Genomic DNA, 70,946 nt, shown 5'->3' with positions numbered 1-70,946 from the left:
ATGAGACAAGCTGCGGTAACGTTTGTACCATTATTACTAGCTCTCCGTTTACACTATTATTTTATCGCTCAATTAAAACTGTAAAATACTAATTTTAAAGTAAAATGAAAATAAATGAGGCTTCTTTTTAATACTCTGTATAAGTAGGTATGGACCTTTTCTACTTTCGAAACCGCCGCGATCACAAGTATAAAAAATAAGGTAAGCAATTATCTTCTCAACATACTTTTTATGACAAGAAGCTGACGCAATATTTATAAACAGTATCATTTATCAGTATTATATCTTAAATATAATTGCTTTAAATTGCTCCCTGATCAAAATCAGGTTATATACAAAACTCTAGCAACAATATTAAATACACCTGGAACCAAGTTCGTTCTCTACTTGCGGGCGTACCTACTCTATGAAAACGATATTGTTTCCAGGTTGACACAAAAGCTGTCACGTTAAAAACATTGTAAAAAATCTAGCACAGCTTTTTTGTAACTTTTTACATCCTAACTCACAAGGATAAAATCAGGATACGGAATACGATAAAAAATATTTTTAAAAGGGTTATTGAAACGCCAAAAACGCCTTCGATTTCTATTGTCATTTTGGAATCTGATTTTATGTAAAAAACATATTGTGGATGATTCAAATGTTTGTTCCATACTTAGATTGAACCCTTATCCAATCTCTCATTGTTAATTGGCCCATACGAGCCGGCTATCGTAAATGCGTAGAGTTGAATTATATTTCCGAGGTCAGGCACAGCATTAGAAAACGCTGGCTATGATTAGCATACTACATGCGACGCACGTTACCTGGTCTTTGAACTTGTCTCACAACGGTACGCATCCCCGATAAGCTGATAGTCAGAGCTTCTGTGCACCGTCTAAATACTAACCCTCTGCTTTATGCGTCGCATATGAAGTGGTAGAGGGAACTGCCGTCTGCCTGCTGCATCTACATTGCCGTAGTAGGTACAAGGACCTCTTTCTTCGGATGCGACATCATCAAATGCCTGCTTCCGCTTTGGGTTGAGCGGGATGAAGTGTCAGACTTTACCTGACTATAACCCAGCCATGTTTCTTTCTGTGTCCTTCGTAGACCGGGGCCGCATTAACCCTTTCGGACAATCCCAAACTGACGAATTCGAAAGGAGCAATTATTATGTTAGATATTACCCCAAGATACGTATATTTTTCCACAAACAGAATGAAAAAAGTTGCAAGGATTAGTTTGTGAATAAGACGGAGTTGATCATAGCCTCTTAATACCAACACGTGCGAGTAACCTGAACTGTAAACCACTTCCTTGTCATATCTATGTTCCATGGCCGTGCATTATCTGCTACTTACATCAGGACAGCAGGTCGTTTGTCACCTCGTTTTGTATAATTATGCACGTAACTGTTATAACGCACGACACGGTTTATTATGACTTTTAGTTTGTTATCAGGGTAAGCCGAGTTTTCTGACTAGGGCGTTTAATATAAGCTGTGAGAGTAGGATCCTACCACCTACTACTACTACACTAGGAAAGTGAGGCAGTACATAGTAGTTGTAGAAAAAAAGTAATTTCTCTACACTTCATGGTACGGTGTCTTGCTAGTTTATGCAAGTAGTTGGCCCCAATACAATTTCCAGCTTAAAAGCGAGACTATATACTTCACAACACGTGGCCTCTTTTGTAACCAGCTAGCTGCAATCGCTGTACCTTCTACTTCTTCCCATATAGTTTCCTCTCCGTCACGGCCTTCGTGCGCTTATTTCTGTTCTCGCCATTACCCGGCATTAAAATGCAACTGTCTTATTTCGTCTTTTTTGTGGTCTACTTACACATTGCTAATAGTTCCTATCAGGCGCTAGATTATTCGTTTATACCTGCATTATTGTATCGTATTTGCGTGTATTTAACACATCATTAAGAAACCGGTCATTTGTGGGTCTGACTCGTGACATTAGGGATTCTGTAAATATAAGGTAAAGATATTGGTCTCCCATCAATTTTTGACCGTATTAACCGTTACTAAACCGCATTTGTCGTTGAAACGGCAACACATCTCTGTTAAATCATCACAATCATCTGCTGTCATTTGTTCATGTCTGTCAGTTGTCACAGAAAATCCGAAGCCAGGTATGACAACCAGACTCGCTAAGGAGCTCCGTGTTGTCCGAGTAACTGGGTTCAAGATGCCAAAAGAATAAACGAACTTTCTCCATGTAAAACGCTGGTACCTGCGGAGTAGCATTGAGGACTGGGACTGCGGCCTGGAAGCTGATCTCGATATAGTTGGGAAGTCGTGTGGGGTTTCATCTGTTTGTATATCGGCTCAGGTGTAAATGAAACACTTGCTTGACATTAGGTGTGGACTTTAATAATTAAAAACTACACTGACGGTTCTGGCCCAACCATTATTTTAAGTGAAACAACGTCGTTAAGTACACCTTGTACGAGACATTGCTTACTTATTCTATTATTTACACTTATCCTATTGCCTTAAATCTAAACGTTAACCCTTTGATACTACACATGAAAGAAATGACTTTTAATGTATGTACTTATTACTTATGCTCTAGGTTTTCCCAGCTTTATAAGCTGCGATTATTATCTAGGTACAAAAATATTCTATGAGCAACGCCTCAGGAGGTGGCTCCTGAGGCGTTGCTAGCAACATGGGTTGAGATGGAGGTGACGCCCTATGAGGCGGCGGGTTGCTAACTCGCCGCCCCGTGCGCCACTTTAACCCGTTTCCCTCAGTCGACTCTTACGACTTGCGCGGGATGATAAGCAGCTGATCCTTCTATGTTTTTCTCTCGTTCCCAGACCAGCATGGGAAGACAAGCCGACACAGCCGCGCACACACAGAGACACGACGCCCATAGGACTCGCGAACACTCGGTGCTCTCGTATAATACTCTCTCTCTCATTTTTTTGATACTATACGAGTTCACGTCTGTATTCCCAGAATCGGTCTGGACCTCGCTTTGCTGCTGTGCGTGCGCGGCTGCCCTACGAGGAGGAGACCTTACCTGTAGGGAGCGAGACTTATCTACTGATGGTTTTCATACTGATTTGACATGAAATTAAACTGAAATAATTTATATGTAAAGTTGAAGAGAATTCATATCGGGATCTGCGCTTTGACAAAACTTCAACGTTCAATAGAACATCGCCTCTCCTCTAACTTCGTTCCTTACATGACCGTCTTACACTAACTGTCTTTACGATACACAAGATTTCAGTTTGCTTCTCATGAATTAATAACTCGAAGTATTAACAAAAAACCCAAATGACTCTACATAAAGTAAGTCGAGTCTTCGATAAAAATGCCCCTAAGATATTAGGTATTTCTATCAAGTGTGTAGACACTTATCTGATGTGTATTTTCATACGAGGTTTATATAAATGAAACACTTGCTTCACAATTGGTGTGGACTTTAATGAGCCACACTGACAGCTTTGACGCACCTTAACCATTTTTAGTAAAACAATGTCGTAAAATACATATAGTACGAGACATTGCTTATACTATTATTTACAACCTTAAATCTAAACGTTAACCCTTAATGCTACACACAGAAAGAAGAGGACAGGAACAGAGACAGGAATCTACCATTACTTCTTATGCTAAGCGTTTTCCCGGCTTTATATGCTGCGATTAATATATTAGTACAAAAATATTCTATGAGCAACGCCTCAGGAGTTGGCTCCTGAGGCGTTGCTAGCAACATGGGTTGAGATGGAGGTGACGCCCTATGAGGCGGCGGGTTGCTAACTCGCCGCCCCGTGCGCCACTTTAACCCGTTTCCCTCAGTCGACTCTTACGACTTGCGCGGGATGATAAGCAGCTGATCCTTCTATGTTTTTCTCTCGTTCCCAGACCAGCATGGGAAGACAAGCCGACACAGCCGCGCGCACACACAGACACGACGCCCATAGGACTCGCGAACACTCGGTGCTCTCGTATAATACTCTCTCTCTCATTTTTTTGATACTATACGAGTTCACGTCTGTACTCCCAGAATCGGTCTGGACCTCGCTTCTTGTTACATCTGTGTGCGCGCGGCTGCCCTACGAGGAGTAGCCTCCCCTGGTTGGAAGCACGTCTTAATTAGTGATCTTGTTGAGGTTTTTGTTTTTAACATTCCCTTCTATAACAAGATATAGAAGGGAATGCTATGGAATACTGGTCTAGTCATAACGCGACAAACATTTTAACAAAAATATTTTACTTCGGTTCTGACTGGAACAGCGGCGGCGATCGTAGCTTGGAGTGTGGTGACCGCCGGCGTGTCATCGATGGAGAAGGTGTTACTCGCTGACGGTGATGGTCAGCTGCTTGCTCCGGTTGTTCTCGAAGCGGTCCATGGTCTTGATGTCCAGGATCATGGACAGCGAGATGCCGAGCCCTAACAGCATGATGAATGACACCATCAAGCCAGACCTGAGGAAAACAGAAAGCTTGTTAGATTATCGACAAATTAATCTGTGTATTAGTCGGTACTTCAGATATCTTAAAATTTTTAATGTTCCTCTAAACAATTACTTACCAAATTGGGACAGTTGTAAATCCAATACAGTCAAAGGCGTCGGCAAACTTTTCGGTGCTGTCCATGAATATCTGCATCTGTAGACAAAATTGCATTATTAGTATATATTTTTTTAAAGTAACAAAAAAAAACTTTACATGGAACATTTAATACAGACCTGAACGTCTGGCAGTGTCAGCGTTGCGTCTTCTGACGAGTAGACTAGCGGCAGCGAGCAGTGGTAGGAGCGGCCCAGCACGGCGGACGGGGCATCAGGCGGCGCGGGCGCCTTCAAACTGATACCCGTCGTTTCGAGACCGAACTTCACTTCCACTCCCACAGCCGTCCACCAGCCAGCCGATTGCTTGAAACTGAACTCCAGAGTGATCTGAAACAGTAGAAGACAACATTTAAAATCTCATTCAGATCCAGCGTTACAATTTTCTCTGGAATGGTCAGTTTTCTGGTAAGAGCTACAGACCTTGTCTCTGCTGTCTCCATCGACGAACCTCACAACGAGCATGGTGTACAGCCTGGTGGGTTTGATGGTAGGCTCTCCCACTGGTGTGCTGAGTCTGAGGGTGGTGCCGTTGTTGCGGCGGAGTTCTGGCCACCCAGAGGAGAATAGAAGCGCGCCCTTGCCAGGGGGACCTGAAATCAATGTTAGACAAAAAATTAACAACTGTTTTACTCATTGCGTAATAACGCGATGTTAAGCGAAATTGAAACTTACCCGTAGCATTATAGAGCGCAAACTTCTGCATGATCTTCGAAGGCCTTTCGTCTTCTATTGCGGTAGCGTTCTCGTTGGAGACCTGGCGTCGCACCCTCGACCAGGGCTCACTGTCCATGTAGTCCGCCGACTGGCTCTGAGATACCGAGTTCCCTGGAAAACAAAAATAATTATAATTATTAAAACGTGCCTTTTACCAAATGGCATAAACGTGTCTCAGTATATTTTACAGGTGATCTTTGATGTGTATTTGCTTGTGTAGTCTGACAATACCATAAGTCTATAATAAAATCGATTGTAGTCGCCGAACGAGATAGAGACGCCATTATTTGAATTGATTTTATTAACAGATCATAGCAAATGACAAAGAAAAACTCCAGAAACTTAAACTTTTAAGGGAACGTTTGATGTAGGTATGAGTGGTTCACGTTATGTTTTTGCGTTGTTTATGAGCCAGTGTCAATTTTTAAATTTTACTTCATTCATTAATCTATGGCAACACTAACAAGCATTGAAGAGAAATAATCGTATTCAGAATCTAGGTTCTAAATATTGTCATGTGAAATAGCCAGACTTCATTGAGCTAGCTAAATGATCAAATATTCCTTATATGGATGAAGGCCTATTTAAAGCGAAGGGCTTATAGCTTAGGGCTGTTATTATTTTTGATTCAAGAACCACTAACGGTATTCGACTGGCCTGTTGGTCTAGTGGTTAGTGAACCTGACTGCTATACCGGAGGTCGTGGGTACGATTCCCACCCAGTACAAATGTTTGTGTGGTGAGCACGAACATTGTTCTGTGTCTGGGTGTAGTTTATCTACAGTATCAGTTGTCTAGTACTGATAGAACAAGCTCTGCTTAATTTGAGACTAGATGAGCGTTGTTTGTATTCAACAAAAGACTCGCGGTCTTTTTATTTTGTATCCATTCATCGAATTTTGCTATTCTTAGCCTTTTTAGTTGCGGAACCCTTATTATCAAGTTAAGTCTATGAAACAAATGAGATCTTCGTATCCGGACGTCAAGATAATTGATAACAAAATTTTAAATAAACCAAGTTTCTTTGGAATGCGTCTGGCTAATGGAGCGACTACCCGTCTGACCTCCATAGCCTTTTTCTGAGGCAGTGTCTATAGAAAAAACTTGCGAATAATAGACATTTATTTCTTAAAGGTATCTGTTGAAATTTTAAATAAAGTTAGAAACTCATTTCGTAATTTATTCCTATGTAGTTACGAGTTCCTATATGAGGGGCATGTTGGCTGCATGTATGCATGGTATATGAGTGTGCTTGTATGTAAGAAGCATGCATGGATGTGGGATGAGTATGTGTATGTTGGATGAGTGTGTATGTATGTTCAATGGATGCATGGATGTTGGATGAGTATGTGTTTGATGGATGAGTGTGTATGTATGTTCAATGGATATATGGATGTTGGACGAGTATGTGTATATTCACTGCGTATATGAATGATGGATGAGTGTATGTATGTTGGATGCATGCATGGATGTTGGATGAGTATGTGTGCGCCGGATGAGAATATGTATGTCCGATGTGTGTATGTACATATGTTGGCTAAGTGTAGGTATGTATGTAAGATGGATGCGTGTCTCTATGTAGTTTTGGATGTGTCTATTTATATTAAATAAGTGCATGTCTGTCGTGTCAAAGTATTGATTTATGATGTATTGTATTATTATGTTGGATATGTGTTTGTATATAAGATGAGTGTATGTATGTATTGTGTGTATGTTCTCCTTACCCAAGATGCCCAGCACTCGTCCGGCGCCATAGATGTCCTGCAGCCGGGCGAAGGTCTCCGTCATCTGGGCGTCGCGCTCCGACCACGGACCCTGCAGAGTCAGGACCTGAAAACATAGAAATAAAAAATTAAAACCTGGATAATAGATCATTAATACCTAAAGACATAATGTTCTTTCCCCCAAGACTGTTGATTGTATTGCCCCCAACGATCTACCCCGTATAGATGTATTGCGTCATTGAAGTATTAACACTTGGCACTTATGCTTCCCATATTAAATTATTTACCACTATTACAAAATTAGATTACAAAAGAAAATTCTATTCTGAGTAATTCACATATAGGGTTGTTTTTTTAATTCTCTTGTGAATCACAATAATTGAATCTATTTTTAGTTAGCGCTATGAGTATCGATCGTCCCTGTCCGCCCACTTGAGCACTACGAGCCACACCCACCTGAGTCTCGTTGCTGACGTAGTCGGGATGCACGTCGAGGAAGTCCTGCGGCAGCACCAGCGTGGCCTGCCCCTCCAGCATCTTCCTCAGGCGCGGGAAGTAGCCGCTCGACAGCGGCACCGAGTCCTGGTTGTTGAACACCACGATCGCCGCCTGCTCGCCGTAGATCCGCATGAGCTCATCTTGGTCCAGGTACTTGAGAGCCGGTCGCTTAAATTTCTCCAAAGACTTGGGTCCGAAGAACAAGAAAGGCCCCTCTAGGTTGGCCTGTACTGAGTAGAAGAATAGGAGCAGCACGCGCACTGAGAGACGCATGTTGCTCCGGCTAGGGCTGGCCCATGTCTGCGAGTCTGGCCGGTCGAGCCGCGCCTGAAGTATTTATTGATTGTGGGCGCGCATGCGCGCTGCGCGCCGCATTGAGCTTACGTAACCACCCCCGGGGGGCGGCCGCCGGTACATAGGGGTGGCTGCTGACGTCTATACCGGGATATGTATTAATTAGTTTGGAATCGAAGCTTCGAGAACGTGCAGCGGGGGGACTTGAATAAATTAATAGGGTGGGATGCAGGCGCGGACTGGACGCTGCGCTTTAATATTCATATTGTTTTGCATTTATGGCAATATATTTTCAAATTCTAAACTTTCAACTATTACATCATGCAGTGTTGCATGATATCAACAACTACATTATCTTTGCAATACTTTGTTGATTATAATTACAGCCGCGCTTAGGATTCATAAACATTGTTCCGACCCTAACTACGGTTTGACAAGAGGGTAGGTCAGGGATACATAACCGAAACTAAAATTATAGACAAAGGTAACATAGTAGACAAAGGATTAGTGGGATTCGGATTTTTAGATGTTGGTGCGAAAACGCCGCGTACGTACACGACAGTAATACAATCTTAACTTGCTTTTTAACAATTTAAGTATGTATAATATGTATATGGTTATTTTTTAAAGCCCTTGCTATTGCTTAATGTATACACTAGCCGCTGCTAATAATGTGGAAGGCTGTAGTAATAATTTTATACGGATTATTTCGTACCAATTGTTGGTTTCATTACTTGACCAAATGAATCAAACTTGTGGATAGTTCACTATACGTATGGACCCTCTTCTAACTGGATGAAATATAACCATTATCTCTCGTTGTACCCTAGAAATGTAACTTATATTTTTTTAACGTGCTGATGATCATGTCCGTGATAAGCTTGAGTTTTTAACTATCCCAATTACAGAGGCAGGAGATGATATAAAATTGTCACGGATAGTTTTATTTGTGTTGCCGTCATAAAAACAAACATTAAAATAACAGATGCTTCGGTAGGTAATTTTTGCCAAATGGTTGGGTAACAATTAATTGGGTATCGTGTTGCCCAGGGTTGAGGAGGTCAGATTGACAGTTGCTCCTTGTAATACACTGGTACTTAGCTGAATCCAGTTACATTGGAAGCCGACCCCAACATAATTGGGATAAAGCAAGGCCGATGATGTAACAAATAAGTTTATGGGTTTAGTTACAATCAAAATTTGTTACCCGTTCATTTGTACGAAGCCCTCAGCGTCCTCAGCGACTTGCGCTTAAAAAGATTTTTAATCGACACTTTACTGTCTTATGTTTTGGGCGAAACTTTCTTCAAAATAGCAATCGGTTATTCAGAATATTAAGATAGATCCTTTCATACCTATGAGGCCATACGTTCGCGCTGGAGAACGTACGGAGACGCCTATGTCCAGCTGTGGACAGCTATAGGCTGAGATGATGAGTGCCTACTAAAAACACCAAGCATTTGAGTAGCAACCGAAGTCCGCACAAATAAAAAGTAGGTTTTGTTTTAAATACGGCCTTTGTCACTTAGTTCTTTGTAGTATGTCTGATTTTTCCAATAGGATATAAATAGCCGCATCGATACTGTCTTCAAGGAAAGCGCTTATCATTTATTCAGCGCAGTCGGTGCCGGCGCGTCGTGCCGAGGTAGGAGCTCATAATGATAGCTGCACCTACATGTGTATTATGGATGATTTCCTTGGAAATGCTATTTTGTTACGAATTATTTATGTGTACGATTGATTTTAAGGGGTATATATTATGTTACTGTAAAAGCTCAGAGTGCTACTAATCAGAATCTTTTCCAGTAAAACCTGAGCTGTAGCAACTTGATGATTACGTGTTCGCGTAGTTCTATGATTTTTGTTTATTTTTAAGCTTTTACCACTATTATCTTATTTAATAGTACGTATTAATGTAATTGAAGAAAACCTTATGCAAATACTGTTGTTGGCTGACATAAGTAGCTGACACTAATCTGATACCTTAGGTTATTCTTGTTAATGTTATTTATTGAAACCAAAAATTAAAAAGTCAAAATAAATGTAGACATTTTTATTTGAGTTTTTTGACTCTCAAAATGGAGGGGGTGTGTCGGTTTTTTAGCCTTTTTTTGCGGAACCCACAGGTTCACAAGTCTGACTCCTTGGCCAATTTGTATTTTCAGGGGACAGGGTTAATAAAAACAGAAACCATTTCGTAACAATCAATATGTATATTAAATACTTATCTATGTACAGTTTGGTCTGACTTAAAGATAGGACATAAATTTAGACGTTGCAACAAACATCCTGCGCATTGCGATACATTGCAGTTAACGATGATATGACATGGCTATGACAATGATATGACTCCGCAATGTATTGCAAATCGCAGGATATTTCCCGCATCGTGTAAATGAGGCTTTATGGTAACTACATCTAGGCAGTCTAAAGGCGCATGAGTCTGGCGGCGAGACACACGAGCAGCAGCAGCGCGCGCGCCGGTGACGTCAGCGCAGCCGACGACGGCGATGACGAGAAGAAATATGAGTTCTCTGGAAACAAACAAGTATTCATTAATAACGGAGAACATGTACCCCTCAAGGCAGGGGGCAAATTCGATCCACGCACAAAATGCGAGAGACGTTGTATGACTTTTTGGATTTAGTCTGTAAGAGTCTGGACACTACCTGCTTCCTCACCCATCGAGGTGAGACTGATTAAACCACCCAACCGAAAAAATGAGCGCTAAATTGGATTTTTATGTCTTGTGTCAGCTAAGCTAACGGTGAGTATTTGATTTATCTAAAACCAGTATGAGATCTCGTCTATTACGGTTCCTTGTGTTGGTAGCATAATAAACTAAAATATGTTACGAAAAACGGCAATAATTGATGCGTAACCGATTTAATAAACTCAAGAATTATTGTTGCATGTCCAGCATCAGCGATCTGGAAGGGTCTTAGTAATTCGTCTGTAAACATACCACCTTGCCTGGTCTACAGTCTGGTGAATTGTCGTTTCCTATTTTCAGACTAACTACAATCCATTCGAATAAAAAAGCAATAGGTACACATTAATCCCGACTCTTTTAAGATAACATCGTTGACAATTGTTAAGGCCGAATTTGAAAAGCCGACAGAAATATGCGAGGAAAATAAATAGAAAGAAAACTACATTATTGTATTATTTTTTCAAAACAATCCGTCGAAATACAATCTCCAACAGAGCGACATTATTTGGCATTTCCGAAACGTTGTCGTCGACTAATTGTAATTATGAAATATTTTTTCCCATGAAAATAAATGGACCAATTTTTTTTTTTAAATTATGCGTCTTGTGAATAGACATCTATTCTATTCTTTCCTATACATTAATATTTAACTATGCAACAACAACGTTTATTGAAAACCTTGAGAATTTCCCCTATCGCTTGGTACTCATGCCAATTACACTGTCTGGTGAACATGAGGGTGCCAATGTCGCCCAGTCTACCCCACCGGGGAATAGGGATGAAGACGTTACAACAAACGTTCGAATTAAAAGCGATCTTATTACGGTGCGGTAAAGTCACTTTTTGTTCGATGAGTTAACATTTACGTGTATTAACATAAAGTTCCATTCTAATGATTTTGTTTTATAATGTAGTAAACAATAATATTAACTAGCAACCTCTTTAATACTCTACAAATCACCTTTTCAGTAATTCCTTTGCGCTTACGGTTTTAGATAAGTTGCTACATTACTTTTGTTTTAAAGCTATGTCAAATCGAATCAGAATCTCGTGCATTTAAAAACATATTAGAATTTTGTTCAAGACAACCCCAGAGTTCGATACCACAGAGAAAATAAACAGCATGCAACAGATCTGGAATAATAAATGACTTGGCTCCGAACCAAGAGGAGAAAGTCTTCGGAGTCAACCTGTTGAAGCGGAGCCCTCGCTTCTTATTGTGGTAGGTAAGTGCCTACCACAATACTAGGACCGCGGTCCTTCGGGACCGGGACAAAGGACCCTTGCTAGGACCCTCGGACGGCGACTTTATAGTTACCTACCAATAATTATGCATATGGTCATAGCTTATCTCTATCAGTGTATTTTGGGCAATATTAATTCATGTATGTGTAATAGAATCGTAAGAGTATAACTGATATTGACAGTGGCTATTCTATTCTATTAAAAAATCTCATATTATACAAATGGTAATTTTAATTAACTTGCCGTTTTTTGCTTGATGCTTTACTTTATTTTTTTTGTTACAACATAACAACTTCATACATATATCTATACTAATATCTATGTATTATAGATTATATGTATGTACACGTATTATAGATTATATTATTATAAAGCTAAAGAGTTTGTTTTTGGGTTTAAAAAAAAAACCTTTTAGTTACATCGGATATATACTATCACGCAATGATTTACAGGAACAGAGCAGAAATGATATATTATCTATTTGTTACAAAAACGTGGATAAGATGTGTGCTCTACAAATCTATTTAGTCTGAATTTAAAAAATTTCTATCTGATATCTTCGTAAAGCACGTGGACACGGATAATATAAAACTATACCCAAAAAAAAACCATTTTTATTTACTTTCGTTAGTCCCTTTGTCTTTAATCAAACCAGTTACAAGTTTAATTTTACCCATTTTATGATTCCGATATCTGGTTTAGCTTATGCATTGTTTTATTGCGTGGTAAGAGAAAATTAATATTGTGATGACACTTATAAGTGATCTTTAAAGCTGTTAGATAATTAAAGGTTGTATTCACCTTTAATTATTTGATACACTTGTCTATAATCTGTTTTGTATACTTATACAAAACAGATTTACTGTTTTGTATACTTATACAAAACAGATTTAAATGTTGACACGTATTAGTATAGTGTATTTAAATGTTGTTGAATCTAATAAATAAATAAAAGCTGATCTGAATCTGGGAGTTTGAGAAAGTGGACTTTGGCAATAAAACATCACAAGTCATCGAGCTTGAGCTCGTTTGATTCGAACAAAGCAAACTATAAACATATTAGAACAACTATTTCGACCAAAATTTTAAAGAAAATCCCATACAAAACAAAAATATTTAACGTAAAATCAAAGTAATAAAACATGAAATAATAAACCGGCATACAGAAAGCTTCGCCGCCACCCGTTCCCCCTGCACTTATCGATTTCAGCCCACAGCGGGCTAACTGTGTGCTAGATCCAGACTGGCTATGTACCAGGCACGCAGACAGACACAGCGACATAGGGACCGTAGTCACACAGGTACAGCGGTGAGGACCATGTAGTCCGTGTACCTAGTATCGACCGGCGGGGGTCGGGCCCGCGCCCGCCGCCCGCTCGCGCCGAACACAAAGAGACGGGCGGGCTCTCACACAGATACACGTCAATGTATTCGTAAGTGTATTTATTGTGTTGCAGTATGATTTATGAAGCTTCCAATCGGTAGACGATTCGTTCATTGCCTGATTTATTGTTGGTCTTATGAGGGTTATTAAAATAGAAATTATCGAAATTAGCTCGTTCTTGTTTTTACTTTAAGACCATTCCTGAATGGTTTTGCTTTGCTCTCTAACATGCCATCCTTTGTGAAGGACAGTTAAGCCCATACCTTACGTTACAAATAATTATTACGTTATAAAGTATCGATTTATAAAAGAAATGGCAGAATAACCGGAAAATATGGAAACCTTCATAAACTAAACAATCTCAATCGCTTCATTCGCATAACCTCAAGGGTCACATTCATGTGATGCGCTTTTCATAATTTTCACTGAGTTAGAACTTTGAAGCTCTTGTACCACGTGACGCGAGGGCGCGTGACCTTTGTACCGTGACCTTCAGACAAGGGTTCTATTGGTTTTCAAGAGACCCGACTGTTTCTATACGATCACTCGATGGGAGTTATGGATCATACAAGGAGACGGTTTGTGATTGACATTGATGATAAATATTAACATCACGATAAATATTGTCGATCAAGCGTTGTCTGTAATACGGCCCAAAGCATTTGAGTTCCCAAGTAGAAACATAATTAGGTTTCACAATGAGTTAATCGCTGATTTAGTCCAGGTAAGTGTATGAATTACTAAATTCGCCTTATGTAACAGATCTACTGAACAAGAAAGCCAGTGGTATCTACATTTCTTGCTACTACTAGAACCAGCACAAACTCTTACCACTATAAAGTGCTGCCATTGTAACTTGGCACTTTGGGAAAGAGCCAAAAATATAATTTTCTCTGTCTCACACTACTACTCAGATCTCGCTATAACAAAATCTAAAATGCAAAATAGGAAAAGAAATATATTTTGATGTTATATCAAGACCTAGATTTTAAAGCATGTCTCGCCATCACTTATATGTCCTTCAAGGAACCGTCACTGTTTTTCACACATACTGTATTCTTATGCTACTAAGCTTCGTGGACATAAGCTAAGGTGAAAGTAAGCACCCTCTCATCATGCATCTCACAATACGGCGCGCGACCTTGCTCCCCGCTGGAGCTCTGCCAACAGACAACACTCGCCGCTTTGTTTCGTATGAAAGTATAAGAAACTGTCACGTGTGGGATAAATAATTATAATTATTGTCGCAATCATTGCGATTTATAGAGAAATGCATGACTAGAGAGTAAATAGAACTATACAACTACAATATACTGCGAAGTATTTGTATACAATTGATGTCTGAAGATTTGCACTAATTTTATAAATTAAAATTTTAGTATTTTCTGTACCCAAGACGCCTCAATAGCTTTGAAACCCCTGAGTTTCGACCAGGGTAGCCAGCTAGGAAACGTCAATTAAAACTAGTTAAAAAAATGTCATGTAAAAGTGATGACCCTACTTGCAAAATTTCAAAGATCGAGATATGAAATCTAAACGACAAGTCACAATGGCACCAGATTCAAATTCTTACGTTGTATCTCATTTACTACATCCATAATCTTATCCTAATTCTGGTCACATAATAATTCCTATTCTCAAATCTATATGACACGGCGAACCATTAAAACCGTCGAGATTCATAAAATACTGCAACGGCGAGATGAATTACATAACGTTTCCAATATGGCTGCCAGCTGAGCTAGGTACAGGTCCCCACAGGGGGGCTGCATCCCGCAGGATCCAATTAGTGCGATACAGAGAGCTTTCAGCTTCAACCCACCAAATTACATTATAAGAGGATTTGCAACTGAACGTTTAATGATGGTTTGTTTTGATTTTATGCAGGACTAAAATATGTTCTGATAAATATAATTCGATTACTTTAGCTGTTTTGTAAGAAGGGATTGTATAAAAGTTATGGTATAGCGAGTACTAAAGTAAGAATACGTAAACTGATAATCATAGAAACCCTAGAACAAACGATCCTACCTCAAGTTTCAGGACTTGATAACTTAATACGCTAATTTCATTAAAGCATTAGAGATTTCTATAACTGTATCAAAGAAAAATCAGAATTTCTTATTTACAGTCAGAAGAAAAAAACATCACACTACAGGAATGTTAATGCGATTCAAATATTCGAAGAAGAATAGGATCGACTTTGCGCCATATTGTGACATCATAGCTGTCAACAAAATGGGTTCTTTTTATAAAATTTATTTAAAATGTTTCGAGTGAAAAAATATCTAATCGGATTCTTATATTCAGCTTCGCTTATTATTCGTATTACTGTAAGATTAAGTGAGCAAAATGAGTACCTAAGACAATAACAAAAACCAACAACAACAATCACATAAAATAAGGACAAAATTAAAAAGCACCTAGGAAACAGAATTAACTAAAACCACAAACCCATGCACTCAGTCACACGAAGAAACACCCTAACAACGACAAGATGGCGACTTCTTACTTTCTTTAATAATTTTGGCATGGCTTTAGAGCCTTTGCACCAACAATGAAATAGAAAAAGGTTATTTTATGGTTTTAAACAAATACATTTTATATAATCAAATATTATATTTAAACAATTTTGATTATTGCGAAAAATTTTTTTTCGGATCGCAGTATACTCTAACGGCGGCGTGCAGTAAAATCTTATAAGCAAAGAAACATCTAACGGATACATTTTGACTGAGCAATTACTGTTTTATTAGAGTCGAACAGTCCTAGTCGTAGCGGTTCTATGAATAGTTTCTTATGCAAGAGCTTGTAGGTTCGAACGCAATGCAGTCAAGTAATATCATTTAAAAAAATACACTAGAGAGAACGGTGTGCGAAAGCATAGCAAAGAAACTATGATTCCTTATATTGGAATCTGAAGTCGCCCGCAGTGAAGAAGCGTGGTAATTTATACTCAGTCCTTATCTAAACAGAAAATAAGTTCTCCATCAGTAGGACGGTAACAGGCTGTTGTTACAAGTATTATTAACAACACTCAGCACAACTAGAGTCATCATTGTAACGTTTTGAAAGTGCCTCGAAAACAACCTTCTTGAAATAAAACTTTTGATTTTGATTTCATACTGGTGATGACTTACTTTTCCTCTCGTTGGGGTCCGTGGTCCCGCACTGTCGGTACGACGTGGTCCGCTTGCGCTTCGTGTTCACGTACCCAGGGATGAATATACTGGGCGAATCCAGGCGACCCGACGCTAGCAATCTGGAATATTATCAAATTATTGAGTTACATAACTATACATACATACAACGCCTAAGCCACATGTCTTCAGCTTAAGTTTATGAGTCTTCTTATCTCACCAAATTCAGAAAGACGATATTTCATGCATTCAGATACCTCCGCCCTAGCAAATACTTTGATGGCAAGCCACGATTCGAACGTGAATTTGTAATTCCAAACCTTGAAATTTCCCCCTCTAAATCTTTTCCCGTACAGACGAACCCTTTTCAATTTCAATCTTATTTTATTATGAAAGTAAATTAGCATGTTCATGTATGTAGGTACTAATTATTCCATTTACATTCATGGAATACAAAGAGATAAATGGAAGCGTCACTGAAGCTACGCGAGCCGGAGGTGTGTGCCAGTACCACGCGGCAGTGTAGGAGCTTCCATCTAATTATCTATGTTCCATGGTTGGAGAGTCGCCAAATCGACTTCGTAAATGACTGCCTTAAGACAATGGCAATTAGGTTGATATTTTTTTACAAAAACTGTTATTTTCTATTATACTGGGATAGAGCCAAGATTGAAAATAATATTTTATGTTCAAGACGGAAATAATTTTCGTCATTTCATATCCAAGTGCATAGTCCATCGTCATACATTTCGTAAGACATTGGTACTTAGCTGAATTCGGTTAGACTGGAGGCCGACCTCAACATAGATGGGAAAAGTCTAGAATGAGGATGAAGAATCATGCTACTAAGTCGTGCTAAGAAAATCGTCGTGCTGTAAATTTTTGTAAAATTTGTTTTTTATAAATACATATTTCTGCTGATGCTAGTTTCTGCTGATTATTTCCTAACCGTGTACTGATTTCCAATAAACAAACCGCTTATTCTCATTCGTATTTTTAATTATAAGTAATTTATAACGAGCAATATTCGCTTCACAAATTCTACAATATAATTCGAGATATTTGTATTATAAAGTAAACCCACGCAGTACCCACGCAGTTTCCTCCCTCACAATATTGGAGTCATGCTATATAGGTCTCTGAAATGCCACGTCTAGGTATATGTCTACCAAACGGCGTGTTCAGACAGGGCGCGGAAAACGCCTGTGCACCTTCAATTAGGTTCGTAAGTACTTATAATAGGTTTTAGTGTGTATCACTTTGCCTTAAATATTCTCAAATTTAATGATGACGACAGATAAAGATCTTTCGTCTTTGGTGTTTAGCCTTTTAGCGTCATTTTTCGTCATTAATTACGATGAGTCAATTAAGAGTGAATTGATGAGTCAATTCAAAATAAAATTTCATATTAGACACATTGCAAGTATGATGCTGACACCGAATTCAGTATTTATGGTACAGGTAGAGGTACGGTAAAGTTTTGGCGACCACACTCATCAATTTGCAAGGCGCTACAAGTGCCACCCTTAGAAACAGATATCTTAATACATAACCATGACCTGGCCTCGGATATTTCGGCCAATTCAAACAGAAATCAACGACGATACAATATTAGCGTTTTTCAAATAACAGCGGAGTCTGAATTTTGCATAAAGCTGAAATTTCGAATGTTCTAGAACATTGCCCCCCAGCTCCCACTCTCCTGTTCTCCCGCTACACCCCCAGCCGCCCGGCGGCTGCATCCTCCTCGTCGGCTGCATCTCCCTGCAGCAGCCCCCCCTCCCACCTCGCGCCACCCCCCACCACCCCTACACAACTACTGCATGTACATCATCTCGTCTGTGTTATGAGAGTGGACACAGGTAGGAACTGCACGAACTCTATTTATTACGATATTAAAAGTGCTCTTGTTGTTTGATTCAGTTTGTTTTATAACTACAAAGATAAATATAGGCACATTACACAACTGTAGATGATGATTTTGTTTTAATTCTACACTTGCAGGTTTTTTGGAACTTCCAGTTTTCTTCTAGATTTTCATCAATACCCTTATGTATTTTCATAATGGTGGCGCAGACCGGATGAAAAAACAATCGCAGTACTCAATCGTTCTTTAAATAAAGTGAACCCAATTTTCACGTCTTCTCATTATCATCTTTTAATAAATATATGTCGGCCTATAAAAAAATCTTAACAAAACATCAAACGCGAATGTTTTACTTGAATAATAAGAATCAAAGTGAGCTAAACATAGATTATCGCAGACACGCAACGATGCGCCTAGCACTATTCTAATAGCAAATAGTGACAATCTCGTTTTATTAATGACAAAATCATCAACAGTGTTAAAGACAGTAGTAAATAAAATAATTTATGATTATTCCAGATGTAAATGCCATTGTTGTGTATGTAGGTTTTGGATTTCAGTGTTGATCAATTTTGAGCACACAAGATGGAGAACACAATTGCATTTATTTTAAAACTTAAATTCATGTGAGTTTTTTGTGTGGGAAGAGTCAAACTATTCTCAATATCGTGCTTTCACCGGTGAAAGTTTTTGAAATAGTTTGGTACATAAGTGTGAGTGCATACTTGGTGAAGTCCAGCTCGAGGCGGTTGGCGTGCGGGCCGCTGAAGTGCAGCAGCAGCTGCAGGCAGGCGCCGGCGTGCAGCGCGCGCGTGCGCCGCGCGTCCAGCGCCAGCATCCAGCCCGGCGCGCCCAGCACCGCGCGCATCTCCGACAGGAACTGGCCCCTGCACAACCACAACCACGTCACTGCCGCAGCAACCCACAGCTGGGGAACCGTCTCACCCCATTGGCCTCTATACGGTTTAGGCTTGAGTCACTTCAAACCCAAAACCCTTATGAAAAGATGGATATCATACATTATACTGTGTCGTCCAAAATCTATGATGAAGAATTTTACCACATCATCAATGATGATGTGCCTACAGTGATCATCGATATTGTAACCATTGTTCATTGTCTCTTTAGGGCACACTGCGTAGCTTTTGAAATTGTTTTATCATCGCACTATAATAATAGAGGTCAAGAAAGAATGGTTACATAACTGCGAATATCTAGTTCGTCATCGACAAGAATATGATCATTATCAACATGACACACTCGAGGCTTGGGAGAATTCACAGGATGCTCTGGGCGTGTTTTGTGACTTGTCCAAAGCCTTTGATTGTGTATGTCATGAAACGCTTATTAACAAATTGCACCATTATGGTATTAAAAAAAATGCTCTTAGTCTTTTAAGATCTTATTTAGAAAATAGAATTCAGAGAGTGGATGTGAACGGTAAAAGATCTGAAGGTGCTGTGGTTACAATGGGTGTTCCGCAGGGTTCAATTCTAGGACCATTTTTATTTCTTATTTACATAAACGATTTACCTTTTCATATAAGGGAAAATCACAAAATTTTGTTATTTGCAGATGACACCTCACTTGTGTTTAAAATTAAATTTAAAATCAACTCCTAAATTTCGATGAAGTGAACAATGCACTTTCGAAGGTTGTCCATTGGTTTAATGTAAATAATCTACTTTTGAATTCGGCTAAAACCAAATTGATAACCAGCCCGAATAGTTTATTTTAGTTACTTTCATAGCTTAATGACGTACGACATTCTCCTCTGGGGCAGCTGTACCGATATTAATTAAATATTCGTCTTGCAAAAAAGAGCCATTCGCGCGATTTACGGCTTAGGGCCAAGAGTTTCTCTCCGAGAGAAATTCAAGGAAATTCTTAATGGCGGTCTTATCGCTTTTAGCGATAAGACCGCCATTGTACCCTAACACTGAATGTATTAAGAATCACTGCTGTAATTCCATGGTGTACAATAAAGAATATTCTAATCTAATCTAATCTAATCTAAACATTCTGACTGTAACATCACAGTATATACTTGAAAATTTAAAGTATGTTCACAAAAGTGAGCCTGAATTTGTAAAAATGTCTGATGTACATTCCTTGAACACTAGAAACAAACATAATTCGGCTGTTCACTCCACTCGTCTCCACAGAATTAGCAACTCGTTCATGGGTCAATGTATAAGCTTTTACAATAAACTTCCTATTGACGTTCGTAAATTACCTATTAAGAAGTTTAAAGTATATGTCAAAGCTAAGTTATCCAAAAAAGGATATTACAAGATATCTGACTATCTTACTGATAAAAACGCATGGGATTGAGCTGATCGCTAATAGAGCTGTATATTGCTGCCCGGTTATCTTCTGCATGCTGACATGTGTTTTGCATTTTTCATATGATACGTTTTAATTAATTGATGACATGTTTTGTGCTTTTGCATATACATTTATGACATATTTTGTGCTTTTGCATATAATGTTTACCGAATTATTAATTTTATTTTATTTTTTTAATTTTCAATCTTTTTTGCTTTTATTTTATTTTATTGTAAGTATAAACTTTATGCAGGTATATGTTAATTGTAGTTTCTCAAACTGGCGATTTGAGTGAGATTATTTTTTTTCCCTTGCTCGGATCGATCTGGCACTTTCTTCAAAAGGCCAGTCCAAAAAAATACCGTGCATTGGTACATACATATCTATTCGCATTTAAATTGTCTGGACTTTAAAAGAGACTGTGACCCCTTGAGTTTCTTTCGACATTTCTTCTCAGGGTAGTCAGACAGGAAATGTCGACTCCAGCGTTCTCAAAAAAATAAGAAGACATGTAAAAGTGATGATATATCCTACTTACAGAATAAATGATTTCATTTCATTTCATTTCACCATAAGCACAATAATTATTGCGATATTTTTTTTGATGCACTGTTACTTGAGCTATCGCCTCACGCTTAACGGCAATGTTGTGGCTACAGCTACGGTTATCGTCCACAATCGCGATGTTTAAAGGCATTTCTCATGAGTATGGCCCCGTGTGTTTTGTGAGTGTCGTGTACTCAGTACTCACAGCACGAATCTGGGCGGCTTCATGATGTTGACATATTTGATGATGTCCTTGTCGGGCTCGATGTTGGCGCAGGCGAAGCGCTCGGAACTGCGCTCGGGCCCGAAGATCACGATGGAGCGACCCACGGCCGACACCGGCCCTTCCAGTGGGAAGTTACTGTCCATGAACATCTGACGCTCTCCGCCTATGTCTGCACATAACGAATTAATATTGTTTATTAGAAAAAAATACAGTAATAAGAGGCATACAATAGGCGAGCTACAAGAGATCGGCAAAGAGCAATGGGCTTCCCTTCGTTCATACATATAATTTATTGATACGACGAGCCGCATGAAAGAAAGAGAAAAGCCAGAATGTATATTAAACAGCCAGCTTCGGAATCAGTGTCGTTGACGTCAACGTAAAGAAACTTTTCCTTAAACAAATAAAATATCCGAAACTGGGAAAAAATTGATAGTTTCGTTATAAACTTCCAATGGACACCGACTGACAAGAGTATCAAATTTACTTTATTTTTAATTAATGTTCAATCTAATTTATATAAATGGTTTATTAACAACCAATAGTCAATAGCTATAATAACAAAAGTAACCATATATCTGGGAGTCGCGGCCACGATAATGGTTAAGCTTGTAAAATCTGGGCCCCGATTCGGCTAATTTCAATGGCCGATGAATAAATGGAAATAGGATTAAAATGACACTATTCACTATTGTCCATTATTAACATTTTTCCAACACAATAATTGGAAATTCAGTGCGGGGTGGAACGTGTTGGCAAATGCTTAAGAGAATAGGAATACTTTCAATATCAAAATACTTTCAAAAAGCCGATGAATTAATCCAATTGCCATACAATCATCGGCCGTTGTAAAACAACAGAATTGGGGCAATGATTACTGATACACAGCAGGGTGGGATAATCTAAATATAAAGAGGTGTAGGTGACATAGATTTTGTAAAGTGGGAGTAGATAGTGATATGGTGTGTACTGACTGATGGTCCCGAGTCTTGCGGTGAGGTCGCCCACGTCGCAGCGCAGCGGGTTGTCCGCGCCGCACTCCTGGTTGTACAGGTCGTGCTGCGGGAACACATGCTGAACTCAAAGGATTGACCAATAGCGTTGATAGAATACATCATTCATTGGCTTAGAGCAGGCGTTCTAAAGTTAAAACGTATAATAATAACATTTCTATACAACAATGAATGTAAGGCTTTCAGGTTCAGTAAACTTAATTGGACTAATGTCACTATTTTTTTAATCTTATAACCCCAGGTGTTTATGATAAGTGATGAATAAAGATTTTGAGGAAATCTGGAAAAAAATTGCAATTAGTTCTTCACACGCTAGAGAATAAGGCGAACGATAAATTTCCATTCCTTCCAACCAACATTGGTAGGTACATTTACAACTTTATAATGCTAATTTTACCCCTAGCATTCTTGAAAGCCTCTCAAAAAATTCTTTGAGAGACTTGCAAGAATGCTTTTCAATTCAATGCTTGTGTGTACATAGCCACAACTCACGTTGAGCGGGTCTGCGAGCTGCGTGAAGTACGGGTTCCAGCGGTAGCCGCCGGCCACGCAGCGCGTGTTGGTCACCTTCACGGCCGCGTCCACGCCCACCGGGTTCACGAAGATCGCCCAGTTGTGGTTCAGCGTCTACACGACATGTAGAATATACCGGTTAGTACTACACTTCACCAAGACCTTGACATGATGAATGACCCTGTAGAAAGGCCTCACGATAGTAAGTAGTGCCGGATTGAATAGAGGAGAGATAGTGAGTCCTTACTCCTAACATAGCATGGTTAAAGATTTTTGATTAGACCAAAGTTTTGACTGTTACTCGAATCTCCACCACGACAAAACGTTTGTGTGATGTTCATGATCGTTTTGTTCTGTGCCTGGGTGTAATTTTTGTATATTGTGTATGTTTTTAGAAATTTTGTTTGTTAACATATGAGTCAGACAATTTCGACGAATACGGTAGAATCTTTTTTTAAACAAATCATGATTTCCATCCCTCCAAAGCTCTATATGTAAGTTATCATAATATTATGTTCCTTCCAAGGTCCATGCTTGCACATGCAGTATCTCACCAGGTTGGTGTCCCTGACGCCGGGGTGTCGCAGCTTGACCTCGACGGTGGTGTCGCTGGCGCTGCCGTCGTTGTGGATCAGCTGCGTGAAGCGGATGTACCTGACATGTCAGGGAAGCTGTCATTCTATGGAATATTTAGTGCATATTGTAACAACTTCGTCACTGGCAGAACACTGCCCAGTTTACAAGTTTCCTGAATGTTATCAAATACTTATAGCTCACAAACGAGTCTAGAAAAATAAGTATTTTGAACACCTTGACTATACAACAAAAACATGTTGAACCAGTATTAAATATTTTTTTAAACATTGTGCTACTACGCAAACCTGCGAAGTAGTACATTGGTTATTTGAATGATTGCGAATCGTAATATTGTGACAATTGCAACTGTAATCCTTTTTAGATAATCTTTAATTACATTTAAGGGGTTTTTATCGACATGGATACGTCAACCCCATTGTACCTTATACTAAATTTACTTACACGCTACTGAAAAGGGAATCACTGATTACATACTCGACCAGACCACATATTCGTTTAGTAATTTCTGAAACAGGATTTGACAAAAAAAATATGAGAAGACCAACATCCAAAATGTTTAATTTGATTCCTTAATCAGTGATTCCGTTTTATTGTTATCGACCATCCCAGTTAGTTAGTTACCCGCTGGCGAAGCCCCCGGGATGGTGGAAGGACGCGATGGCCCGCAGCTCGCGCGCCTCGGACGGGCTGTAGCCGCGCTCCACGCTGGCGCAGGCGCGGCGGCGCTGGCGCTGCGGGCATCACAGGGTTCAGGGGGGTCATGAGCATTTGCCATAGGTCAGTTCAACAAAAATAATAATAGGTTAAAAAAATCGAAGTACCCACGGTTTTACAAATCAATCCATTAAAATTTTATCAAAATCGGTCCAGCCGTTTTTATGATTATAAAATGAATTATCGCCGGGTTTGAAGCTACTCTGAAAATTTCAGTTTTCTAGCTTATGGAGGAGTACCTTAAAATTGAGTTGCAACTCTATTTTCATTCAAATTTTCGGTTGGACAACCGGAGCGACGAACATACAAAGAATAAAATTGAGAGTATAAAAACTTGTGAAAATACTGAGAATTTCGTGGAACATCCCAAAATTTCAGAAATACACTGTCTTGTATTAAATGGCAACATTTGTTATTATTTTTAAAATAAGTCAATTTAAAAAACTTCCCGATTGTATTCTAGTGGCTGCCACATTGGGCCGCCCCCACCTTGGTGTGCAGGACGACGGCGCGGCCGACGACGCTGTGCGGCCCGAACAGCGACAGCAGCGTCTCGTTGTAGTGCGTGCTGAGCGCGCGCCCGTCCAGCAGCCCGTACTTGGCGCCCAGGTCGCCCAGCTCGTACTGGTCCGCCGTGCCTGCAGACATACGACATTTCATATTTACCTGCATTTCTAGGAACACTGAGTGGTTGAGATCACCACGCCAGAGCCCTAAGCGCGACGTGTAGCGGATTTGATCGCCGCTTAGGAGAAACGTTTTGTCATCTATGAGTGCTTGCCTTGAGTCTAGTTGTCTTTGTGCATGTTTGGGAAACCCCCAAGGTATTTAGAATTTCAATCCCAAATCCAAATGCGAAGGCATTTAATAAAAAAAAATACTTGTACAAGCATAGTTTGCATGCAGACTTAGGATACACATTAGGATGTCGTCATTTTTACCACTTCTGCAAGGTACGAATTCGCAATGCATCTCTCAAACCTTCGTGTGGCTCAGGTGGCACTAAACTGCCAGTCGTACCTACAGTGTGATATACTAGTGCTATTGTACCTTTGGTAGGCGGCGGGCTGAGTGACTTGTTCACGTGGTACGGGTTGAAGGTATCGTAGAGAGTCGTCTTCTCGCAGGGGAACTCCAGGTCCTTCTCCACTGGGACCTACAAGCAGGAAACATACACAGAGTATGTAACGATAAACTATCTTTGGGAGGGAGATGCTGTTCTTAGTTGTGTAATGCGGTGTACGTGCCTAGTGCTACAACGTTTTAAACCGGGCTTGGAAATTAGTTGTATTGATAGAGAGTGTCCCGCCCTGTGTACTGAATGTTAGCAAAATGCTAAGCAGGATACGAATAGAGCCAATTTACCAAATCCAATTTCCATTAATTCATCGGCCATCGCAAATAACGGAATTGGGGCCCAAGTTTGATGTAATTGTGGTAACGACACGATGCCTCATAAATCGTGGACTTTGAGATACCACCTACTAGACCTCGCTATGAACACGGCAGTATCACCAGCAAAAATCTGAGGGTCCCCACTCTCTGTTTGTATATATGATGTTTGTAACTCACGATATGTATCTTGTAGTTGTTGACGTCATCGAGTCCGTCGAGCGCGACGTGCACGTTGGTGACGTCATACTCGGACTGCTGCGTGAACTCGATGCGGCCCTTTAGCGGCGCCGGCGAGCCGTTACCGAACCAGTCGCGGACCACCGCCTTGCGACGGTGCAGGCCGTTCACACTGTAATGAACATCCAATAACATGAGAGGAGCTCATAGCAACTAGCTTTGTACCTCTACTCAAGTATGTGTTTTGTTGTAAACCCTATTGGCTAATTACCAACAGTACAGATTGCCAAAATTTCTGAGCGCCGAATTGCCAAAATTTTTGAATTACATTGAGCAATCATGAATTCTCGCGACAAATCTATTTAATCAGGCGTTAAATGTTTTTCTTTCAACTTAGCTATAATATATGAAAGTAGTGAATTTAATGATTTTTATATTTTGCAGATGGTAAGCTTAGATCCAACTAAAAACTCTAATATGGTATCGCAGGGTCCCTGTTCAGCCTTGTCTCGAGCTATAATCAGGAGTCAGTTTTCCCGGCTTCAATAGAATATAGTGTTCAAGTAAAAGTATGTTAGTGAGTAGTAGTGTGTATGTCTGACATGGAGCAAGCCATCCGCTCGCCGCGCGCGACGGGGCCGTGGTCGTCGTAGAGCACGAGCGACTTGCGCGTGACGGCGAGGCGCCCCGCCAGCGCCAGCAGCGGGTCCGTGAACACGCGCCGCGTCAGCCGCGCCGCGTCCGCCTTGCGCCCCGCCACCGACAGCATGCCGTGTCTGCGACAACACAACTGCTAATACAGTACGGCATTGAGTTACAAGAAACTGCTACATGATTTTTTTTTAACGACTCCCGCACTAAAGAATTTAATCCTTGTGTCGCGAGGGTTTCATGAACATACAATTCACATGCACAAAGACTCAAAACAAGCATTTGTGAATCGCTTGTCCTATGCGAGGATCGAACCCGCGACACGTCGCGCATAGTGGGTTTGGCGTGACGACCTCGACCACTCGGCTATACGTGCAGTCGAATTACCATCATCTTGACCAGAGTTGTGTTGGGATTCGATAATTTTATTCCTTTTTGGATAATTTTTTAACAGAGACTTTATATTATATCCACACGTCAAACTCTCTTAAAGACTTTTAGTTGCGGGTTTATGTCTCTTCCAGGCCCTTCTGCTCCCCTGCCACATATGAGTGTACCTGGTGGTGAGGTCCCCGAGGCGGCAGAGCCCCTGCGTGGCGGGGCGGCAGTAGGCCTCCGGGTGGCGCGTGTCGATGTCGAGCGCGTGCGGCTGGAACACGCGGCCGGCGCTCACGCAGCGCGCCGACCAGTTGTAGTAGTCCGCGCCCGGCGCATGCTCGTGGATGGCCCAGCGGTGCTCGCCCGTGTTGTTCACGTTGGCGCCGTCCGCGTGCACCTGCCGAACCACACAGACACACACGGTTACAACCTTCTTTATCATATAGTCATGTTTAATGTCATTGGTCCAGAAGCTAGAAGCTCGAATTGGTCATTCTTAGCAGTAGCGTAGTTCCTCACAGCAGAAGCAAAGTAATGTCGCCCTCAACAATCACTCTATCTCTGTCATTTTAGGACATCATTTATTTAAGTATTGTGCCTACATACCCTTGGTTGCACCGAACCTAAGAGTAAAGTAACTGCTAAAACATGATCAGTTGCGTTACCAGACTCTCGACGATGATGGTGGTGTCCTCCCAGGGCCGGTCCTGCGGCTGGCGGAACACGACGCGCCCCACCAGCGGGTAGCGGAACACCACCTGCGCGGACGACATCGGCGTCTGGTACTCCGTGTCCGCCTCGTACAGCAGGATGGTGCCGCAGACGGCGCGCTTCGGGGGACGCCTGACAATCCAAACATGATCTTAATCGCCTGGAGTTGTTTGTTTGTGAAACGTCTACTTGTACCTTATCCTGTCCGTAGGGTAACGTCTACTTAGACAATTTAGCAATGCTTTACAGTAGGAAACTTTCTCGTGAATGGAATAATATTTAAATTATTGCTGAAATAAATCATCGCCATATCGCGAAAGCGCCGGATAAGACCTGTGAGCACTTGAACATATTTAGGAGAGATCTTTACCCAGAAGCACGGAATAAAGGAAGGTTATACCAGAATATAGTTATAGCCTATTAAAACTACTGACCGGTCTACCACGAGTGCTCTATGCACGACGCTGTTGATTCCCTGCAGGGGCAGGTAGAGGTCCCAGTAGGCGCCGCTCAGCTCGTTGGCCAGCCCGGGCAGCAGGTAGCGGTGGTTCAGGTATTCCGTGCGGTCCTTGTGCTTGCCCAGGAGGTCACCCACCGGGTACTGGTCCTGGGTGCCCATGCCTGGAATCACAGAGAATGTCGTCAACATCATTCGATTACACTGTAGATTTTCTATTGACTAACATGACGAGACCGAGTTGTTTTCGCGTTACTAACCATTTAAGAAGAGGTATCTACACTACCGTATGAAGACATGGTATCAATAAAATCACGACACATTAAGGTTCTCTAGTGTATAGAGCATTAGTATTTTTTACGTCAAATATAACTACGTGGAAGATTAATTTTTCTTCATAGTTTATGACCGAGCCTTTTTTTTATTCCCGCAGGGTGAAACGCTTATGACTTCAACCAATGTCCTCAGCACGGCGAGGGGATATGTCGGACTTCCACTGACTAAAAACACCCCGGGTCCCTCCTACTGCTTTAGCCAGAGTCACGGGATCGCTTGCGCATGCTCTGCGCGACTCTGGCTGGTTCTAGCCTTCTGATATGCAAAGTTTTGAATTTCTTAATCTTCCGTAAGGTTGTATATTATTTTATTCTCAATCATGCTAAGATACTGATGTTAAATTGAATGTTGAGTGCCACTGACCTGGCGGCGGCAGATTCTTCAGATCAACCCCAGTGGGGTTGTAGATCTCCCCGGTGGTGTTACACATGGTCTCCACATTGTCGTGCACGATGCGCGGCGGCAGCTCGTGCACGCTGTACTGCAGCACGGAGCTCACGAAGCGCAGGTTGGACTCGTAGTCCTGGTCGGACGCGCCCAGCTGGAAGTTCGTCCACGTCGGGTCGAAGGGCGAGCGCTGCGTGAAGTCCACCGAGCCGCGAATACCGTCCATGTTTACTAGCACCCTGGACAGAAAAACAATCATGCCCTGAATTGGGAATGAAGCAAATTGAACTACATTTTTGGCTTACTGCTTTTGGATGAAAGTTTTTGTCAATATCTTCTCTTCTAATTTATAAAATTCCCGTGTCACGATGTTAGTTACCGTACTCCTCCGAAACGTCCCCAACTCTGGAAGGTGGTATTGTTTTTAGCGGAGCTACTAAGCTATGGGCATCTTCTGGACCTAACTATAGACCAGCTTCATGTCATTATAGTATTGCATGGTCAGGTAATATGCACACGAAATTGTAGCTCAATCGGTAACCGGGAGGTGTGCGAAATTGACCTTACAAGATTTGATTACTTATGTGTAACAGTGTCTCATTAGTTATCTGTAACTAATATGAAAGAGTCAGTCAAAAGTAATAAAAAGCTTGTAAAATCTAGTGTCGATTACACTTAAAAATGTTACAATCAAAAATAAATCTCATCTTGCTTTGTTTGGCATGACTATAACATATTGGCATAAGGCAATCGGTTGATTCAAAAGCTGAATAAGATATTGACTAATAATTACTATCGTAATGTAAGAAAAATAAATTTTAAATAATAACTTTTAGAAACTGAAAAAAATATCATTATAGGTATTTGTTAAATATCAATTCAGCGTTCTCGGGGTCATAGGAAAAATATTCACAAACCCCAAATGTAGCAATTCACATTGTGTAATTTATGGTTAAAACAGCTGATTTCGCGTTTCGAAAGGAAACAAGCAAATCGGGGTCACATTCTAAGAATAACTTTATTTGGGATCCTCACAGAATTCCCACTAACTGATTTAGAAACATTTCAAACTCAGTTCTCGTTGATTCTTTTTTTGGGTGGATCCTGTATGCTATAAAAACTACATATCGAACCCTATTAGATACCCTTGTTATAATAAACCTGAAATTCCAAAGAGCTTGAATTCCGAGCTAAAATTAATGTTGTTTGTTTCTATAAAAGATTGATTCATGTGTGAGTGTGTTTACGTTAAAAGCGTTTGCTTCAATATCATATGATTTAAGCTAAACCGAGAATAACTCGCCAAGGATTTCGTTCTTATTTAATCTTCACCGTCACACACTCGCGGCTAGCGGCACGCGCTCAGCGGCGCGGGCGCAATTCTCGTGAATGTTGCTGTTACAGATAACTCAGGCAATACAAACATTATGCACAAGCATTTCTTTTAGAATTATTAGAAAAAATAAAATTAGGTACAAATAATTAAATAGTGAAACATAAATTAGTGTCTAAATTAAATCAAAATCCTACTAGTATTATCAACGAGAGTAAGTTATCATAAGTTAGAAATTCTGATTTACTATACCTAGTAAAAAAGTAAAATATGACGCACTGATTTATTGTTTCAGTAAAATATTTGTTTCGATACTTATAGTAGTATTCTAAAATAGATACTTATTATTCTGGTTTGGTATTATGTCAAAATAATTGCTCTGTACCTTACTCTTAGAGGCATTTGGTAGGTATATAATTTAGTCTAAAGAAATAAAGCAATTAATTTAAGACATTTCTTCATTATAAAGTCGATCAAATTTTCCCTACCGTGAAAATATATGACTCACTCGAGTGACAATCAAATCATTCGCCTAGCGGACAGTTTATCTTGTGCATGTAAACCTTCGCGTGAATTCGAAAACAAAGCACAGATTTATCAACATCTGGTATTTCGAAGTATCTGGATTACCTACTATTGGACTCGATATGATTACAAAATTAATTCGATAAATGTTGAATTTCATACTTAGCCACTAAATCTTGACTTTTGAAGCTGGAGTACGCTTAATATAATGTAATAATTATTGAATTGTTAAATGAAAACGAAAGTAGGTGTCGGTATAATTTAACTGTACTAGAAACTGAAACTGCCCGTAGCGGGCCTCGCCGCGGTCGCGTAACATTTTCTAAACTGTGAATCGCTTTGTAAATGATAAGCATATAGGTGAACAATCAGACTAACTTGGTGCTCTTGGGCTGCATGGGGCGCAGCTTGGCGCAGGCGAGGAAGCTGTCGGAGTGCCGGTTGTCGTAGATGACGACGTACAGGCTCCGGCGCGTCACCTCCATGTCGCCGCGCAGCACGTTGATGACCTCGTCCTTGAACAGCGTCTTGGTCTTCCGCACGTTGGCGTCGGCCGCCACCTTGATGAGCCCGAGCCGGCTGTCCAGGTCGCCTACACTCATCCCGTCCCCGCTGTTTTCCGGGTCGAACACCAGCTGCAGCACGTTACAGTTGTCCTCGTAGTTCCCCTTGTCCGCATCGAATATGTCCGTCACGAACAGCTTCCACTTGTGCTCCGTGAACTCCAACTTCTCCGACACGGCCTTGGTGTGGTACAGGTCCGCCTGGATGTAGGAGTCGGACTCGTCGGACTCTCTGGCGGACAGCCACCGGAAGTGTAGCGTGCCGGCCACTGGGGACGTGAACCTGGCGATCGCATTCTTCTCGTACGTCTTGTCTGTGGAGAGTATGGAGGCGCAGATGACGCGGTCGCGGTCAGCTGTCTCCAGCACGATGCTCTTCCCCCAGAGCCCGTTGGGCCCCGTGAGCGTGTTCCTGCTCTCGAACTCGGCGTGGTCCTTGCCGGGGATGATGAGGTAGCCCAGCTCCTCGGTGAGGTCGATGAGCTCGCGGCCCAGCTCGGCGTCGGAGCAGCGCGCCTCGGCCAGCTCGCGGTAGTCGACAGGGAACTCGTGCACGGTCCAGCGCCACACGCCGTCCGGGTACTGCAGCGTGGCCTTCAGGTTGGTGCGGATGCTGATCAGCGTGTCGTTCTTGTGCGAGAACTCGATCTCGCCGTGCAGCCCGTGCTGCGACAGGTACGCGCGCAACACCAGGCATTTTGATATTTCTGCAAAAGTAAACACACTTTATAGAGTAACTCTATATAAAAACCTTAAAGCGTTTAAGGTCAATCGAATTAATTCAAGTTGTTTATGTTTTGTTCCAGTTATAAAACAGTTTTTTTTCTGCTATCCTTGTTCTCTCTTTGTTCTCTCAAACTTCCCTAAAAGAAAGGTGAAACAATAAAAAAATCTTATCATGTCAGTTTATTACTAAGCAACCATTATTAAGGGCCTGTTTGACTACCCTACATAAGTTCCCGTTAAATTACTTTACAGATTTCATACAAAGAATGTATTGTTTTTTCAAATTATCTACCAGACAGCGGCTAATCAGTGATTGAGGAACGGGCGCTATGTATATAGAAACCTTCACGCATGGTACAGCGGCCCCTGAACGTGAATATAATGTTTGTTTACTCCACAGAGGTCGCATAGCTAAATATTCTATCACCTCGTGTTACTCAACACTAGCTCGTGAGGTAACTGTCTCCGCTCCCGACGTGCCTGCAATCACAAGGCGGTTCGATTCCGGCCGCGAGCGCCCTTGAGACAGTTCCTACTGTTGTTGTTAATTATATTACACACTTTCTATTTAATGTCATAAGTCTTGACAACATTCTGAATATTTTCATGCATGTATACAACACGCAAAATGTTAAGTAATTATTATTATTTAATGCAACTGTGTTTGGAAAATAAAAAGATATTTATGACCAATTTGAAAGTTATTTTGTAAAACTAATCAAATTGTCAAATATCTCGTGCTTAAAAGCTATCGTAGTTTAAATATTAAAGCATTATTTTGATTACAATAAAACTTCGTTGTGATAAACTTAACCATGACTAAAAATAGAAATCACAACTTTAAAACTTGTCAATCAACTACTTAATATGTGTTTAAACATTTGCTGGGACTGAGATCTAACTCACCAACACTTATCAACACAAAATACACTAAACACAAGAACTTTGGTCTCACATGACTATTCGCGTTAAACATTTTAACTTAAACTATTTGAGTAGCGCTAACTATACAGACATCGTATCGTGACACACCATGCCACTGGTTTCTCTCAACTGGTGAAAGGCACTGACTTAACTTGAGTACAACTTGACTGTTGAGACGGGTAGATGTTAGAGCGAGAGGGGAGACGAAGGCTGCGAGGAAATGACCCGCCGTCATTACATGAATCAAGAAGTTTCGCGGTATCGTCGAGAAATGCTTGAATTTGTTGATCGGAATCTGATTCCTTTATCACAATGTTATACAATGGAACTCGTTTAATGTAAGTGTTAGCTTTGAATGTCAGGGAGAATGACATCCACGACGTGAGACCAACGGAAACCAGGGCCCCAATTCTGCAATTTAAAATGGCCGATACATGAATGAAATTTGGCTTAAAATGACAATTTTCGTTTTATCCTCAGCATTTTTCTACACAATAATTGGAAATTCAGTTTGGGACGCTAAACTCAAGGTCAATACAATTCAGTTTCAATGATTGTATTGGCAAAATGCTTACGAGGATAGGAATAATTTCAAATCTAATTCAATTGCCATTCATTAATCGGCCATTGTAAAAAAGTAGAATCGGGGCCCAGGGAATCAATCAAGCACGATACGTTCCGGGGGAAATGATTATAATAATATATGTCTTGGAAACTAACTAGTTTTTTGCTAAACCACTAATTATCAACAAACATAAATATAAAATGTTCTGTTGGAGAACATTGTTTTATTATCCTGATCTCAGTAAGATTATTAAGGCATTTCTGACTATAAAGAAAACAATCAGAAACGGGCAGCAATTTTATTCTATGTAGAGCCAAAGACAATGTTCATAATCGGTCGACATATTCATGATGGTGGGCATAAGCCTATTCCAATAAGTAGAATCGTGGCTAAACAAGTTGAACAATCACAGCTAAACTCCGCTTGATGCCGTTGGTCCGTGGATGGATGACTATCTATAACACAAGTTCCTGCCTGTTTCGAAAGGCATGTTCAATTTTGGGTCGAGACTGTTATTTACACATGTTTAACAGTCTTTTCGGATTTTCAAAAGCTGCAAAGTCTGACAAACAGTCTGATTAAAGGGTGTCGTGCTGTCCAGGTCCAGGAGGTCAGATAGGCAGCCGTTCATTGTAAAACACCGGTATTTAGCGGCATCCGGTTCGACTGCTAGAAAACTCCAAACAGAGTTGTGAGAAGGCTAGGATAATGATGTTTGTTTCAAAATTTGAATGAAAGTGACACTAGCAGTAGTGTGTATGAAAAATATTCCCATTGGAATGTTTGGCTAGCAGTTAAACTTCCCACGAAAACCACACATTTAGCCAGTTGCTTTTTATAAACATATAAACAGTTGCTTGTACTATGATCGCTGTTGACGTTTCCTTATGAGATCCACCAGCTTCAAACAAAACATAGTCTAATTGGACTGTACTGCTACAGGTACTATTAAGGATCCCAGGTGTGCCCTCAGAGTATTGCATTAACAGTATCCCTACTAATATTATAAATGCGAAAGTAACTCTGTCTGTCTGTCCGTCTGTTACGCTTTCACGTCTAAACCACTGAACTGATTCTAATGAAATTTGGTACAGAGATAGAGTTGACCTTGAGAAAGAGCACATCTCTCGAAAACGCGGTATAGCCGACATCGACGCCGGCGAAAAGCTAGTACTATATAATTGTCGCGGGTTCGATCCTCGCTTAGTACAAGCGTTTCTGCGATCCATAAATGCGTGTTCTGAGTCTGGGTATCTTTTTGCATGTAATTTGTATGTTTGGAAACCCCCCGCGACACAGGGATTAAATTCCTAACTGTGGGAGTCGTTTTTAAAAGCAAAAAAAAATGTGTCATACACCACACATTAACGGTCATTCGATAGTTGAATATTAGTCAGTGATAGCATTAGTCACACTGCGATCAAAGCGACGTCTCCTTGGGTACAATAATACAGTATCTGTATATAAATAGTCCGCCAATATCGTTCTAATTACACAACCGGCACGAGAATAGGCAATGCGCAGTGCTCTGGTTGCTATACCGAGATGTTTGTGCTAAACCTAACTGGATGTACCTGTGTGTATACATATAGGCATGGCCTGCTGGAGGCCAGTCAACAGTCCGGTCAGACGAACAAAGTCTGCTCTCAGGCTAACGTAGCTGGGATAAAATAAAAAGTAAGAAACGGTAACAAAGTTATTTCTATACCCATGAGTAGATGGCCCGGCGAACGTTGTTTTAACATAAAAATATTTTTAGACTTTTTTGGTTTAGAAAAAGCAATACTTATGTTCGAATAAAACATATATAAAGGGATATGATAAATAGATTATAGCCGAATGTCAGACTTACTAGCTATGTAAATAAAATTTCATGAAAATTTATCACGTATTTGTTAGATACGTTTCTGAAAGGAGAATTTATTTTCAAGATTTTTTTAAATGTTCTGTTTTCTGTTACAAAATGTGTCTCACTTAACTACCTTATTCATTTATTTATTAAAAGGAATAAAGTATATTATATTGTGGCTATCATAAATAAGCCAACTTTGGGAAAGTAAAGTTATCACGTAAATGTAAGTCAGCGATCCATTCATAAAAGCTCTTGAAGGTATTTAGATATACACGGTGATTTTTTAGTCGTCTTACAAAAGCAGCCCAGTTCGTGCAGTTTTCGTTCAGTGCATCCGACGTAAAATACCCCTAGGCGCGATTATATTTTTTTTATCATCAACTAAGATAATAAGTACGAAGAAAATTTTACAAGAGAAATCTGAAATATACTCTTAAAAATGATAAAAAAGCCGCCGCCCGCGCCCCTCACCATTGTTACAATGCTCGAACCGCGCTCGCAACAGAGCTGTGTTTCTATAAAACTACGAATTGCATCATAATATTAAATAAAAATTGCATATTTTTTTTTCAAATCTCATAAATACCTATTTTTTTATCATGAACGTGTTCTAGTCATTGGATACTTGAACTGGGCTGCTTTTGTAAGACGACTAAAAAATCACGGTGTATATAGTCAAACTTTAGAAAAAGTCCTTACAGAACAAGTTACACAGCCAGAACAGTCATTGGAAAAAAAAGATCTCCCGTTGTAAGGAATTGAATCCTTGTAACGCGGGCGTTTCACAATTTTCAATCACATGCAAAACAAACACGGACTCAGAATTCTTGGATCACATCCATCAATCTTTCAATCCTATCAATCTTTTAGTATCAGTCAAATGTTTGTTAACCCTTGGCACTAGACAGGAGTTAGGCTTGCGCTATAGTTAATAGACGCCTACTCTCAGATATGTGCACATAATGATGGCTCTTACTTGGAGTCTTGTCAGATACCCTTTAATTAAGGCTCTGCACACACGCAAAAGAAGTCTCCGGTATCTCAAGACTCTGATCTCCGAGCGACTACAGCTTAAACGTTTGCGTGTATATCCTCTAGTAAATGCTTCACTTAGCGGTTTTTTTCTTAAAACATTTTATTTATTTAGAAAGAGAAGTACTCGGCTATTATGGCAGTATTATTAGTGGCGTTGTACTGGACTTCCTGTATGCAGGTGAGGGACGCAATGGTCATCCAATAAATAGGCATTGGTGAGAAGAGAGACACCACATCCGTCTAGCTTGGAATGCTGGTCACCCCATCGACACTAGTTGCTCACCTAGTAAAACTCACCCAAATGAGTCGCTGAAAATTTTTACCTATAAACACATGTGCAACTAACGTACAGCCAACCTGCTGTTGCAACAACGGGTGTCGACAATTAAAGAAGGCATTACGCGTTTCTAGCTTAAGTCAAAGGTTTTAACAACTTTCTCTATGTTACAACAAAATAACATCACCCGCTGAACAAAAACTCTCGTGTGGAAAGCTAATTTCGTCATCGCAATTAATATTTTGTATAAAATGTTTTGACTAGGTAACATTCTACACGCATACACAACTATATTACACCATGAAAACGAAAGCGTTTCACATTCGAAGCCAATAGTGATATGTTACATATTCTGATTGCTCTGTCTCTTGAATACAATTCTGAACGGAGAGGTCAAAGTTAATTTTTCATTGTAAAATGCTGAAAACGTCGCCAAGTAGGGCGACGTTTTCTAAAAGGCTATTGAATTATTACGGGTCCTATAATCCCTTTACATGAATACTGGCATTTGAGAGGAAGGGAAGCTCTGGTGTTTAGGTAGAGACACCAACAACAACTTTTCAATTGACCTAATGTTTTTATCTCCGCATCACTCTGGTGGACTGGTGGAGAATGCTTCAGGTATTAAGTCCTCCTTTTTACATTATTTCATGTAGTACAAGCAAGAAGTATAAATAAATATAATAATGAATATTGCTTTAAAAAGACCATAAACAGAGATCGTTTAGCTCGACTCTTTAGTGTTGGGATCTTGGAACTCCATGGCACTTAGAAAAGTAGTACACAATATGTTCTAAGAAAACACGATGATACAGTCGAGTATGTAGTGTGCCATATGAGCTGTCTGCTTCTACATCATCACTGCGATATAAGAGACCTTCACGTTACCTATAGATATCAGAGTAACACCAGTTATACTAAATCTGATCCTAAATACTGAACAGAAAGTTCAGAAGAACCACTCTGAACTATCTTAAAAGCTACGAAAACAAAACTTTGCATCTTTCCACATATTGGAATTTCTGTTCTTGTCATAAAACTTATTTTTTTTACTTCCTTTAAACAACTTGTCTATGTATACACTTGTCTATACATAGATAGTCTTAAACGCACACAATGTCAGACAGTCTCGATCACTTAATAATTTCACCTCTGGTCGGTGAGTGGCTGCCTGCAGGTCTATGAGCACATTATACCTGATATAGTATAGTACAGCTAGTGAGCTAGCCCTTCTGCTCACTGTGTAGCGCTCGTGACGCGTGCTGTGCGTGACGTCACGTCGGTGCGCCGGCGCAGCTCGCGGCTATTCCCGGCCGCCTGAGTCACGCGCTGAAATACGGGCATTGTAATCCACACCGATGGTATCGCGGGTCGCATCCCCCCTCGTGACGTCACTGTGACCCACTCTCATGTTCACATATTTGTAAATAGTCCAAACACATTTATTTAAAATAAACACACTAGAATTTACACTTTTTATGTTAAAGTTTAGGACAACCTGATATCATCAGCTGGACAGCGTTCCTAGAGAAACCCAAAACATTGCGGAGTGAAGTTCACTACACTCGTGTTTAATTAATACGTTAATGACACTGACAAATATAATATCCAAACCAACGCCCACGTACAGACGTATCGTAACTAATTTACTCATCCGCGTAATTCACAGTATGTTGGACGCTGGAAGCACTTCATTCAATTATATGCATCTATGCATATGTTTGCAAGAGCAGATTATTATTTCATGAATCTAAAAATGCGACACCATGTGCGAAAATGAAATAATTCAACATTCCAGCATTGATATATATTATATCAAGACACATCAACATTTCTGTAAAGACGCCGCACAAACTGTTGTAGGCCAACTCCATTAGAATATTATTGTATACTAGCTGTTGCCCGCGACTTCTTCCGCGCGAATAGAAGATATAAGTTATACCTGCCCTGCTTTTTTCACATTTTCCATTGTATCTTCGCTCCTATTAGTCGTAGCGTGATGGTATATAGCCTAAAACCTTATTCGATGAATGATCTATTCAAGACAAAAATAATTTTTCAATTTGAACCAGTAGTTCCTGAGATTAGCGCGTTCAAACAAACAAACAAACTCTTCAGCTTTATATATTATATTAGTATAAAAGTATAGATAATGTCATTGACTAATGAACTTGTAACTTATAATAATATGTATTAAAGACTTCCAAAGTTATCTTACGAAAAGGTCTTCCAATCAACAAAACGACTTTTGACGACCTCCGTGGTCGAGTGGCGTACGCACCGGTTTCAATGTGTCGCTAACTCTGAGGTCCCGGGTTCGATCCCCGGTCGGGTCAATGTAAAAATTCACATTTTCTACATTGTCTGGGATCTGGGTGTTTGTGGTACCTTCGTTGTATCTGAATTCCATAACACAAGTGCTTTAGCAACTTACTTTGGGTTCAGAACAATGTATGTGATGTTGTCCACATTTTATTTAAAAAAAAAAACAACAAAACATTGGCTTTAAGAGACGTTATTCAATGGGAAGTGAATCCAGGGTGTGAATAGCCCATCTTCTCTAGGACCGTACCTACTTGCTTAAAACGCAACACCTCGTTATAATCCTCTTGATTTTTATAATCCAGATTTCAAATACTGCTGTAACCATCCTCGATCTCATTTCGGCAACTGTGCTGTTTTTCTAGTTTCGTATGAGGTATGAATCCCGTCATAGTTATGTGAGTACGTGAGTGAGTGCAGAAGCCGTCACTCAGGCCCTCGCGGCACGCAGCCCTCTGCCAAGTGGCCGGCATCCAGCCTCTGACACAATCTAACTACTTTCTTGTCTATACCAAAGTTATTATTTTCCATTTATATCTAAAGATAATTAAATCATCTATAGAATGACAATTTTGGTGTGGTGTAAGATGAAAATATAATGTTTCTTTTCCGTGTACCGAACATATTACTTACATTGATTGAGCAGGGTTCGAACCTACAACCGTCATATTCGATTCCTTTCATTAAATGAGCTAGTCGCGGGCCATGACGGTCTTTATCCCCTACCCGTATTTACTTAACTTCGTGACGTGAATGAAAACTGGCACTTCTTCCAGTGACCATGGAAGATGGCATCGAAGCCCTGGCCTGAATGTGGACCATGCGTCAGAGAGCATGCATTCCTAGTATCAGAACGGTCTTACCTATATAGTATCGCGTTACCGGTAATGTTACTGTTAACCAACACAAAATAAACGTATTTCATCACATACCACTTGCAATTGAAGTAAGGCGACCAGACTGATCCGTTTTATTTATCCAAACGATTTGAAACAAAATTGTAATTCAAATGATTATTTTATATTTATAAAAATGTCTCCACTACAGCATGTCGGCATCGTTCAGCCAAAAAGCTTTTCTTATTTACTTCATCAGCCAATGCTTGTCGTTTTTGTTTCTTAATCAAACATTCATATTTTTCTCGTTTAAAACTACTATAGTCATTGGCGAAAATACCTAGGAATGCGGCAATCAACTCTAAATCTCTATCGATGTAGTTGCTACGCCACACTCACGATTCAATATCCAGTAATAGCATCCTACAGAGGTTACCAGTCTGTCTGCCTTGCCAGCTAGCTACAGACAGAAGATATAGCGACTCTTTGACATTACATACTTACATACTAAAGAAGACACTTCTAAACCGCCTTTTACTTAATGAAGTATTTGAGTTAAAGTAGCGTTTATTGTGAAATGAATTGCTTTATAAGAGAGACATCAACTTGGCAGGTGCCAAAAGACCTATGACATAGACGGAAACGAAGTCAATAGATTTCGCTCAGATGTACTACGTTATAAGAAATGTTTTTGCAACACATTCGGCTTTTGATAGGAGGTGGACCATCTTTTAATGAGCATCAAAACAAACCCTGTCACCTTGCGCAATGCCATCTCTATGTACTTAGTCCACAGAACACACCTATGATGAAAGTGAACACCATGTAGTGTCGGTGTTGGTTACACCTCCCGCTACAGCTGGCACACTATCAAGAATGTTCCATATCGGCAGTTTCCAATAATAACAGATTAGTGTATAGAGTGGAACCTAGTTCTGTTTCCATCGCAGCGCTCAAAACTTTGTTATTTCAGTTGCATTGGAATAATATGAACAAGTCGACGATTTGTGTTTATAAGTTAGGAAAAACGTATGAAGTAAATTCTAAAGTAGCCTTTACAAGTTCTCTTTCCCAGCGAGATGAAAACCTTGAAATTGTATTGAAAAATAAACATATATACAGGCCTGTATTTCTATTTATTAAAACCTGAATGAGTTCTCTACATCGCAGCAGGCGCTAAAGAAACAAAATACCTTTTACCGATTTTTTTATTACTTGTCAGTGTGTTGATGAATGTTTGGCGTTTTAGGCAGAGTGGTGACAAAAATATAAATAACAACATGGATGCGCTAAACAAAGGGATCCACCATCTGTTTTTCTTTATTCAATCTTTAAAATCAACGCCAATGAAAAGAAAGATACGTATATATAAGACCAAATACGCATTACAAGGAAAGTCAGAGGCAAAAAAGTAGGGATCTCTATCTCCAGAGTAACTGTAGAGTTACACTAGCCAGTAGTGCTCTCTATGACCACGCAACTATAGCGTCACACAACTTATCGAAAGTGCCTCAAAACGGTTTTTTTTAAACTACCTGACCCGGCAAACGTTATTTTGTCCAGTATTTCTAGGAAAAAAAAGGATAGCTGTCATAACATCAAAAAATTATTAATATTGTTACTATCAATTATGGCAGCTGAATAAAAAATCTTTAGTTTTCTACTTATTTAGTCCGTCTTTAGCCAATACAAATACAAATACAAAAAAACTGGATGGTTTTCAAAACAAGGCTTCGATAAAATCATCTTGATATTGAAACAGGATAAAACACAGTCAAGGCTAGTTTAGAATAAGCACTATAATCAGTACATTGGAATCAAATCTACATTAGCTTATCATTAAAACCTGAATGACTGAGACAGTTTTCATAGCTTTCTCAAATGTTTTGTAAACATGCAGTTAACGTGGCTACATCCAGGTCTGGAGGACTGCGAATCTTTGATGTCATGGTTATGACCGTTACGGAGGCAAATCAAATGTGGTTATAGGGCTAAGGAAACAGCCCCTTAGACAACACTGTCGTCGTTTACGTTTGTAGTAATGACTACGGATTCTCACTTGAGCCCACTGCCTGATAAATACTTCGAACATTTCATGAGTGATGAGTCGGTAATAAGATAGAGATAGATTTCCTATCCTATCAGCTACTCTGAGAACACACGACACACATATGAATTTTGGATAAAAGAAACAGATAAACAATGTACACCAATCCGAATAATTTGAAAACTGGTAGCTGCTGAAATTTTGACAAATAAATCAATGTATATACCGCAGTTAAAGAAATCTCATCGGTTTTTAAGTACTATATAGAATACCGCTCAGTTTGAAAAATTTAAGAAACTACATTTGTACTGCCCGAGAAACTTGTAAATATTATTAGTTAATAGAAGTGTCCCACAGGGATCCTGAATTCTGAATGCAGCCCGCGGATACTTGGTGAAGATAGAACTGAAAGTGATGTGAGGTACGATCGCGGGAAACTTCCATTCAATAAGTTATTTGAAGAGAACGCGTTCGTTGTACCCAGGAAACGGGCCCACCATGACAGGTGAGCTGATTATTTTTAAATCCAAACAGAAGCAGTGCCACGGCTGAGCAGACGAGCCGCCCAAACCGTTCTGATGCCGATTCGAAGACTATCGTATTTGTCGAACTAAAAAAGGAATGGCGAGCGGCGCGGCCGCCGGGAGGGGACAGGGAGGAGGGGGGGGATACTCCTGGATCTCTGAGAGGGAACGAAAACTCGGAGTCAGGGTGGGACTGCCGAGCGGAACAGTCTCTCCTTCGTCGATCGTCCAACACACATCACAATGGTAAGTGTTAGACACAGTGACCAGTGAACATACAAGTGATCGGAAAGTGAAATGTGCTCAAGTGGTGGTCTTGCTGAAGATACTCGCGCTGCTCGCAACGAAGTCACCGGCTTTTCGAATAAACAAACAGCAAATAATAACATCGCGAAAAACCAACATGAACTGAACGTGGTTAAAAATTAAACTAAATATTCAGTAAAACCAAATTCAAATCACGGACAAACTGAGGCTTAGCAAAATTATTTCACTGCTAAAATAACAATATTTTATTAGGTTAAAATAAAACTTAACAATTCAAAAGGAATAATAATTCGCATTTTGAACAACGCCAAACTTTTAATATTACTCAACTTTCCGGTGAACTCGGGTCCTTAATGCCACTCAAGCAGAAACACGATGAGACAATACTTGTAATTACTGAGAATGAAGAAGATTATCTTTAAGTTTTAAAATGTCTTTATGTAATGAAGTTGTAGATAACGGTCAATTTTATACACCCGATATTGATAATATTGAATTGAGAGCGGCAAGTCGATTAATCGTAAATAAAAAACATGAAAACTCTTGAACTCGTAGAAATTGGAACACGCGCGCATCTATAAATAACATGAGGTAACTGAATAGTGGAGATGAGGCGGGCGTAAGGAGATGCCGGCAGCGTGCTAAATATAGAGGCGGCACTGCGCCACGCCTAAACGGGAGCCAGCCGCGAAAACATGCTCGCCTTATTAGCAATCATCAATCACAATCACCAGGCACTTATCGAAATAAACTTAAATGTCAAAATAATCTGAAAAGATAACTGAACCCCGAACAACAAAACAAATATTTTGAGCAAGAACGGCGAAATTTATTTAAATTACAATATGCAACTTAAGCACGATCACAAAACATTCCACAAAGGACCCAAAACTAGGTTAAATTAATGACACATTTCAAAATAGTTATACCTAAACTTGATGGGTAGTTAGCTCATAGTGAAATAATTTTACAGGCGGATAAAGATAAGAAGGTAAAGAAGAAGAAGGTAAAGGAAGACGCGCCCGCAGAGGAGGCGCCGGCAGCAGCCGCGCCCGCCGCCACCGGTGGCAGCGACAGGCAGTCGTCCCGCGGAAGCCGCAAGGCCAAGCGTACCGGCTCCAATGTCTTCTCCATGTTCTCACAGAAGCAGGTCGCTGAGTTCAAGGAGGTAAGTCTCGCCAGAAAATCATTCTCCTTATCGGCCAAGTTGATATCCTTATCGGCCTGACTGTGGCAAAACTGAATTCTCTTAAAGATACTACGGAGAAAACTTATCTTAACGTAATCATCATACCACGAAACGGAACCAATTCGCTTTACGTCAGTTTACTAGAAGTCGCGAATTGTGCCACAATTGTGTTTAGCTCGTGCTCGTCCGCCTGTTTTGTAAACATGCTCAGCTATCTCATGTTTTCATTGTCTTTAATAATGCATACATTTTCAAAATTGTGTACTCCTGACATCATCCGTTTACAACTTAGAAAAAAAAACTACGAGGACGGATGTTCAGGATGTTAGAAATTGTTGTGCGAAGCCAATATTGTTACATTTGCTTTACTGTGTGTTCTCTGTCTCGCAGGCCTTCCAGCTAATGGACCACGACAAGGACGGCATCATCGGCAAGAACGACCTGCGCGCCACCTTCGACTCGCTCGGCAGGCTGGCGTCGGAGAAGGAGCTCGACGAGATGGTCGGTGAGGCTTCCGGCCCCATCAACTTCACCCAGCTCCTGACCCTTTTCGCGAACCGCATGTCCGGTGGTTCCGACGAGGACGACGTCGTCATCAACGCCTTCAAGACCTTCGACGATGAGGGCAAGATCGACTCTGAGAGGCTCAGGCACGCCCTCATGACCTGGGGCGACAAGTTCTCCGCCGACGAGGTCGACGAAGCGTACGACCAGATGGAGATTGACGACAAGGGCTTCATCGACACCACGAAGCTGATCTCCATGCTCACCGCCAGCGCCGAGGAGGAGGAGGGCGGCGAGGCCGCGTAAATATTCCATCACCATCGAAACTAAGGTGTTGAGACGCAGCGCGAAGCAGCACACCGCCCGGCCGCCGCACGGTTCATGCTCATCGGATTAAAGACCACGATGTGAACCGACTACAACATTTTTTATTTAATTTCTTTATGTAATTAATTTATTGTTTCCATTTTTTTAATTTATATATAATGAAAATATAGTTCTACTATTACCAAATTGTGTAGTACTGTCCCCGTACTATGTTAACTTAAACAACCGCTATGGAGCTATAATATAAGGAATACTATGTATTCATAATTATTCTGTTTCAAATAAAGAATCGATGAAGTCTGAACTAAATGACATGTGTCCATGAGGTCACACTTTTCCAAAAAATACATGAATTTTATCATTACACACAAGACACCTGACAACTCAGACGCAAACCCTGAAACTATATAATACTGGGTGCACTCGATACTTGCAGTGGTAATTCTCGTTCTTAAGCATTCGACGACACTTTGCCGTGTAAGCATCTATTATAATTGCTCTTAAGTCTTGACATAGTTGCCTACATATCAGTATTATCAGTTAAACAATCTCTGGGCAGTACTAGGCATTCATCACTCGCACCTCCGCATTACGCTAGCTGAACTCGAGGAACGCTAGCTATCTCACACTCTCACTTGACACTAAAAACATTACAATGCTTTTTAATAAGTAGGAAGGATTTACTGACCAACAGTAGGTATATAACGGGACATGAAAAAAATAGTTTTTGATTAAATAAACATCACTTACAATACAGTACAGTAACCGTTGCAATGGACTGCAGAGTGCAGGTTCGATTCCTGGCTGATTCTTTATTAAACCAAAATAAATATTCTGAGAATTGGGTACGGGTCCCAACTTAAGAATTTTTTTACCATCCCTTTTTATTAACCTGTAATTATTGGTGCATAGTAACTCAATATTCAGTTACTCAGTTCACTGCAACATTGACCCGCGCTCCTTCAGGCCTCGTATTTACGCCATCCAATATACATATGTTTACTCAGCCCTCGTGCCTGTACGTTGTGTCACTATAGCATAACTGAAATAATGATATTAGTTCCAGAAAATGGAAGTCCACTTATATAATTATAGTGACAAACACTGTATCTCCGAAAGCGTCTTCAGCTTTCAGCCGTTGTTGTTTTTGGCCACGTTGCGCGTTGGTGTTTATAACGAGTGGATTAATGAGTAGACACCGTGTTACCATGAGAAGGTGCTATAAGAGAGAAATAGTTTACATAACGCTAGGATACATCTGAATGGATGGCGGTAGTTTGCATCGCGTTCTCATGCTCCGTAGTACAGGGACAGGGAGAAGCACTCCAGTGTTTTAGCCAGTCGGAGTTAGGCATACCTCTCCGCTTCCCCAGGTAGGAGAAAGTCAATGAGGAAAAACAAATGTGTGGCATAGATCTGCAAACTCTGGGAAGTACCTGGTCAGTTGTAGACTCAGACTTCCTATTACTGAGGGGCCGCTGCCCGGCCGTCTATCTGTCCATCCGTTCATCACTAGACTGCATCTCATGTGTGGTATTACTTATTGCCGCAGCATTTTAATATATACAACAACTTAAGATCAAGAATAATCAAGATTAACTGTTTGTTGTTTTGGTAAACTCATTTTGTTGGACCTCTGTGTGCTCATTTGTGGGTAGCCCACAGATTTGTTTCTTAGCCTTTTTGTACGGAACCCTGAGAGTCGCGAGGGCGATTCCGATTTTACCCGGTTTATATTTGAGTATACAGCCGGATGGACGGCGTCGTCGTGGGCGACCTAGGAAGCGGTGGCGAGACAACCTTAACGCTTACCGCGCAGGCTGGTTCCATGCGGGCTAGAGAAAAAAAAAATTGAGTATAATATGCACCTTATGTGAAACTTGGCGGCGCGGCGGCGTTGAAACATCAAACATAATGTATGCATATAATACCACACAAAGTTTTACCAATTCATTTTATTTTTTGACTTAGTTTTACATGCTTAAAGTCAGCCATTTGGCTGTCCTAGGCTCCAAATATTGTTGCCCTAGGTGGATTTGATTTTGGCGGCGTATGTCCAGCAGTGGAATAATATTGGGCTGATGATATTGAGGCGGATTTGATAGTTATAAAATCCGCACATGTCACACCATAAAATACATGTATAAAAGTATTGTTTTTAGTATTTACTAGTATAATTTACGCTATTCATATAACCCTGATTTGTGTTTCAAAATGTTATCTCAGTGAATGGTAAAATTTCTAAACGTTTCATGATCAATCACCAATCGTTATCAAAGCGTAAACGTCAAAATCATATTGTTGTTGTCAGTTGTCAAAGTTTGGCGAGTTTGGCAGGTCGAGTGTTGACTATATACAACAATGACGGCAGAGACCAGCGAAAATAATATAACGAGAACATTCAAGTACTCGTTCCCGACATGCACCAACGAGGAGCTGCTCTTCAAGCTGGAGGTGCCCGTAGAGATCCCGCACCAGGGATCCACGCGCGAGCTCGTGCAGCGGGTCCTCAACATGTTTCACATTCCCGTTTACTTAGAGGAAGGTAAACATTGCCAGTGTTCTACGTTTTTCATGTTGTGACAAACCTTGTACAATACCTCTTCTGCTTCTAATGTTTTTTGCATAAATTAGTGGAACGAACACGTATTTATTGTATTATTCCATCATTTGTGCCTCCACAATTAAAACAAACATACTTGTTTGTTTCAAGTATAACACTCGTATCAGAGGTAACAATTAAGGTGATATTATACAAATCTTTATCATTTATTTCATTTTTTATACATTTGTAAAATATATATTTATGTTGTATTTTAAAATATTATCTTTTATAGAATTAAACGAAAAATTAGCAAAATTTGTATCGGAAGAAACTAAGAACTTTCACAATGATAGAGATATGAAACTACTCAACAAACTAAAGAACAGTGAAATTAATGTGGAAGGCATTGTCAAAGGCTGGGAAAAGTTGTTCAAGGAACATGTTATGGAGTTTGCTGAGCAGAAGGGCACCTCAGATGAGGAAGTATTTGCTGCAGCATACCACAAGCTGGTGCACAGCCCTGCACTGGAAACCATCCTACAAGTGGAAAACTCATATGCCAAAACTGTAATGAACACATTAAAGAACAGGGATGAGGATATTAAGAAGCTCACACAAAAGTAAGTATCTATTATTAATTAATAGAATTATTTTTTTTGTGGAGTAAGTACCAGTTAATAAGATTTGTAACAGGCAGACAGAGGAGATGGAGGAGAAGGTCCGGCTGTTGAACACATCGACAACAGAGCAAGAGATCAACGAGCTGGCGACACAGCAGTTCGAGCAGCAGGCGCTGGTGGCGGGCCGCTGGGGCTCGCAGCTGGACGCGCTCCGCCAGACGCAGCGCGCGCAACACCGCGCCTGGCTCATGACCACACTCGAGGAGTACCAGAGCACCTCCGCGCTCAACACGCCCAGGTACATTCATCCACTCTTGTATTGTGCCCCTTGTCATCAAATATCAAGAAAGATCTTAAGATATATCATTTAGAAAATCAACTCAGTTGAGTTAGAATAGGTATAGGTTTGATGGCAATTGACAATGGAGGTGTTGTTACATTTTTGTAAGGTAAATAAAATTGTAATGCCTTCCGATCATTTGTCACATCAGTCATCCTGAAAATATAAAACTTTGTCAGTTAGTATATTGAAATACGAGCTTGCATATTTGTATGAACGTGTTTTGCATGCACGGCGCAGCAACTCTCCGCTGGCGACGTTCTCGGGTGTCGCGGCGGCGCCGGCGGCCGCGGCTTTGGGCGGCGAGCGCCTGGAGGAGAGCTTCACCATCCACCTGGGCAGCCAGCTGAAGCAGACGCACAACATCCGGCTCGTGGCCATGGACCTGCTGGAGCTGTGCACGCTGTCGGACGCGGACAGCGGCGTGGCGGCGTCGCGGCGCCTGCAGACGTCGCTGTCGCTGTACGGCGGCGAGCTGGCGGGCGCCGTGCTGCTGGCCGAGGCGCCGCCCGCGCGCCCCGCGCCGCCCACCACGCTGCTGCTGCGCGCCGCCGCCGCCAGCACCGAGCACCACTTCCCCGACGCCGAGCGCCAGCTGCGCGACATCGCCGAGCGCCTGCACGACCCGGTACTCGGACACGGCCCCTGCCTCCGAGCGAACTAATATTTGTGGGACCGCTAGGGTAACAGCATAACGTACACAGGTGGAGCGGCGCAACACGCAGCGGCTGAAGGAGCAGTCCGAGGGCGGCAGCGTTGGCGCCGGCGGTAACGGCTCGCGCTGCCGCAACAAGCGCAGCTTACAGACCGGCGACATCTTTATCACCAAACACAGCAATCTCGCCGACGTGCACGTCATTTTTCACCTCATCGTGGACGACTCCGAACTGAGATCTGGTGCGTAAACACTTCTTATTTTGCTTTTCGATGTTATTCTGTTATAAATTGATTCTGTAGAAAAAGCGTTGTTCTATTAGCCACTATTGACATAACAAGTGAGTTGTATGAGTTTCAGGCGACATAACGTCCCGGCACCCCGCGATCCTCGGGCTCCGGAACATCCTGAAGGCGGCGTGCAGCAACGACATCACCAGCATCTCGATCCCGCTGCTGCTGCGCCACGAGATGAGCGAGGTAGGTTCAGCAGGATGCAGTAGGTGCAGTGGGTGCAGTGGGTGCAGTAGCTACAGCGAGTCCCCCCGCAGGAGATGACGGCGGCGTGGTGCGTGCGGCGCGCGGAGCTGGTGCTGAAGTGCGTGAAGGGCTTCGTGCTGGAGGCGGCGGGCTGGGGCGGCGCGGAGCTGCGCACGCTGCACTTCGCGCTGCCGCCGGGCGCCGCGCCCGCGCTGTTCGCCGCGCTGGCGCACCTGCTGCCCAACATCTTCCGCATCTCCAACCCCGTCAAGGTCAAGCAGCACGCCTGACCACATCAGCTTTAGTACCCGAGGAATTCCCTTATCTTTATGTCTATTAAATATTGTTCTAATACGTCGACACAGAAAGTACTATTACAATAATCCCCTAAAAGACTAGATAAATGTTTATTTCACGCTGTTTTCACGCGCGTTCGTAAATAATTATGAACACTTTAATAAAGTGCTGCATACACAGACACTTCGGCCTCATTTACGGAGACGCGGGGCATATCGCGGCGCGTCGAACGTTTTTTCTGTTTACGGTGGAGCGGCGCGTGAAGTGGCACGCATCATCGCACGCGTAAACACAAACGTATAGCAACATACGACGTTGTTTATAGAGAAGTGAGGCGGGAAGAGTGGCGGTGTCCGCCGCTGCGCTCGCGGCGAGTCCTCAAGCGTGTAGCGAAACACGCGGCGAGCGACGCGGCGGCGCACGCTCGCCTCGATCAAATCGACTTAAATCGACTAGTTTTATGTTGGTGGGAGATGGGAGCATGACTAACGAAAAATTTGAACAAGACTGTCAGAAGATTCGTCTCGGGCATAGCCTCATCGAGAATTGCCGCTGCGTGCGCCGCCGCGTGGGATGCGTCGGTGCCCGCCGCGGGCTCCGCCGCAAAGAACGCTCCATTTCAAACAAACGCGTCTAAAATCGCTTCTCCGTAAGCGCACGTAAACAACGCCATATATTTGAATTCAGTGCGGGCCGCGCCGCTCAACGCATCACGCAACGCCCCGCACCTCCGTAAATGAGGCCTTACTGTGAGTTGGGAAAATAATAACACAAATACATAATTCACGAGCTATTTATTACAAGCTATTTAACAATTTATTTTATAATTTTGACGCGAGTCTTCATTTATAAAATTGTTTATAAATCAATATATTTGTTCCTTTATATTGACTTCTTACGTTTTCTTCATTGGTACTATGAAATACAACAGTTTCCAACAGTCGCGTTCAAGCCATTTAAAATCATGTCAAAATAACCATTATGAGCTAAGCAGTAAGTATAAAAGAAATTCAAAGATTTGAAGTCAAAACATAATGTGCGCTTACGTAGCGCCGACCACAACTAAGGTTAACAAACTAAAACAAATCCACTCTCGGGAATCACACCCCTTACAATACAATATTACTAAAATAATCACTAAAAGTACAAGTACTCTCTACTAAACTAAATGTTACACAAATCTAAAATAAAAAGTAACTAAAAGGAAAATTATAAATAAAATGGAACCATGATTCTTGTGAGCATTCTGTTAAGGAACCATCAAGCATAACTAATGTCAACAACAGTAACACAATACTGTATGGCGAGCTGACTGCACTAGTACTGCACATAATAATGAGTCAAATGTAAAGGTATTCATGTAAAAAATCTAATTTATTATATACTTTGAGAATAAACCCTCAATTTCAAATTTACTAAAATACTCCTGGTGTTGCACCTCACCAGCGTCTCTGCAATAGCAACTGGGCCCCGATTCTGCTATTTTACAATGGCCGATGAATGAATGGCAATTGAATTAAATTTGAAATTATTCCTATTCTCTTAAGCATATTGCCAATACAATAATTGGAACTTAATTGTATTGACCTTGAGTTTAGCGTCCCACACTGAATTTCCAATTATTGTGTAGAAAATGCTTAAGATAAAACGAAAATTGTCATTTTAAGCCAAATTTAATTAATTCATCGGCCATTTTAAATAGCAGAATTGGGGCCCTGGAATAAGGTACCACAACATTAGCATACTATTATGAAAATAAAGACGTCAAGGGGACGACATAAGGTGCATTTTATGCTTTGTTACATCTGTTGTAGACATACAACATGTGACCATACCTGAATCAATGAACATACTTTTTAGTAAGAACGTTTGCCGTCGGCAACAGCAGCACACATATTATTTTGTTGTTTTTAAAAAAATCGCACGAAAGCAGATATGAATTGTAGTTTGTACGATCATAATAATATGAATATTGAACACACATGCCCAGTGGGACAATAAACCTAATAATAATTCTTAATAAAATCTTCACAAAATAGGCGTATTGATGTGTACCTGCAATAAAATATACATGGTTAGTATGCAAGTGCAGTGTATTTACTTATACTGAATTGTATTTTTAATATAAAACAATAAATGAATATAACTCTAGTATACTTGTTTTATTTCATTGTTGTGTGTCAGATATGCAAGCTAATGTTGTTTTCGTTCTAATTGCCATGTTCAACAAGAACTCATTACACAGGTAGACAGCCTTATCATACGTTCAAACATCGCTCACCTTAAATATGCTATTTGTACTTGTTCCCGGTGTTCCATGTCTGTTCGTTATCTCCGGCGACTGCGGCGTGTCGGCTTGCTCGCTGTCGAATAACAAACACATGATATTTAGTCAAAAGTAAACGTGATGACAGGACTTGTCCATGATTGTAGTTATTCTGCTCGACTATTGTATACAACGGATCGTATTATAATAGTCACGGTATGAAGAATACGAATATCACAAACTTGTCTTTTAAATGAGTTTATTCTTTTATATTTAAAACTACAGTGTTTACAGTGCACATTTACAGTACAATCATTTGCTATTATACTAAAAAACATAAACAATAATTAAAACAAGGCATCAAAAAATTCATCGGCATCGCTGCCGGCTGGGAGTGTGTAGTGTGAATAGTCTTTTACTTCCACTTATAGGTAGAACTTCAAGAAGATTTATAGAATCATTTTTATAAACAACATATGCGCAGACCATGCTGTGCCAATGTAAAAACTTGTCACAAAAGTATATTTTAAGTTAATTCGGAGTCTATAATCATGAAATTATTTAAACTAATGTGATAATGGAAATAATAACTTTAAAAATCTATTATTTTTAACATGGTGGAAGGATATCGCAGAAATGATGTCACTAGGTTAATTAGAATAGATGTGTACTGACCGGGCGAGCCTGTCGCCGGCGGGCCGCCGCGCTGGCGCTTGCTGCGACCTGCAACACGACGGTATTACACGCTATGCATGGCTTTTCACTCACTTTATTTTTTTACTGAAGTGTTATGACTTACCACTCCTAGCATAGTCTATCCATATTATTATGCTACACATTAAATTCGAAGATTTTCATGACACTTAGTATTTAATAAAACTTAATTATTTAAGGTTTTAAGTTTTACTTGATAAACAGAAGGAACAAACCTTCTCCTGGTGAGGGTTCAGCCGTAGTATTTCTTTTGCGCTTCCCTGTTTCCTTCACAGGAACAGTTTCATTATTAGTCTAAAAAAAGGTAATATCGTATAAATTATAATAAATATTTTTAAGGATTATGCTTCATGATGGTAGAACGAATATTAAAATTGAACATACAAGTAATTCTTAGTGCATACCTTTCTGGAAGCGGCGGCGGGCGGGCCCCGACGGGCGCGGGCGGGGGGCGCGGCGGGGCCAGGCGGCGAGGCGGGGCCCGGGGGCGAGGCGGGGCCCGGGGGCGCGGCGGGGCCCGGGGGCGCGGCGGGGCCCGGGGGCGCGGCGGGGGGCGCGGCGCCGCGACTGCGCAAGGTTTTCCGTTCGGCACTAGTCTTCTCTGTTTTGGTAGTTTTCTTTTTGGGCAGGGGCTCATCCACGACATTTGTGCGTGCTCTTTTTGATCGAGTCAAGGTTTCATTAGATTCAGTCTTATCATTGGATCGGTCGAGAATAGTCTTCCGTCCTCGTTTCGTCACAGTTTGACCTTCAGGTTCATGTGTTTTAGTTTTGTTTGATTTTGTCACAGGCTGAGATTTCTTGGGAGATTCTGTTTTAGCCTCAGCGGCAGTTCGCCGTGGCTTCCTAGTGTCCACTTTCTGTGTCGCTAATGTTTTAGGTTTAGCAGCGCGTGGCTTCAACTGCGGCGAAAGCTTGCTTACCACAACTGTGCTCTTCTGAACTTTAGCTCTGGTGATCTTCGGTGATTTAGCCTGGACATTCAGTTTGACCTCGGCGTGACGTGTCGCGCGTGTTTTCTTAGGGCTAGGTTGGGATGTGGGTGCGGTCTCCGGCTCCTTTCGCTTCCTCGTGGCTCTCGGCTTCGGGCTCTTGACGGGGGATATCTTAGCCACGATCAATGTAGCTCCGCGCTTCTTTGTGTTCGATACTGGAGTTGAGGGTGTTAAAACATCCTTTTTACGAGATCTGGTTACTTTAGTTGGAACCGGGCTGATTATTTTCGTTTTAACAGGACTGGATTTTTTCGCTTTAGCTGGACTTTTCTTTTTAGTGACACTGGAACTTTTAGTTTTAGATTTAGGGCCACGTTGTTTACCTTTAGTTTCAGCACGCGTAACAGGTTTGGCTTCAGGTGCGACTTTGCCCCTCCCGCGAGTCCTCTTTGGTGAAGGCTTTTCAATGTCAACTGTTTTTGATACATCGAGTTTCATGGCTCTTCGATTTTTTGGTTGTGGTTCGGTGGTCTCGTCAGTTTGTTGGGAGGCCCTGAAAGTGGATTAGATGATTAGTTTTATTTGCCGACAAAGGGAAAGTGTTTGTGATGTCGTAAACAGCTAGCATGCGGACCTGCGCGGCGCGATGGGCGACACGTCGGCGGCGCTGAGGCGGGCGCGCGCGCGCAGCCGCAGCGGCGTCGAGTGCTGCACGGCGCGCTTCTTCAGCGGCAGCGGGGGCGCGGCCGGGGGCGCGGCCGGGGGCGCGGGGGGCGCGGGGGGCGCGGCGGGCGCGGCCGGGGGCGCGGCGGGCGCCAGCGAGCGCTTCTTGATGGGCAGCGTGTGCGCCCCGTAGAGGTCGGCGGCGGAGCGGCGCGCGGCGGCGGCGCCCTCCACGGTGTCGGTGCGGAGGTTCTGCAGCTCGCGGGACATGTTGGCGTGCGCTCTTTCGGCGATCTTCGACGTCGTGTCCTTTTCGTTTGGTTTCTGCAATCGCTTATTTAATTCGTGTTCGAGCCACTCTTCCACGTTGTTGGTTATGAAATCCAAAGACGCGTGAAGAGATTTTGTTTTACGAGCCTTTTTCTTTTGTACTCCTTTACTTGAAAATGTTTTGGAATAGACTGCCCTCAATTGTGGCTTTCCGACAAGCTGATCAAATAAGCTATCGTTAGCGTCCCTGTGCGACTGGTTGGACACGTTGAACAACTCCTCGACACCGCTGACATCGGTGAGGTCGTTCCGGGTCCCGCGCCGGAACGTCTGCTTCACTCCCCTCACGTCGGTCAAGTCGTTTCTAGGACTGTGTCCGCGCAGTGTCCGCTTCACACCGGACACATTACGCAAGTCGTTAACGGGGCTATTTACTTTAAACAACTTTTTGACACCCCTAACATCAACCAATTCGTTTCGTGGTGACTTTCGTGGTTTTTTTGACTGAAAGAGTGATTTAACACCAGATACGCGCCGTAAATCATTTTTAGGTGAGGAGGCAAACACTTCTTTGACACGAACATCGCTTAAACGATTTTTAGGACTCTTTGCGAATAATGACTTGACTCCGGACACGTTTGTTAAATCATTTCTGATAGACCTCCTGGTGCGAGGAGTGCGCAACAGGCCCTTTACACCCCTGACGTTTCTTAAATCATTTTCAGGAGTGGATTTGGCAAACAGAAGTTTAATGCCGTCTAAGTTAGGGCTGTGGGTGGGAGTGCTGATGGGGCTGACAAACAGTTCCGGAGTGTATGCGTCGGAGTGGTCCAGCAGCGAGGTGTCGGGCGTCCTGCCGGTCAGCGCGATCGTGTTGCGTGTCGACCGCTTACTCAATACTATCTCATCGTCTTCAAACAGTTGCTTTCTAGAAAATTCGGTCATACTCTGCGACAGCTTCCTCTTAACGGGACTGTTGAACAATTGCTTGACGATATCAGACTCATTTAGATCGTCGATTATGGAGCGTTTTGACAGCGGTTTCTTAGCCGTCGAATGCTTGTTCTTAACACCTTCTTGTACTAACTTGACAGCACTCTTGGGTGTTACTATGTCACTGTCTTGTTGACTGCCATCATCAGTTAGATTTACTGCTTCTACTGATTCACTACTTAATCTCAATCTAGTTTTTCTAGCACTGAAATTCAAGGACTTCGACTTGTTACCTATCCTGGTTTTGGGTCCTGTTATAACTCCTATAGTTTTTCGCTTAGTATTAAACGAAGAATTGCCTTTCTTAAAAGATATCTGTGACATCATGGAACTTTGGCTAGAATCTAAAAGACTCTGAATACTTAGCACTGGGGTACTGGCTTCCTCGGGACTGTGTCTGTTCTCTGGAGTACAGATGCCCTCGTTGTGTGCGGGACTCCCGGTAGGAGTTGCGGTTACGTCAATACTACCCGTTTGCCTACCGGATCTGGTAGATTTTGAAGCAGTACTTACTCTTTTTGAAGTTCTAGGCGAATCATCATCGTCATCAACAAGTAACAAGTCACTATCGTTAATTCGTGACCTGCTACGTGACGCGCGCGACACTCTGGTACTGTTCACTGAGATATGTTTTTTAGCATCTTCCGTATTTTCTGGTGTCGATAAAGACTTCGAACGTCTTGTAGTTGAACTTCTAGCCGACGCTTGTAATTCAGAAGTCGAATTATTTTTCAGATAGACGCTCGAACGAGAACGATCGGCCGTCTTCCTGGCTTTCGCGTAGGGCGTGCTGGAACCCAGCAGGGTGGGTTCGATGGTGGACCTAGTTCTCCTGCCTGTGCTATTGAGTTGCGTCTTATAAACGGTGTTATCAGTGGAGCGCGCAGAATCGTACACGGATGTAGAATGCGAAGATTCATCAGTGTCGATAGAAACTAAGTCCACGATGGAGTAGGTTTCGGCGGGCTCGGCGGACTGCGGGCGCGAGGCCAGCTCGCGCAGCATGCGGGCCGCGCGCGACTGCAGCGGCCGCCGCGCGGAGGCCGGCGAGGGGCGCGAGGGGCCCGGGGGCGGGTCGCGCGCGGACCCCGGCGAGGGGCGCGAGGGGCCCGGGGGCGGGCCGCGCGCGGACCCCGGCGACGACGAGTAGCGCAGCGGCAGCGACTCCTCCGCGTCGCTAACGCCCGAGCGCGAGTGACTCTCCAAGTTGCTCAAGTCGAACTTTATAGACTCTGTCTTCCTGGAGCCTCGCTTAGCGAAAGGATCTCTCAGAGCAGACTTTTTAGGACTATTAGGTGTGCTGGATATCTTCGAACCCTTTTGTTCCGATCGACGCGATGCGGATGAAGTCCGCCCATCAGAATCTGATATATCTACAATCGATTCCTAGAAATTAAAATAAACATATTAATCTGACAATTGTAACATTTTAATATTTAAAGAGACAAGTCTCACTGTACTCACCATGCGGTCGTCGGGGTCACCGGCGCTGGGCTTGGCGCGCGGCGTGCGGCCCGTCATCAGCAGCAACGCGGCTTGCTTCGTGTGGTCTGCACACAAATGTTCATTTGACTACCAAGTTAAAAGATGAGTGCGTAAAACATAGCTAGCAGGCGGTGCAGTGCAGGCGCGTACCTATAGTGAGCGGCGCCTGGATCTTGGCCACGGGCGAGCGCGGGGCCGAGCGCGCGCGTCGCAGCGCGGCCAGCCGCAGCGGGGCCGGCCGCCGGGCCGAGCGGGGCGCGGGCCGGGGCGCGGGCCGGGGCCCGGGCCGGGGCGCGGGCCGGGGCGCGGAGCGGGGCGCGCCCGGGGAGCGGCGCGGCCGGGGCGACGACTTGCGCGACTCGATCCACAGCGTGGCCTTGGTTGTGTGTTGCAGGCTGCGCGCCGCGCCCGACTTGCGCTTCGTCTTGTCGTTGTCATCGGTCGATGATGAATCCAGATCGCTCTTTGATGTCCTCGGACGCTTGTTGGCTTGCATCGGAGTACGCGGCGGATTTTTATCTAATTTTTAAGATGTTTTTTCTATTAAAACTTAGAAATGTTTTTTTTTTCAATGAAATATATTAAATTATGCATATGTATTATTTTCACCGCATTTGCAGATACTATAAAATTTAAGTAGATCCTATCGTACTGTATGCTTACCAGTTTGCTCACTGGTATCTCTTCTTTGGGGTTGGACAATCGCTACTTGTTTGCCACCAGCATTACCTGAGAACATTGAAATATTTTCCATCAGTCCAGTGCCTCGTGCGACTCGGCAGTGGGAGTGCGGAGTGGTATTACCTGGCATGGAGGCGCGGTGCGTGATCTCGAGCGCGAGGCAGAGCGCGCGGTCGCGGGGCGCGGGGGGCGCGGGGGCCGAGCGCCGCCCGCCGCGGGCCGCCCGCCGCCGCACTGCCAGCGCTGCCGAACAACACGCTTCAGTCAGACTAGGGAAGTAAGGACGGACTCAGGTGCATTTAGTATTGTTATTAGCCTCCAGAGTGCGTTCCCTGGAACCCTGCTTGTAATGGCTGTAGGAAGCGGCGATGGTTACCGGGCTCGGGCGCCTGCGGGCGGCTGGCGCTGGCGTCGCTGTAGTCCCAGCGCAGCTGGCGGCCGCCGATGCTGATGACGTCACCGTGCTGTAGCGCCGCCACACTCACGCCGCGCCCGTTCACCAGCGTCTCCTCCCCGCCCACATTACGTACTACAGTCTGGTAACAATCATACATTTCTTACTATTTTTACTGCAGTCAGCAGCATTGATAATTTTCGTACTGTTGATCGTGCAAAATTAAACCATGAGGATTTTTTTTAAATTGCAAAAAAAAGTTTGGAATTAATTTCAAATATTATAATCTAATTTTACCTGATTTGCATGTACCACAACAGTAGCATGATGAGGGCAGACTGAAGGCAGCATGATACGTATGTCGCATGCGGGATCACTGCCCAGTGTGGCCAGCCCCTCGGCCAGCGGGAAGCGTTTCACATCGCGCCCGGCCCGGTCCAGTACCACAAGCCGACCGCCCGACATCACTAATATATAATGGAATAAAGCTTGCTTCAAAATAACTCATTTAAATGACAGTCTGCTTTTATGGTTTAAATTTAGAGAATGACTTATGCTATAAAAACACCTTGCAGTTATAAAAAAAAGAAAATGCAACAACCAAGAGGTCTTGGAAGTAACAACTCTTTAAAGTCACTGTCATTTGTTTTAGCCTTGTGGCATGACAATGGTATCCCACTGTGTGCTGCAACTTGCGAGCTCAAACCCCCACGTTGACAAGCATTTGTGTGAGCTAGAAATGCGTCTTCTGAGTCTGGGAGTCTTTGTGCGTACAAATTGAATGTTTTGAAACCTCGCGCGACACAAGGATTAAATTCCTCACGGGAAGTTATTAAAATATAGCTTGAGCCCTGAGACAGAAGCGTTACCAATGCTGTGGTGCTAAGGATGTAAGTAATGTTTTGCTGACAAAACTCCTAAGTAATAAGGTTTAATTATTAGCAGCCATTAATAAAAAGGGCAGGGCAGGGCAAAGCGCAGGGCAGGGCAAAGGCCTCCTTCCATTTATTGCGGTTGATGGCAAAGTTAATTGTGTCTTTAGGGCCACCACTAAATTCTTTTCAGTAGATTTGCTTTATTAACTATAGTGTTCATTTATGTTACAAACTTAATTGAGTTTGAAGCATAGCAAGTTTATACAAGGTGTCCCAGAAATTAACTGCAAGTTAGAAGGTCAGATCATAAGTGAAACCAAAAAAATGAAAAAAATATTGGTCAAGTACTTTTCACATTATAAGTATTTATAACTTGACCGACTATACTGTGCTATAGTAATTAGACAACCAAAAAGTTGGTGTGTTTAGTCTAGATTCCAAAATGACATTGCACTTGCTGGATTACTTCTTAACTAATGGAAAAAATGCTTTTGCTCTATAATGTTCCCTGAGTAGCCAACTGGGACTGTGTATCATAATATTATGTTGGTTTCAGACTGCTTGTAAATACTAAATTAGGCCAATTGTCAAACCAAAAATATTTTTTTTTTTTTTGTATTAAAATTCTTTGTTTTTTGATCATCAGAAGAAAAAGATACTAAGTTAAAATCTAGCACATCATTTAGAAGTTGATGTCTTAATTAGGTATGGCCTGAGTCGCAGTTAACCAGGCCAGCTCTCTGATAGGCATGTTTACAATATTTAACCTATAATTGTTATTAACCATTAGGGTACCTACTGCAGCGCACAGGCCTCCCTTCCTTCCATTCGTCAATTTATCCAAATGTTCTTATTTGACATTTTTGTTTCTTTTGAGTATTGAATTATTTATTTATATGGAAAAAATTTTTGAATTGAATTCTTCGATGCCTTATTCTAATTAAGTTTAATATAGCTTTAGTAATTATTTAATTCGGCATTTTCGTTAACAAAGTATATCAAATATAATTATTTTAAAATGTATGTATATTTAAACTAGTTTCTAAATCCAAATTAGATATAAGAACAGGAGAAGAAGGAGTTAAAACCGCAGTTATAGTAATTTTTAAATACCTTTTGTGTAGTCTAGAGCTTGATTTGTTTCTGAACGAAACACAGTGACAGCTACGCTACCTCGAGCATCGAGCACAATACCGTTTCCCGCCAAGGAGCCACTAAATTCATCAACTATTATTTTGGTACATTTGATCTATATTTTAGTTCGGAGTAAGCTTATTTCCAGAGACTATTAATAAGATACCTAATTACAATAATTACAAAGACACTGAATAAAACACCGGCTATTCAAATTCCACTCACCAATGTCAAGTGTCTCTTTCGAATTTGTATAATGTGCGTCACATAATCCGAATACACAAGATAAAATGAATTAAATCACTAGACATCTGAACTAGTATTAATTATTCTCAAGAGTATAGTTCAATCTCTAGTGAACTATCAGTCACATCGACAAACAGAAGCACGAACACAAATAATGGCGTCCGCCGTCCATTCCATTTCACAGCAATCACAGCGCGTGTCAAACAAACTTAACAAACATCAAACTCTAACTTCTATGTTGGTTGTGTCTTGTGAATATTTGGTCTATGGATAACAGACGCCATAAATCGTCTATCGAAGTGATGGAACTTTTAAATGGTCTTGAAGAGATTAACGGGAATAGTAAAAATCAAAAAAAATTATGTAAATGATTTTTATCTTTATGTAGTTAAGTCCGGCCGTGATCAGGCTAGATCTTATTACCCATGATTGTTGAAATTTCAAATTTTCACAGATTGTATTTCTGCTGCCACTTTACCAACAAATAATTAATCAACATTTTCAGTACAAAAGAAAAGCTAGTAAAAAATCCTGAAAACCAAAACTTATTTTAGTTATATATAATTATTATGCATAATTTCAAATAGTAGAATTTTTAACGTTTGATATTAAATAATTATATTTTATCATCAAACAAAGTTTTTTTTTTTATATGGCAGGAAAAAGGTAGCTATACAGACGACGGCTTTTTACAAAATCTATCTTAAATATTTGTGATTATTAGTGAGAAGCAATAAGTATTTTAAATAGTAATTTTTGTACGTCATTAACATAAAACATTAAAATTTATATTTCAACTCCAGTAAGGAACATTAATTGCATAGTAAAACGACGTTTTCATTTTACGCACATAGGTACTTTTCGTGTGTTTACTATATTTTTCTACGAACAAAAATCTAAGAATTCAGTACCTCGCAAAACAAGTCAGCCAGAAATCGTTCAAAATCGATTGGGAAATGTTTACGCAAGAATTGGAAAATCGAATCACTGGCGCACTTCAGTCACTTCATGGCATTTTCAAATCATGGACTAATTGACATTTGACAACCTGTCAAAAAGGTCAACAGGGACCAAGCATCGAGCATAGCTTCAGCATTCAACTGTACTTTACAAGTTTATGTTTCTTTACATGATTCAAAATAATCTCCCGCATTTGACTTGGTGAATTTAAGGACAATGGATATAAATAATCCCCACAACCAAAGTTATTGGTTTGTTCTCCGAGAAGACCAAAGCAATGTTATCTTCAGCAGCAATAATTTCACTATCCAAAATCCGCAGAGTAAGTTTTATTACCTTCATTTTACATCAGAGTCAATAATATAACTCAGTTTTGAAGCGAGTAACACAATAATAATTAATTTGTAAAATGTTAAATACAGGGCAATAAATATTAGTTATGTATACACAATCCAAGCCCTTTGTGTTTGCGTTTTTAATAATGATCATAACAAGTTTTGAATTAATAAAATGAATAATAGTTAAGTATCTAAACTCGTGATAAACTGTATAGACCATACTGAACCTCAGGATTCTGTGTGTTTTGGGTAAATATTAGTATCTGAAGATGTTACCATGATCTTCACTGCTGCATACTGCATCCTGAATTTCAGTATGGTCTGTATAGTTTATCACAAGTTTAGATACTTTACTATTTGTTACCACTGTATAATGTAGAAAGAAATCCTAAAAGAAACAAAACCCATGCTTCTCAGTTCTAGCTGAACCAAAATAAATTAAGTATGCAATAGTTCTAGTGGTGTTAATCATAGCAAGGTTAGTAAAGGTAAAATTTAGTACCAACTGTTATAAGTGTATCTTTATTTTAGTTACAGGTCCAGAAGCAAGATATATTGTGGATACTAGAGAAAGCAGGCCTTATAATATACAAGTCAATGAAACTCCAGTAGTAGTTCAAGAAACTGCATCTGAAACATGTGATAAAGAAATAAATAAGATAAAAAGTGATGACAACTTTTGGAATAGAAATAAAATAAAACTACTCCTAACACTCTGCTTAGATAATAGGTTTAGGAATTTGACAAAAGATAAAACTCTCTGGGATGAAATAGCTGTGCACTTGGGCACAACTTCTTATGAATGTAGTAATAAGTATCGAAACCTGAGGAGAACATACATAAGATTACTTAAGAAGAAAAGGTTAGGCAAGGAAATTAAATGGGTTCATTATAATATCTGTGAAGAAGTATTTAAAGAATGCAAGTCTCTTCCACCTTCTGTATTAGAGCCTTGGGAAGAGCACAAGGTTAGGAGATTGCTCACCCTGTACATAGAGAACCTGCCCAAGTTCCGTAGTCCAGATTGTTTGCAAAAAGACATCTGGAGGGATATTGCCACACAATTAGAAACTACGGACTATAACTGTTATCACAAGTTTAAAAATTTAAAGAGAGCATATTTCAATAGGAAGGAAAGAAGTAGAGAATCAGGCAAGCCTATTAAGTGGCAATATTTTCACTACTTAGAAAGAATATTTTACAATTACAACCCAAACATAGGACATTGGGACAAGGTCAAAACTAGGTTGTTGTTAGATGGATACATGCAAATTGCTGACAAGTTTAGGAACCCTCGGTATCAGAAGAAGGAGTTGTGGAAAGAGATATCTTTATCAGTTGGTGAAAGCCCCAATGATTGTAATAAGAAATTCCGTAATTTGAAACAAACATATATAAGATTGAAGATGAAAGCAGATTCTGGGAGGTGCATGATTAAATGGCGTTACTATAAGGATTTCGACGCTATATACAGTGCACAAACTGTGTACAAGAACTCTCATGATGGCTCACCAGAACAAACTTGCAAGACTCAAGAAGAAGACTATGTCAAGCAACTTTTAACATTTTATGTGGAAAACAAGGAAAGATTTCGAGACCCTCTGGTAAAAAAGAAAACTGTATGGCGCGTACTTGCACCTAAAATTGGTTTATCTTCCGAAGAATGCGATAGAAAATTTCGTAACTTAAAACAGACCTATATTAGACTTGCTGAGAAAAAGAGAGAAACTGGTAAAAATAATAATTGGCCCTATTATTCATATTTTGAAAAAATATTTGATGAATCGCGAGGTTTGGCCAATACATGTAATCAAAGTTTAGACAATATGACACTCACAGAATTAAAAAGAGTAATGCATGAAGTCCAAGACAGAAAAGACAAAGACAAATTTGAGACCCTAGTAAGAGCCGTAGAAGAATCTAACAATATTCAAAAAGAGAGAAATAGAATATTACAAGCATTGCTCGATAAAAAGTGAGTTACCTGTATTGAAAGAATAGTATCATCTGGAGTTAATCATGGAAATTTCAAAAAAAATGTAATAAGGTACAAAATTGAGGAAAAATAAAAAAGGTGAGCATGTTTAGAAATGCTTTTTATTGTTACCGTTCTTATGCTTTTAATAATGTATATGTACAAACAAACTATAATAGATTATCAGTTTATCATTCTGAAATGAGAAATCGTTAGCAAAGTCAATTACATTTCGACCAATGTCTTAAAAGTACACTGATTATGCTTAATTAGGTCTTATAACTTAAAAATACATCTGTGAATTTAAGACTTACTTTAATATTAAATTTGACATCCATAACACTATACCACAGTAAGGAATGGAAATTTAGTTTAGAAAAAATACAAAAAAATAAATGAAGAAATCACACTCGATCATCGGTAACCACACAGGATTGGATCGATAAGTTTGCAGATACCTCGACCAGTAAGTAACTATCACAAACAAATACTCACACTTCCACTCACCCAGGCACGCTCGAGTCGATACAATGCTAACCTAGACTGAATTACCACACTATGTCATACAACTAAGAGATACGCCGGTCGCCGGCCACGCCTACGCCCCGCTGTCGCGCCTTACCTGAGCCGCCAAGAACTGGCCTGTGTTGCTAACGTAAACAAAATATCTCCATAATTACACTAGGTAAAGTATACCTAAATTTAAATGATTGAGGATGTAGTCAGTCTTAAATGGAATTGGTCTATCTGACTCAAAGTTTGGGCGCTTTGTGCGGCGCGTCATTGCGAGGGCGGACGCGGCCCGGCGGGGCGGGCGCTGTAGGCGGTTCACTTCTTGGCATTCTTCTTGGGCGACGGGGCTTTGCCTTTGGCATTGTTTGACATTTTCGCCTTCTTCCCCTTTGGCTCGCCTTCTTCATCATCCTCGTCCTGTAATAATTATTTATTATAACAATTTACAATCCTTAGCCACCAGTGTAGATATCTGCAATAAACTGGTGCCAGACAGACATATATCATGTTATGTATTAAAGAGACTAATGTAAAAGCCATTTGGCAGTAAGACAAGATGTAAAGTTTTGTCGGCATTTCAACTTATAATGCAGCTATCAGAAGGTAAAGGTATCATTTTGAATGAGTATACAGAAAACCAACAGCCAATAATCATGAAATTTGGTTCATAATTTAATTTTACACCAAGTGCACAAGCCTAGTTATATGAATAATGACAGTGATACGAGTTTTTGAATTAGACTTGCTTAATAATTATGCCCCAAAGATTTTGTAATTAAAATCTTACATGAATGAACTGTCAAAGTTTAACAGAACTGGGCCACTGGTCCTTTTCCCTCTGTTGAGCATGTACGAAAGCCATCACTTTGTAATTTGATATTAGTTGAAGGTTTTCAGTACCTCATTCGTCTTGCGCTTGCCTGCTGATGCTTTCCTTTTATTCACATCTTCCTGTAAATTCAGCAATCTAATATACCACTGATATCATTGTCTCAAGATCACAAACAAGAACTATTAATCTTCTACATAAACATGCACAATATTTGCTCTATCACATTTACCTTAAACTGAGAATCATCACCTTCCTCTTCATCTAACATCTCTTCCTCCATTTCTTCCATGTCTTCAAATTCCTCCACAAGGGCACCAAGAGAATGCTGGCCAATTAAGTGCACTGGCCCGGACCCCTGCAGAGCAAGTAATTGAAAATTGTATTTGCTTCTCCCTATGCTATTACTAATTATGCTTCTATAGAAAGTTTACAAGATCAGACAAATGCCTCAAGCAATCACAAGCAGGCGGTGCAACAATCAAAACGACGTCGCGCGCCCATCAAATTACCAATGGTTTTGGTTTTCACATCACTTCAAAACTCTTTTATTCCATTAATAACTCTTCTAGTAATTAATTAAAAGATAAATTCTTCTAATTGTATTGGATGATAAGACAACATTAAAATGATCAAATAAGCTTTACCTGAATAAGAGTAAATGCAACAGGTGCATCTGGAAACTCGATGTCAAGACGAGCATGCCTCGTCTCACCTGCTTTTAGAACAGCTACTGGAATCTTAACAGTCTCCTGAAGTGACATTGTTTCCACCTAGGCAAGAAAAGGAGTCTTATACAAGGCACAAATTTAAAACTAAGCCCTTCGCAATCACACTATGTCAAGTAACAAATCTATAATTAATTTGTTCAACAGAATTTGAACTCATACAGGTGATAGTTAGACATTCTGTTACAGTAAAGTCACAAGTATTGAGTGAGGTTTTTAACATACCTGAACAACATTGAGTTCATCTGGCTTGGCATCAGGACCCAACAGCGCTTGGCGAATAAGCAACTTGTTAGCACGAGGGTATTCGGCCTTTGCTTCAGGGTCCCATGTCTCAGACTGATGTGACGCCGATAGCGTTACACCTGAAAATAGCAAATGTTGAAGAGTGAAGTACGGCGACGTTTACTTTGGACAGACGTAGACTGCTAATAGCCATTAAATCAACAGTCATCAAACTCGTGTCGATTTGGGTAATCATGATAACCTCAAAGTTTAACAGTTCTATAATTAAAAAAGAACCTTACAATTAGCGCTACATCGCGATATACACTACGCAGTAAAATCTAAAAAGTAAAGTACGTTTCTATAACCAAACGACTCATCGATACGTAAACTGTCACGGCTTGGACGCCGCACATTCAAATTACGCGCCTAACCACCGCTAACCCCACACCTATGGTGGCAACATGCGTTTACAAAAAATCAATAATGATTGTCTGAAACTCTTAAGGGATTTGGATATTCAATAAAACGAAAACGCTACATGAGCATTGATAGCATTAGTCACTAGATATCAAAATTAAAAAAAATGGCGGCAAGTCCATTAACCCTAGAAAGATAGTCTGCGTAAAATTGACGCATGCATTCTTGAAATATTGCTCTCTCTTTCTAAATAGCGCGAATCCGTCGCTGTGCGTTTAGGACATCTCAGTCGCCGCTTGGAGCTCCCGTGAGGCGTGCTTGTCAATGCGGTAAGTGTCACTGATTTTGAACTATAACGACCGCGTGAGTCAAAATGACGCATGATTATCTTTTACGTGACTTTTAAGATTTAACTCATACGATAATTATATTGTTATTTCATGTTCTACTTACGTGATAACTTATTATATATATATTTTCTTGTTATAGATATCGTGACTAATATATAATAAAATGGGTAGTTCTTTAGACGATGAGCATATCCTCTCTGCTCTTCTGCAAAGCGATGACGAGCTTGTTGGTGAGGATTCTGACAGTGAAATATCAGATCACGTAAGTGAAGATGACGTCCAGAGCGATACAGAAGAAGCGTTTATAGATGAGGTACATGAAGTGCAGCCAACGTCAAGCGGTAGTGAAATATTAGACGAACAAAATGTTATTGAACAACCAGGTTCTTCATTGGCTTCTAACAAAATCTTGACCTTGCCACAGAGGACTATTAGAGGTAAGAATAAACATTGTTGGTCAACTTCAAAGTCCACGAGGCGTAGCCGAGTCTCTGCACTGAACATTGTCAGATCTCAAAGAGGTCCGACGCGTATGTGCCGCAATATATATGACCCACTTTTATGCTTCAAACTATTTTTTACTGATGAGATAATTTCGGAAATTGTAAAATGGACAAATGCTGAGATATCATTGAAACGTCGGGAATCTATGACAGGTGCTACATTTCGTGACACGAATGAAGATGAAATCTATGCTTTCTTTGGTATTCTGGTAATGACAGCAGTGAGAAAAGATAACCACATGTCCACAGATGACCTCTTTGATCGATCTTTGTCAATGGTGTACGTCTCTGTAATGAGTCGTGATCGTTTTGATTTTTTGATACGATGTCTTAGAATGGATGACAAAAGTATACGGCCCACACTTCGAGAAAACGATGTATTTACTCCTGTTAGAAAAATATGGGATCTCTTTATCCATCAGTGCATACAAAATTACACTCCAGGGGCTCATTTGACCATAGATGAACAGTTACTTGGTTTTAGAGGACGGTGTCCGTTTAGGATGTATATCCCAAACAAGCCAAGTAAGTATGGAATAAAAATCCTCATGATGTGTGACAGTGGTACAAAGTATATGATAAATGGAATGCCTTATTTGGGAAGAGGAACACAGACCAACGGAGTACCACTCGGTGAATACTACGTGAAGGAGTTATCAAAGCCTGTGCACGGTAGTTGTCGTAATATTACGTGTGACAATTGGTTCACCTCAATCCCTTTGGCAAAAAACTTACTACAAGAACCGTATAAGTTAACCATTGTGGGAACCGTGCGATCAAACAAACGCGAGATACCGGAAGTACTGAAAAACAGTCGCTCCAGGCCAGTGGGAACATCGATGTTTTGTTTTGACGGACCCCTTACTCTCGTCTCATATAAACCGAAGCCAGCTAAGATGGTATACTTATTATCATCTTGTGATGAGGATGCTTCTATCAACGAAAGTACCGGTAAACCGCAAATGGTTATGTATTATAATCAAACTAAAGGCGGAGTGGACACGCTAGACCAAATGTGTTCTGTGATGACCTGCAGTAGGAAGACGAATAGGTGGCCTATGGCATTATTGTACGGAATGATAAACATTGCCTGCATAAATTCTTTTATTATATACAGCCATAATGTCAGTAGCAAGGGAGAAAAGGTTCAAAGTCGCAAAAAATTTATGAGAAACCTTTACATGAGCCTGACGTCATCGTTTATGCGTAAGCGTTTAGAAGCTCCTACTTTGAAGAGATATTTGCGCGATAATATCTCTAATATTTTGCCAAATGAAGTGCCTGGTACATCAGATGACAGTACTGAAGAGCCAGTAACGAAAAAACGTACTTACTGTACTTACTGCCCCTCTAAAATAAGGCGAAAGGCAAATGCATCGTGCAAAAAATGCAAAAAAGTTATTTGTCGAGAGCATAATATTGATATGTGCCAAAGTTGTTTCTGACTGACTAATAAGTATAATTTGTTTCTATTATGTATAAGTTAAGCTAATTACTTATTTTATAATACAACATGACTGTTTTTAAAGTACAAAATAAGTTTATTTTTGTAAAAGAGAGAATGTTTAAAAGTTTTGTTACTTTATAGAAGAAATTTTGAGTTTTTGTTTTTTTTTAATAAATAAATAAACATAAATAAATAGTTTGTTGAATTTATTATTAGTATGTAAGTGTAAATATAATAAAACTTAATATCTATTCAAATTAATAAATAAACCTCGATATACAGACCGATAAAACACATGCGTCAATTTTACGCATGATTATCTTTAACGTACGTCACAATATGATTATCTTTCTAGGGTTAACTTAGCAATTTCATTAATCCGCAAGAATAACGTTATAGCAACCTGAATGCAATTCTTTGAAAGGATTTAACATAATATCAGTAGAAGATAACTAGAAAGAAATAATGTGAAATAAAATGGCGAGAGCCGGGTGTCAACCTGACGCTAACATTACAAACGTATTGACGAGTAAAGTACTACTTGCACCGAACAAATACAATAACTAGTAAAAGCAGTTTGATATTAAGATTATTTCTTACCATAGAAATATTCGTCCGACATGGTGATTTCACTAATTTATTGAGATTTTTGAGACACGTTCACGTGCGATGCCGGCGCACACCACACAGATCTGGCACTTAGTGTTGCCAACTAGGCTACTACTGTTTGCACTACACGACTGACGACACTTCAAACTTCTACCCACTAGCAATTACTAAAATAATCAAAATTCCCCGAAATACTATTTTTCCAATTTTATTGTTTTATAAAAAATAAAAATTAAACACCTGAAAATAATAACGAAAAGAGGAACATATCAAATTTCATGAATTTGTTGTTAATAAAATCAAATAGTTAATTATATAAGATTGCGGGCAGGCCAGTATTTATATGTATCTTAATTTTAAAAATATTTGTATTATATAAATCATCGGGGTGACATTTTCTATACAGAAAAAACGGCGTAAATTAAAAAAGAAAAAAAATAATAGTTAATATAGTAGTTCACGTTAAACTATAGTAGATTTGCAGTAACATAGAAAACATTTATTTAGTAAATTAATAACAAAAAAATAACTACAAAAACAAAAAGGACAACATTTCAGTAGAAATTTCTCTCAAATAACGACGTCGTTAACCAATCACAATATTTTAAGAAAATACGGCTTTTCAAATTATTCCTAATCTTTGTGTACGTCTGTTTTTTTTTTTTTTAATAGGCCAAAAACGTATGCGTTAACTAAAACATAAATAATGCTCCACACATCACAGTTTCCCGCTTTGCAGCATACATTTTCTGTAGCTGTAAACATTATCAGAGTTATCAGACATCTTATAAATTTCCATAGACAAGGAAAGCAACCAAGCAAGCATTTTTGATCGTTTTGGTAAATAAAAACTACAAAAATATTATAGGTCCTTGAAATACATTTGGATCAAAGATTTTTACAGTGTTTATAAACCCTTGATCCAAAATGGAACCACAGGAAACTAAGCCCTACCTTATTTTCCACACTAAAATGGGATTTTATTAACAACACCGTGCAGTTTGAAGTCAGTAGTTATACAAGTCTTATCGATTTATTATATGTAAAAACTCTGTACTTACCATGTTTCTGGTAAAGAAATATTATTATTATTTCCTTTATTTAAACAAAAACATATAAATTACAGTTTTAAATATACATTTATACACGGTGATTCTTTAGTCGTCTTACAAAAGCAGCCCAGTTCATGTATCCGACGTAAAGTACCCCTAGGCGCGATTTTTTTTTATCATCAACTAAGAAAAATTAAACAAGAGAATTCTGAAATATACTCTAAAAATGATAAAAACGCCGCCGCCCGCGCCCCTCACGATTGTTACAAGGCTCGGACCGCGCTCGCAACAGAGCTGTGTTTCTAAAAACCTACGAATTGCATCATAATATTGAATAAAAATTGCATTTTAAATTTTTTCAAATACCTATTTTTTTATCATGAACGTGTTCTAGTCATTGGATACATGAACCGGGCTGCTTTTGTAAGACGACTAAAAATCACGGTGTATACAGGGTGTCCTAAAACTCAACGATAATCTGAGACCGGATGAAAGGCCAAGTGATAACAGATCAGGGAAAAATATAAAAAAAACCATATCACTCAGTTCAGCGATAAGAGACATTTGAAAAGTTGAAATTCGACATCCCTAGTCGCATTTTTAAGTCCTGTGATCACCAATGTGACAATTTCGCTGTGACTATTTTAATTCCGGGATCTTCATTAACGATTCTATTATTCGAAACTATAAATTAATGCAATGAAAAAAAATTTTTTTTTTTTTCAAAAAATAGAAACAGATTTTTTTTCCCTGATCTGTTATCACTTGGCCTTTCATCCGGTCTCAGATTATCGTTGAGTTTTGGGACACCCTGTATACATAAAAAAAAAAACAATATTTCCAAAAATAGTGTCCAGCCGGCAACGGGAACAGGGCCCAAGCTGCGGGTAGCTAGGGCTCCAGAGAGAGGAACTTCCTCACGACACGTGCCGTGTCTAGAAGTACCGCTTTCTGAATCAAACCCCTAATCCAGACGCCCAACGGCCAACGAGAGCCTCCT

General features: G+C 40.7%; 6 protein-coding genes and 1 long non-coding RNA gene across 9 annotated transcripts; 3 read left to right on the top strand and 4 right to left on the bottom strand.

The window, feature by feature from the left end:
* Positions 1-2,343: 2,343 nt before the first annotated feature.
* Positions 2,344-33,110, bottom strand: LOC113498509. Of its 2 annotated transcripts, XM_026878542.1 has the most exons (24): positions 32,643-33,110; positions 30,826-31,717; positions 28,566-28,828; positions 27,844-28,030; positions 27,364-27,541; positions 26,878-27,095; positions 26,272-26,445; positions 25,670-25,841; positions 25,148-25,253; positions 24,587-24,735; positions 24,005-24,114; positions 23,341-23,440; positions 22,766-22,900; positions 22,235-22,319; positions 21,240-21,429; positions 18,886-19,047; positions 16,294-16,415; positions 7,476-7,747; positions 7,020-7,125; positions 5,254-5,406; positions 5,002-5,171; positions 4,699-4,908; positions 4,542-4,618; positions 2,344-4,435 (listed from the first exon to the last, which is right to left on the bottom strand). In XM_026878542.1, exons 1-24 carry the CDS (start codon positions 32,710-32,712, stop codon positions 4,303-4,305), a joined length of 4,434 nt encoding a protein of 1,477 aa, XP_026734343.1. In that variant the 5' UTR covers positions 32,713-33,110; the 3' UTR covers positions 2,344-4,302. The 2 variants fall into 2 exon arrangements, with proteins under 2 accessions (XP_026734343.1, XP_026734336.1); XM_026878535.1 differs by lacking the exons at positions 2,344-4,435; positions 4,542-4,618; positions 4,699-4,908; ... (2 more) ...; positions 7,020-7,125; positions 7,476-7,747 and adding an exon at positions 10,005-10,345.
* Positions 33,111-42,265: 9,155 nt separating this feature from the next.
* On the top strand, positions 42,266-44,714 carry LOC113498498 (myosin regulatory light chain 2). Its single transcript, XM_026878515.1, has 3 exons — positions 42,266-42,364; positions 43,359-43,553; positions 43,965-44,714. Exons 1-3 carry the CDS (start codon positions 42,362-42,364, stop codon positions 44,382-44,384), a joined length of 618 nt encoding a protein of 205 aa, XP_026734316.1. The 5' UTR covers positions 42,266-42,361; the 3' UTR covers positions 44,385-44,714.
* Positions 44,715-46,221: 1,507 nt separating this feature from the next.
* On the top strand, positions 46,222-49,404 carry LOC113498491 (protein C12orf4 homolog). The gene is made up of 7 exons (XM_026878504.1): positions 46,222-46,950; positions 47,243-47,570; positions 47,644-47,868; positions 48,151-48,538; positions 48,615-48,807; positions 48,926-49,044; positions 49,116-49,404. The coding sequence occupies exons 1-7, from the start codon at positions 46,767-46,769 to the stop codon at positions 49,332-49,334; spliced, it is 1,656 nt and encodes a 551-aa protein (XP_026734305.1). The 5' UTR covers positions 46,222-46,766; the 3' UTR covers positions 49,335-49,404.
* Positions 49,405-50,118: 714 nt separating this feature from the next.
* Positions 50,119-52,767, bottom strand: LOC113498504. Its single transcript, XR_003401026.1, has 5 exons — positions 52,726-52,767; positions 52,537-52,615; positions 52,283-52,330; positions 51,623-51,704; positions 50,119-51,396 (listed from the first exon to the last, which is right to left on the bottom strand). It is a non-coding gene; the product is annotated as an uncharacterized LOC113498504 (long non-coding RNA).
* A 27-nt stretch (positions 52,768-52,794) lies between these two features.
* LOC113508830 (serine/arginine repetitive matrix protein 2-like) lies at positions 52,795-60,478 on the bottom strand (the record flags this gene model as incomplete). The annotated part of the gene is made up of 10 exons (XM_026892011.1): positions 59,977-60,478; positions 58,040-58,209; positions 57,725-57,884; positions 57,472-57,591; positions 57,331-57,396; positions 56,818-57,186; positions 56,647-56,732; positions 54,046-56,568; positions 53,891-54,000; positions 52,795-53,809 (listed from the first exon to the last, which is right to left on the bottom strand). Coding segments are annotated over exons 2-10 (4,617 nt in total), but the record flags the coding sequence as incomplete, so codon positions are not given.
* A 167-nt stretch (positions 60,479-60,645) lies between these two features.
* On the top strand, positions 60,646-63,728 carry LOC113498467. Its single transcript, XM_026878473.1, has 2 exons — positions 60,646-61,279; positions 61,827-63,728. Exons 1-2 carry the CDS (start codon positions 61,174-61,176, stop codon positions 63,272-63,274), a joined length of 1,554 nt encoding a protein of 517 aa, XP_026734274.1. The 5' UTR covers positions 60,646-61,173; the 3' UTR covers positions 63,275-63,728.
* On the bottom strand, positions 63,375-69,013 carry LOC113498478 (nucleoplasmin-like protein). Of its 2 annotated transcripts, XM_026878483.1 has the most exons (6): positions 68,886-69,013; positions 65,566-65,705; positions 65,260-65,385; positions 64,845-64,970; positions 64,684-64,734; positions 63,375-64,200 (listed from the first exon to the last, which is right to left on the bottom strand). In XM_026878483.1, exons 1-6 carry the CDS (start codon positions 68,905-68,907, stop codon positions 64,099-64,101), a joined length of 567 nt encoding a protein of 188 aa, XP_026734284.1. In that variant the 5' UTR covers positions 68,908-69,013; the 3' UTR covers positions 63,375-64,098. The 2 variants fall into 2 exon arrangements, with proteins under 2 accessions (XP_026734284.1, XP_026734293.1); XM_026878492.1 differs by lacking the exon at positions 64,684-64,734 and having other exon boundaries at positions 68,886-69,006.
* Between the last annotated feature and the right edge of the window lie 1,933 nt (positions 69,014-70,946).

The sequence above is a fragment of the Trichoplusia ni genome, chromosome 1, assembly GCF_003590095.1.
Source record: "Trichoplusia ni isolate ovarian cell line Hi5 chromosome 1, tn1, whole genome shotgun sequence".
Taxonomy (NCBI): domain Eukaryota; kingdom Metazoa; phylum Arthropoda; class Insecta; order Lepidoptera; family Noctuidae; genus Trichoplusia; species Trichoplusia ni.
Note: the sequence above shows the minus strand (reverse complement) of the source record. Positions and strands in the feature narration are given on the sequence as shown.

Excerpts from the sequence above, each read along its gene's own strand:
- LOC113498509 (XM_026878542.1), bottom strand. The coding sequence starts at position 32,712 with ATGTTTAACGCGAATAGTCATGTGAGACCAAAGTTCTTGTGTTTAGTG. Across the intron at positions 27,542-27,843 it reads AGAGCACTCGTGGTAGACCG|GCGTCCCCCGAAGCGCGCCG; the intron begins GTCAGTAGTTTT and ends TTGGATTGTCAG. Across the intron at positions 23,441-24,004 it reads CCCGGGGGCTTCGCCAGCGG|GTACATCCGCTTCACGCAGC; the intron begins GTAACTAACTAA and ends CTGACATGTCAG.
- LOC113498498 (XM_026878515.1), top strand. Across the intron at positions 43,554-43,964 it reads AGGTCGCTGAGTTCAAGGAG|GCCTTCCAGCTAATGGACCA; the intron begins GTAAGTCTCGCC and ends TCTGTCTCGCAG.
- LOC113498491 (XM_026878504.1), top strand. The coding sequence starts at position 46,767 with ATGACGGCAGAGACCAGCGAAAATAATATAACGAGAACATTCAAGTAC. Across the intron at positions 48,539-48,614 it reads CCGAGCGCCTGCACGACCCG|GTGGAGCGGCGCAACACGCA; the intron begins GTACTCGGACAC and ends TAACGTACACAG. Across the intron at positions 48,808-48,925 it reads CGACTCCGAACTGAGATCTG|GCGACATAACGTCCCGGCAC; the intron begins GTGCGTAAACAC and ends TATGAGTTTCAG.
- LOC113498467 (XM_026878473.1), top strand. The coding sequence starts at position 61,174 with ATGGATATAAATAATCCCCACAACCAAAGTTATTGGTTTGTTCTCCGA. Across the intron at positions 61,280-61,826 it reads CACTATCCAAAATCCGCAGA|TTACAGGTCCAGAAGCAAGA; the intron begins GTAAGTTTTATT and ends TCTTTATTTTAG.
- LOC113498478 (XM_026878483.1), bottom strand. The coding sequence starts at position 68,907 with ATGTCGGACGAATATTTCTATG. Across the intron at positions 65,706-68,885 it reads GTCGGACGAATATTTCTATG|GTGTAACGCTATCGGCGTCA; the intron begins GTAAGAAATAAT and ends TGCTATTTTCAG. Across the intron at positions 64,201-64,683 it reads GCAAGCGCAAGACGAATGAG|GACGAGGATGATGAAGAAGG; the intron begins GTACTGAAAACC and ends TAATTATTACAG.